The 72,089-nt window shown below is 39.4% G+C and overlaps 1 protein-coding gene, 1 non-coding gene and 1 pseudogene across 2 annotated transcripts; all 3 read right to left on the bottom strand.

The window, feature by feature from the left end:
• Positions 1–24,249: 24,249 nt before the first annotated feature.
• Positions 24,250–29,734, bottom strand: LOC119719747 (annotated as a pseudogene).
• A 2,285-nt stretch (positions 29,735–32,019) lies between these two features.
• On the bottom strand, positions 32,020–37,394 carry LOC119719448 (NACHT, LRR and PYD domains-containing protein 3-like). Its single transcript, XM_038188902.1, has 2 exons — positions 37,273–37,394; positions 32,020–36,296 (listed from the first exon to the last, which is right to left on the bottom strand). The coding sequence occupies exons 1-2, from the start codon at positions 37,364–37,366 to the stop codon at positions 33,922–33,924; spliced, it is 2,469 nt and encodes an 822-aa protein (XP_038044830.1). The 5' UTR covers positions 37,367–37,394; the 3' UTR covers positions 32,020–33,921.
• An 8,474-nt stretch (positions 37,395–45,868) lies between these two features.
• Positions 45,869–45,941, bottom strand: Trnai-aau. The gene has a single exon. It is a non-coding gene; the product is annotated as a tRNA-Ile (tRNA).
• Positions 45,942–72,089: the final 26,148 nt, after the last annotated feature.

The following is a 72,089-nucleotide window of genomic DNA, read 5'->3' as shown; positions in this document are numbered from 1 at the left end:
TTCCTGGTAAACTCATGCAGATATGTAACATTATTTTTAAAGCAAATTTTTCTCTGATTAATAGCACCACTGTGCTTTGTGAGACAATGCCTAAATTAATGCCTTTTTTGAAACATATTATGCTGATGAGGTTGACTGTGTAGAGGTTCAGAGATAAAGGGTGGTAATTAATGCAAACAATTTATGCTCTTTGCATCATGATGTGTATTATTGTTTATGGCTCATTCCGATTTTGTTTGATAAACAATAAACAACATTTTTATTCATTAAGTCCAATTAATTAATTAAATTAATTAATTAAATTATTTAATTAAATCATTAGTAAATTTATTTACTTTTTAAAATAATGATCATTTTATATGCATAGCGTTTTTAGGTTAAAACATGTAAACATTAAATATGAGTTATTGAGCTTGCATGAATAAAATAATTGTTAAAGAAACAAATTAAATTAATTAATTAAATTAGTAATGAGTTCATTAATTTTTAAGTCCGACTCGAGTCACAACTTTTGGTGACTCGATTCGACTCGAGTCCCTAAGGGCAAATGACTCGACTCAAGTCACTGCGAGCAAATGACTCGACTCGACTCGAGTCCCTCATCAGAATGACTCGACTCGACTCAGTGAAAAATATTTGCAATGACTTACGCCGGTGCCAGTTTTGGTTCACGTCACGTTAGAATGTTCGCAAATAATGTATACAATATACCGTACATACGTGGTTTGATCAGTGTCCCCATTAGTTGAATGACGATCAGCTGACACCCCCTTTTTATTTTCATTAAGAGCCAAATGTGGTGACTCGAATTGACTGAGCTAAATACTTGCTCGACTCGACTCGACTTGACTACACACTGTGACTCGACTCGACTGAGTCGACTCGACGCGACCCTCTTGACCTAATGACTCGACTCGACTCGAGTCACTTCTTTAAAATGACTCGACTCGACTCGAGTCACAAAACTCAGTGACTCGTTACAACTCTGGTACATGTAATGTAATTCAAAGCATTTAAAAAATAATGTCAATGATTACTATAACGTCAAAACATGAACAATAAATTGAAGGGATCATAATCATTCTTTTGACGTTAACAACGGGATACCCCAGAAAATTGTGATTTATTTACATTTAAGAATATAAGGCAAAAAACTTGAAGCTGGTCTCCATTACTGAACAACTTCAGTACACTTTCGAAGCAATCGCCGCTAGTGTGTGCTTATTGATTGCTTGCCCGGTCCCCTCCCTGCCCCCGCCCCCTAAAAAACTTCTCTGATAAGCACTGCTAAATCTGAATGTTTCTTTTTATTGACGCTAATTGAATTCCCCTTTTTATTTATGTCTTTGTTCATTGATTTATTTCATTATTTATAATAATTTATTTCTCCATGTAACAACTAACATGCTTTTCTTCATCAATGAAAATCCCGCCCGCAAGGTTCTCAAATTGCGATCGCCTTTGCACATTAAGTTGTAACGTGCGCACGCAAATTAAAATGGCGCAGTGTAATTTGCGTGCTTCGGGAGTCCCTCTCGCAAGTTTAAACTTGCGCGGGGGACTGAAATTGCGCTCGACTAGTCCGAGTAACTTAGACTCCAACTTATCGCCTTTGTAACATTCGGACATGTTAAAAAGGCGATGAGTTAATTGGGTCCAAGTTACTCGGACTAGCGCTCGACATGCTTCTAAAGCAAAAAAAACCTACAACTTAACTTAGCCTTAGCTTGAGTAACTCCAGCTGACATGCTCCATTTGAATATGGAGCATGTCAGCTGGAGTTACTCAACTTAGCCTAATTCGCCTAAATGTGAAAATCAAAATTTGACAAAGTTCGACAGGATTTTGTACATAGTGGAAGTGTGGCCTTTATTTACGGAGGTAGTCCAGTAAATTGGCCACATTTATGGGGCTAATTCAATGGTTATTCTTCAAGAAATACTTACGGGGGAAAGATTTCCATATACGAAGTTCACTCAACACCCTGTCAGTCCGGTACATTGCCTAATCAGGGAACATTTAATTTGTCTCCAGATCAGGCAACACATTTCCAAAACAGGATACAAATCACAAATATCATATTTTGCTCATAATTTTTTAAGCACATTGAAAAATAATATTTTTGAAGATAAAATATTTTCGATATCACTAATTGAACAAAATGAAAAAACAATTTTTTTTAATTATTAATTTTACATATATTTTTTTCAAAAAAGAATATTTCAAATTCTCATATTTTTAGTCTGCAACACCTCACCGCTTAGGCACTTTGTGAAATTATTTAGTCATTCATTAGACAAAAATGCCATATTGTTGATTTATCGTTATATATCGTTATATAAAGATATAGATCATTAAAAATTGCAGGTCAAAACAGTCGGATGAAATTAACTTAATGTTTCCTGAACAGGAAGCACTCTTTTTTTACATCACGGATGTTCCCTGTTTGGGAAACATTGTAAAGTGTCTCCAATTTTGGAGACATCAAATTGTTCCCTGTTCAGGCAACAGTTAAGGCATCTCCAGTTCTGGAAACACTTTAAATGTTTCCTGATTTGGGAACATTATTGATGTTTCCATAACTGGAGTCATCTGATTGTGTCTATTTTTGGAAACATGCCTGCCATGTTTCCTGTTTAGGAAACATGTATCTTCTTATGGAAACACTTTTAAATAATATAACATGATGTGTGATTAGGGTGTTGTAATTAAACTTCAACAAAAAAGTTTTGGCTTCATTACAGTGTTGGAGTACTCGTACCCGAGTACAACTCGAGTACACTCAGTTACTCGGCTCATATTCGACTATCAGTACCGGTACTCAAAAATTAGTTGGACTCGTACTTGATTCTTTGTACTCGAATTTTGGCACGACTCGTTGGTTTGGACTCGGTACTCGACCCCAGTACTCGGGAGTACAAATCGAGTACATTTCTTTTTTTTATCGATTCCATTGCAACCTAGAACTCAAGTCGTTACCAGTGAGACCATATAAGGATTTTTCCTAAGGTAGAATTTTGCTTGGGAATAATCCCGAAATGGTATTTCTGGTAATCATACAGCTGAGATATATATACATTGTGTGTGGATATGAATAAAAACTTGATTTAGGGTACCTATACATGGTATACAAAAAAAATACAACAGTTCTCCATCAAGGGCATGTTGATTTCATAAAAATGCTTCTCATTTCAAAACCGGCGGCACTGATCCTTGTAAAACTTATAGTGTTTGATTAATGGCCCAAGGTGGAGAACAGAAATCAGGCCGTGCACTTTTAAAAGGTTTTATATAAATCTCAATCTAAATTTGTAGGGAGAAACGTTAGGCATGTTAGGACTGAGACTATCGATTGGGACTTTTAATACACTCCTTGATGGTTCATGTAGGCCTACACCAGTGCAGTTGATTCACAGTATTACTGTAAGCAGATCAAGGAATGATTAAAGCAAACGTGAGTGTGCTCTTTAAAATTAAAAGCTTTGAAGAAAAACTTTTAAACTCAAGATCTTGACTTAATCAAAACAATGATTTTGTGTAATTATGCAAAACCTAAATTGAGTCGATGTTGATGAAGTAGGGGCGTTTGAATGTGTTAACATCATCTTACACTTTGTAATTAAGTGGAATCATTTGATTTAAATCAACGTGATTTAAATCAGCCAACCCTGCTTTGTTATTTCCCCCCCTTTTTCCACTTTTTTCCCCATAGGATAACACATGCTTTCATTCTACACAGGACTTTGAGACTTTTTTCGCATCCGATCGACTTCAAACCTGGCACACACTTAGACTACATGTACCATCTGAAGATTCAGCCTGAGGCCAAATCATGACGTCATCACGTGTCACATGACGTCATCCTAAAATTGCATCCTTAACACCCTATATCTACAGAACCGGAAGTCCGATCAGGTTCAAACTTGGTATGCAGGTACTCCGGGAAGACTTATGAACAAAAATTGTTGTGACGTCACTATGGTGTCATCATGTGATTTTTATATTATTATTCAATTTTTGGACCTTTTACTCATATCTCATGAACGGAACAAGGTAAATTCGAAATTCTTTTTGTAGAAGGTTTGTTAGGTGAAAGATAGATCATGCACAAAGTTTTGTAAAACGTGTGACGCCATCTTGACATCATCAAAAACGTGATTTTTTGATTCACATATAAGGGTATGTCGGATTGTTATGAAACTTGGTGGGTAGGTAGGTATTGATAAAAGCAAAATCTGCAGTGATGTCATCATGACCACATTATCTGTTTTTTTCAATTTTTTTTACAAAATTTTAAAATTTTTATCAGTTACCAAAAATTAGATAATATACCACCCGATCTAATTCAAACCTGGCATACACTTAGACCACCATCTGAAGATTCAGGCTGAACCATGACGTCATCATGATGTCATCAAGTGTCACGTGACGTAATCCTAAAATTATGATTTTATCGTCATCATGTTATCTAAGAATTGTTAAATTTTTGGACCTTTAAGCCTCTCATCAATGGAATGTGCTAAATTCAAAATTCTATTTGTAATAGGTTTGTTACATGTAGGTCATAGATACAGACAATTTAGAAAAATATTTTTGTGTGTGTACTTTTTGGTATTGTACTCGGACTCGGACTTCGGTACTTGGACTCGGCCCAGTACTCCGCCTTGAATGTACTCGTACTCGGTGCTTTGAACTCGGACTCGTCACAGTGTACTAACTCGGCCCTGAACTCGGCCCCTAAAGTACTCGGAGAACTCGGTACTCGGCTTTGAGGACTCGACTCCAACACTGCTTCATTATAAAGATGATGGCACACTGAGTACTGTGAGACTGCGTTCACATGTGGTACATGTAGTTAAAGGGGCATAGCTGTGTCCTAAAAAATCCATGAAATTTTCATGCTGTTGATTGTTCACTTAGTTCAAACACTGATCTGGTTGAAAGGAAACCAACCTAATGTCATACCGTTCCCGAGAATAGATGGAAAATGTTTACATCGGACATGAGTCCAATGTACAAATACATTTTACCTGTCGCGTCAGTCAATGTTCGATACACGTTGTATACATGTACATGTATGTCACTTAAGCACCAATGCACAAATGTGGTTTCTTACATTTCCGCAACAGGTGAACACATCACAACTGGCATGAACAGCCCGACTTTTTTGGGTCGCAAAAGTGGACCCTGAAAGTACATGTAGTTCTTACAAGCATTTACACAAAAATAAAACAGAAATGCCCCATTTTAAAAGGATAGTTGTGTGGATGTTTACATGTATATTCTACTTATTCTTTTCGATAATTAACAGCATATTCGTTAAAGCACATTTTGTACATGTAGTTCAATTAGGCACAATCAGGAAACGTTTTGTTTCCAGATCTGGCAACATTTTTCCATAATGGGAAACAAATAAAACTAATGTTAAATAAAACTGAAACATTTATGAAAACAATAATGCATAAAAGTGGGAGTGATCTCCAATGTAAAAAAAAACCTTTTATTAGGTTTCACCTTTTTACATACATGTACCTACATACTTTTTTTTAAGCAAAGAAAATTTCAAATGGCTGTATCTTGTGACTGCCGGACTTCACCACCACGTTGTTTTGAGGAAATATTAACTCATTTATTATGAATATTTTGTGGCATAATATCATTACCACATTACCTAAAGTTATGGATTACAAAATGTTGCATGTAAAAGCTGGAAACAATGTTTCCTGAACACGAGACAAATTTTCCAGTCATTTATGATGTTTTGTATTTAAAAGGAAACATCATGCAGCATCTCCAATTTAGTTTGGAGACATACCGGGTATTGCAAATGTTTCCTGATAGGGAAACAGTCCTGAGTTTTTCAGCTGTTTCCTATTTTGGAGACAGCTCAACATGATTCCTGTTCAGGGAACATGCTTCTTATTTTGGAGACAACATAATGTATGTTTGTACTTGTAATGTTGTTTGAAAAGTGTTGCTTATTTTATAAAGTACCCCAGTACCGGTACGTTGCATAAAGTTGTGAACCATTTATTTTTTTACAAACCTAATAGGTTTGTAAAAAAATGTGCATACACGTATATCCATGAAGGATGTCTGCATTAAAATGTTGGTTATAGGACCAGCATTTTAATATGAGAAGTTTAAGGTTTTTTATATGACTTTTGTGTGGTCATGGGTGGTCAACAATTTGTACACACACAGCAACTTGCAGTCCATTTTTCACGATTTCCGCATGACTGCTGAGCAAAACAATTTGGTTTTAAATTTAGGGAGAGCCAATCAATAAACCATGTGATAATCAAACCTACATGTACATGTATGTACAGTATGTAAAGGTGCATGTTGTGTGCAAAATTGTACAAATTAGAATTGGAGGATTCAGGACTGATAGGGTTAATTGCTGTATGTACATGTACCTGCACATGTTATCCCTGGAGATTATATATTTTAAGGTCTGGCATTCATGTTGGAGTAATACATTTTCCCATTCATTCATATGTTCATGTAGGCCTACATGTACATCCTACCCCTTTCTTAATTGGTTGAAAGTTGCTCTGTGAGCATTGATGATTGAAATAATGACGGCCCTTGATGATGTTCCAACATTCACTTTGCACTAGCAAAAAAAATACTATCAAGGCCTAATTAGTCACACACTGAATTAATTTCAATTACAAAGAAAGACCACTTTTTGGCCAAATTAATTTGATCCTTCAACGATGATGTGTTGGAGATTTCTGGAGACAATGTAAAATGTCTGCAAATAACTTTGCTTATTTGTTCTGAAATAATTTCTATAACTGGCCTATAGTTTGCAAGGGTTTGGACTACTAGCTGGTACAATATTTTAGGAAGACCTCAATGTGTCCTACCTCCATGGTAGAACTGCTATGATTGTGTTGCTTGCCTTGCTCTATTTCAGCCCAAAGTAGACAGGCACAATTTGTGGCTAGACCCCCCCCCCCCCAACTTGTGGTTGCATGGTTACAACTGGCAATCTGTCAGTCTGTACAAGCCTATCACAGTATCATCCATGCACAAAATACTGCATACCATTCATGCCATTAGCAATTTCTGTTCTGAGCCCAAGGGAAAGCCACAAGTGTGTGTGTGCCTACCATATAATGCACACAAGGAAGGCAAGAAAAACATCAAGGCCTAATTTTTCTTGTTTGGTGGAATGGTTTTAGGATGCATCCTATCGTGCAAACAGCATTCCTTAAGAGAAAAGCTTAATTTGGAAATGGAATTCTAACAAAATATCCAGAGTGAGAACAGGATATGCTACATGTACATATTGAAACTGATGTAAAATTCACGTGAGACAATTGCAAAATTAAAATTGCACAAATTTAGTCTTCGTAAAAAAAACTTTAGTGTGAGTCAAACAAAAGTATTTCCCCGTGAAACACCTTTGCTGTCACTCAGATTTGCTTTAGAAGAACCCATTACAGATGGTGGAAAGTCAAACAAGATTTTTATCGAGTCAATTAAGACTGATGTGAAGAATGAATCACTTGTGTTTTTTGGGGGGTGTAAATTTGAGAATGGTTGATTTTGTCTGTTTTCGTTTCCAATATTTCACTCATTGCATTTAAAGGGAATGTACAACATTTGCTTTTGCTGCAATTTTCAGAATGGATTTGGAGGATTAGTATGTTATATAAAATATTGTTAACTGACTTGTTTCATGTTTTTGGTTTGTAGATGCTGGAAAAACCAAGAAAACCTATCATGTTCTTGTAGTCTGGTTCCCTGACCCCACTTAAGATGAAACAAAGCAATTAATACACTTTGGGGAATCGTAAGGTCAGAAAATCAGTCTAGCAGGCTTACCCCTTCACGTGTGTGTGATCATTGCAAATAAAAGTCAAGAATAACTAAATCTGAAAAATTAAGAACAGTTTTTAAAAAAAAAACACCAGTTTTCTCCAACGCTGGTCGGCCGACCAGCGTTGGAAAAATATTCTTTTTCTTGAAAATGTCAGCCCACCAGGAGCCACAATTTTACAGGATGCTTTAGACTGTCAGTCCCTAACAATTCAGTAAGGTATTTCGTGATAATTTGATTATTTCATTTTTTGATGTTTGCACATGTGGTATTTTCCCTTTAAAGTGTTTCATCATTGTGTGTCAGTAAGTTATCAGCGGTACCCGTGGAGTTAAGTTGGCACAGTGGACAGCTAAAAATTGTGGTATTCTTATTACACCTTTGAACTTTCGTAACTTTTAAGTTTTATGTATGTAAAATACATGAATTTGCATACTCGATTACATAATTTATTTTTATGTTATTTTTATGATGAAGCTAATAATCCACACATTTACCCAGTATATATTTTTAATATATTAGTAGCACGGTAGATTCTGCAAAACCCAGATCCCCCAAATAAATATGGCATTCCTTGAACACTCGATAAATCTACTTTTGAATCCGTCAGGTCAACATCATGCATGTCAAATTGGGATTGTAAACTATGCTCTCTTCATTTTTATGGTACATGTGTGCATGCAGTATACATGTTCTGTGTATTGTCTAATCATTTATGATTCCTTGTTGTAATTGTGAGTTAAATTCCTTTTTATAGAAATCTCCGTTTCCATACATTGACTTAAAATATATTTTAAATGTTTGTTCAAAGTGAACTTCATGTACATGTACATGTATGCTACATTATAACTATGGAGCTCCATGTTATAAGTTAGAGGAGGTACTACCCACACATGTAATTTACATTGTATAATCAATTATGAAAAGTCTCTTAACACATGATGGGCTAGCATTGTGCTGCTCTTGTAAGGCTCAGAAGTCAGGCCAGAAAACTGGTCATTATGCAGGATTTCATCTTACCATGGAATATGATACCCATACTACTTGTGCACAAGGGCAATCTAGTGATAATGATGTTACATAATCAATCCCTGTGGTAAAGGCCAGAAACTTTGGTTACTATAGTTACCGTGCAACCGCAGCTTCATAGACTTCTAATGTAGGCTCATAGAGGTAGGCTGTACACTTTTGCTGAAGTTTATTATACAGAGAATATAACTTTACTCTGATTATTGAATAAGTGGATTCATTGATCTTCAGGAAGCCTAGATTCACTTTTGTATAGATTTAAGAAAGTAAGATCACCCTTTTGAGGACTTTCTTCATTCAGATTTATTTGATTTCCAGGAATTTGAAGGATTTGTATTTCCCTTATTTTGATTTATATCCATTGGATTTCTTGTTTACAATTACTTTAACTTCTTTGAGTATATTGTACACAAAGTTCAAGAATAGATTCCTTATTTTACTGTACAGGCCTACCGGTATGTACATCCTATTTTCCACTTTTTATGTATACATGTACCGGCATATGGGCCTACACATTCTTGAATTCAAACTTTGGTGTGTAATTCAAACATCCTTTTTGTCCAGAGTACAAGGTGTCCATAGTGCAGTAGTACTGGTATAGCCAAACTTTAGACCCTTCATTCTTTAAGTTACTGCATATATAATGAGGTGCACACAGTTTCTTGGAAGTCACCATACCTTAGTACAGGGGAGGCAGGAAGTTGACCCATGTTTTATTGGCCCCTAGAGACTTCTTTTGACCACATGTCAGATGCCAGCAGCTGTCTTATTAGACTGGCACACTAGTCCTTAGGTTTAGTTTATACCAGTACCTGGGTAGTGATGCAGCATACATACTCATATTACTCTTTGTTTTTACATAGAAGAGGTTAGGGGACTGGGTGTACATTTTGTACAGTTCATTTTTTTTATGTGACTGTGGTTTGTCCAAACTCTGATATCTGAGACTTTCAGAGTACTGTAACTTTACTGCTGGCAGGTTGAAGACTACTTGAATTCACACAACAATATTTCTTTGATTATCAATATTCTTAAACAGTATGTATTCTCGATTAACTTTGCAAATATTTTTCAATGTCGTTTTTTAACGTTAATCTTATTTTAGTGTATGTTTTAAATTTGTTTATAAACACCATCATATTCTGTGCTCATGTAGACTTTTCAATTCGTTTTTTCTTTCTTTTAAATTTTAAATTTTGCAAAATGCAAATCGAACTTTCAAACGACTAAATGATTAAGAATATTCTAAAAGCTACGGTAGATGATTCACTTCTTAACCTAGTGTTAAGTCCAATTTCCACTCTTTGTTGGCAGGAAAAAAAACCTTTAGGAGCACTTCCTTGGAACATTTTCAGACGGGAAAAATCCTGAGTAGAACGTTTACTAATCAGGAACTAACTGTTTCTTTACTTAGAAACACTTAACAAATTTAAAATTGTTTCCTGATTTGGAAGAGTAGGGTTTCCTGCTTTGGAAACAATTTACCTTTTTCAAAATGTTTCCTGATCAGGAAACATTTTTAGTGTTTCCTATTCTGGAAACACTGTACAGTTTGACAAATGTTTCCTGATCAGGAAACATTTTTAGTGTTTCCTATTCTGGAAACACTTTACAGGTTGACAAATGTTTCCTGATCAGGAAACAATTGATGCGTTTCCAAATCTGGAGACATTTGTACTGGACGGTGACTGTTTCCTGATCAGGATACGTGTTGCCAGAACGGGAAATTTGTTCCCTAATTAGGCATTGTACCGGACTGCTATATATCCACTGGGTTTTCAAATTAGTGATGTTTCCATGCACACACGTAAAGAGTTGAGGTCTACAGTCATTGTGTTTGCCACTTCAACAAGTTTCCAGATGTGGAATCTACACTTATTCACAAACGTGAAGATTGTAGTAAACCGCAGGGATCTTATTTCAGGCATGCAACTGGAAATTTCGAAAATTCAGGAAATTCCAAACCACACAAGACTTTGTACAGTATTTTTCAATGGCATTCCTGAGCAGTAAAAACCCAGGAAATCACAGATCCGAGGAAAAGTTGCATGTCTGTTATCTGCATAAACTACTGTTGTTTGTTAAGAAATAGTTTAAGTCGGAGAATAGACTTGGAACTGTAGATTTGTGCCAGATTTGCCCCGTCCATTCTTAGCATGACTCTACAGTTCCTTGTCCATTCTCATTGACCCAATCAGCAAATCATAGACACTCTCAAAAGTCACGGGTCAGATTCGACCCAAATCCGGGTCAGATTTGACCTGACACTTTTCCGGGTCAAAATAACGATTCTCTTGAGTCACCTTTCTGGCCATTTGACCAAGAAATATGTCATTTTGACCAAGAAGAGTATCAGGTCCAATCTGACCCAGATGCAGGGTTATACCTAACCAGACTTTAAGAGTGTCAGTTTGACTTTGATGACAAACTACAGTGTCATATGTAGAGGGTGAACAGCTGATTGTCTTACACACAGTGTGACCCTACTGACCATCTGAATCCAGAATGTGTTATGATGTTTATCTTTAAAGATAATATGCAACATTTGCTTTTGCTGAAATTTTTAGAAATGGATAGATTTGGGGGGTTAGTATTTTATGGCAAATATTGTTACAGTGACTTATTTGAAGTTTTTTGTTCTTAGATGCTGGGGGAAAAACAAGAAAACCAATCATGTTCTTGTAGTCTAGCTCCCTGACCCCTGAAATGGAGCAATTTGCAGACGACAGGGAATTGTAAAGTCAGGAAACCAGTCTAGCTGATTTGAACCTGTTCAATCGATTGCAATTATTCACACTAACTGAATATAGCAAATTGGGGGAAGTATTAGAAAAAAAGGCGATTTTTTTTTCCAACGCTGATTGGTCCGTTGGAAATTGATACAAAATACCACTTTTCTTGAAAATGTCAGCACATCAGGTGCCATGATTTTACAGGATACTTAAGACTGTCATTCACTAACAGTCCAGTAAGTATTCATAACAATTTGGAAGTTTTGTTTTTGAAGTTTTCAAATGTAATTTATTCCCTTTACATTTCAAACAAGCATACTGGAATGACACATATTTAATCATCTGGGTTTTTTTTTTTAATTTTGTTTGTTTGTTTGTTAGGGTTGTTGGGGTGTTTGTTTGTTTTGCTGTTGTTTTCATCTGCACAATTCCTGAATTTCACAGTATTCATTATTGTTTTATGTAGATGTTTAACAGCTAATTGTCTTACATGCAGTGTGACCCTACTGACAATCTAATATGAGAATGTCTTACAATGTTTTGCCTTTGAGAATGGTCCTGCTTAGGATTGAAACATTAGGCCCTTTGATTTTGTTGATTTTCTTGTAAATTTCAGTTCCTTTTAAAAATTTATAGAGAATGTTGTCATTTTGATATTGTTATGCCTAGTACATGTAATTCAAGAGCGAGCTTGACAAGGGAAAATTAAAATTCAACACTAAGTGACGGGAAGAGGGACTGTAACTGATCCCGTCCACGCAATGCCTTCTTGTCACGTAGGATCAACTCAGTCAGTCTGGGCATGTTACTTACAGCCGAGGCAATGCGTGGAATGTCTGACTGTGTCAAATCGCAATCGCTCAGGTTCAGCTTATTTAAGTGCTGCATTTTGGGTAATTCCTTGTCCCACAAGTCAGCGGATCCACCCAATGGACGGTTGCCAGTAAGATCCAACTCAGTCAGTCTAGTCATGTTACCTACAGCCAAGGAAATGTGTGGAAGGCCTGACTTTGTCAGATGGCAAAAGCTCAGGTTCAGCTTATTTAAGTGCTTCATTTTGGGCAATTCCTTGGCCCACAAGTCATTGGATTCGCCCAATGTCTTGTTGCCAGTAAGCATCAAGTCAGTCAGTTTGGGCATGTCATGTACAGCCGAGGCAATGTGTTCAATGTCTGTGCTCTGAAGTTTGCAAATCCTTATTTCAAGTTTCTCAAGGCTTGTCAAGTGTTTGATATGAGGGGCCCATTCTACAGCTCCACCTCCCAATGTATTGCTATTATATATGTCAAGACTGGTCAAGAGATTGTTGCATTTCAGTGATGACAGGATTTTCTCAAGCTCACCCTTCACTAAAGGACAACTCTGGAAACTCAGACGCCCGAGGTTTTCCATGTAACCCAGGCAAAGGCTAAAACACTGACTGAAGACACCTTAGAGACCGTCATGGTTTCAATGCATGCCAGTTGTGACACCTGGAATTCTGACCTACAGATGATTTCAAGAAGGTATATGAGAATGCGGAAATCAGTATTGTTATTCACACTGATATCTGATGGGATGAGTGAGTAGCTGGTGAGACACCGTGGGACCTTTTCGGATTGGCTTTCAAAAAAACATTGTCTACTGATAGCTTGTGTAACAGCTTTTTGGTACATGCACCCGGGCTTATTTTGCTCCTTGAATTTACGTTCAAGCAAGGTTACAATGTCTGTCATACACTTTTCATTGTCACCACAACAAAAACGTAAAAGAAACTCATTTGAAACAATGCCCTCAACTGTCTGACAAAGTTGCCTTAATCGTTTTTGAAATTTTCCCAGCGGTACAACTTTGTACACTGTACTCTGTACAAATCCCTGGCTTGACAAACGTACACTTTGCAAGTATTTCCCAGCACAGTATTCCTGAATGGTCTTGTGCATGAATTGTATGTTGTTGTGGCATTTGAGGTTTTTGATAACTCTCTGCTGGGTTAGGATGCCTGCTTTCAGTGCCAGGTCCAGTGCATTTGGTTCAAACTCATCTTTTTGAAATGAGAAATTCTGGTCGGCACTTATGAATCCACTCAGTGCAGTTTTTCCTACAGCAATCACTGTCTTTGATGCATCTTCGGAGCTATATCCTTTTCTTGTGAACATGTTATCAACTGCCTCAGTGAAGAGACGTGAAGTTGTTTCGGGGAGTTGTTTTTTTCTCCCTCCACAACAAACATATGAGAAGAAGTAACATTGGATTAGTTGCCAAATCGTGCACCGTGCTCGACTCTGCAATGTGTTGAATTAGTGCATTGACAACATCAGGATCTTTGTAATAGAATTTCCGAATGTATTCATTGACATCCTCATCAGTAAACCCCAGAACCTCTATGTGTGTGCAAGGATTTTGGACAAGTGATTTTGACAGTGTCTCAACATGAGAGGGGCGAGTTGCAACACAGATGAAGCAATCCCTATATGCTGTTCTATTGAGTGCTTTGAGGATAGAGCCGAATGAGGCTGCATCAAGCGTTTTGGTCTTCATTTCATCAAAACCATCCAAAAGAATCAAGACCTTATTTGAGTTGGCCTGAATGAATTTATGAAGTTCAACTTTGGTTACTCCAGATGTTTCGCCTAGAAGTTGATCAAAAATGGAAGCAACTAGATCAGATTCTTGCGACAGGGCACACATCTTTAAAAGAAAGACAAGCTTGAATCTCTTCAGGAATTCACATGTCTCATCAACCCAGTCATATGCAATCTTGTCAAAAATGGTTGACTTCCCGACACCACCAATGCCAAATAAAATAGCACGATTGAACTCAGTCTTGGGCCAATCTTGAAATATCTTGTCATACTCTGTAGAATATACATTTTCGTCAGAGTATTCTTCTTCTACAGAACCTTTCTTTGTTCTAACCCGCAATTTAGTGTAAATGCCAACAATGGGTCTTTGATCGCCAGGAACCCCGGGGTTAAACTGAACATAACTGCGCGTTGTCTTGTAACATTTCCTCAAAATGTCCCTGGTCTTGTTACCAACTTCTTGGTTGAGATCCCCCACTCTTGGTTCTTGGTCTGGTCTCCGACTCTGTGGAAGTACTCCTGTTGAGGTCAAACAAGCAACATGCACTAGTAAGCAGGAGGTCACAGGTTTGTGATTTTTCTCATGATCACTCGGGACAACACTGAGTATACAGTGTTTATAAAATACCACGTCAGTGGAGGGCAAAACCCAATATTGAATGTATTATTTCACTGAAACACTGTTTCTAAAATAATTGAATAGTCTTCCTCTACAGAGGCAAATATGTAAAAGAAGTGGTGACTTGGAATTTACAGCTTGTCAGTAAGGCAGTGTACAAAATAAAATTACCCAAAAAATAAAAACAAAGAATTTTGTGGCTTTTGTACAGTACTTTTGTTGGACACAAGCTTGTCTCAAGTTGGTTTAAATAACATTCAAATTTTTTTCACCCATAAAAAATAAATTAAGACAAAAACTAGTAACTGCAGTGTGTAGGCTTTAAAACAGTTGATTCATTATTCCATTCATTTATTTATAAGTGCAAAATTAATACATGTATGTGACTTCTGTAAAACTATCTTCATTTTTTCATTTTCTTTCAAATGCGACACAAAATAGGGGGCGCCATTTGGCGTGGGTACATAAAGAACAAATTACAAGACTTTACCCACTATAAATAACGCCCTCCTAATGTGCTCACCATAGCCCGATATCCTATCACAAACTGCTTTATAGTTGTAGCAAGAAATTGGTGACTCTCTCTCGCATTACCAGCAATCTGCCCTTTGTGTCCATGATTGTGTAGCATATCACCTCCACCCCCCCCCCCCCCCCCCCCCCCCCCCCCCCCCCCCGGATACATTAATACCTGATCTATAATATCAATTAGTGTAACAAACAAGATTATATTTACCTGCTCCATCCGACGGCGAGCTGTAGAAGTTGACTACATTTGAACCAACAATGGTAGGATTGTTGCTACCGCTGACTGTGCCCATGTTTCCGATGGCTCCAGCTCGTTGTGGGGAATCTAAAATCAAAAATATTACAATATCTCTTGAAAGGATACTGACAAAATGATTCATGTACTTGATTTCATCTCTAGATGTAATCTGTGCTTTGAAAACTGTGACTTTTAATGAAGATATATAAGGCCAAACAAAAACAATGGTGTGTTTACGGTAACCCTGGGATTTTTGCAGCCAAACTGCCGACCTCAAACTTTTTATTGCCATTTTGCTAGCTGACAATTTTAAATTAGGACTGTGCATCAGAACCTAATTTAAATTAGGGCTGTGCATCGGAACCGGGTACCCGAGTAATGGACCGTTGATGTCAGGAACCGGTTCCAGATTATGGGATCGGGTACCAGTAACCAACTTTACAAATGACTTAGTAACTTCTCAAACAATGAAAAGGAAGAAAAGGTTTTTATGTCATTTGTGGACAAATTTCAAAATGAAAACCAGGCTACATAGAAAAATGAAAACAGATTCCCATTGATGACGCTTGCGAAAATGCAATTTAAGAACTCACTGTTCATGTACACACTTGTATTTTTCTGTATTGACGCACTGATGTGGATTGCAGTGACCTTATGAACAATGTGTACAGCAACTTTGGAGATTTGAATTTTGAGTTTGGATTTCTTTAACAGATACCCGGGTTCCTGTATTTTTTGCAATCGGGGATGCCCGCTTCCTGTTACTACCCATAAATGCACACTCATATTTTGAATGAGAACTATTTGCAATATTTGCCACAATAATTGTCCACACTTGAAACTGACCATGATTTCACACAAACATACCTGTGATAAAATGTGCAAATATCATGACGACGTCAAATCTTGTATAATACTAGGCCTACAAAAGTACACCCGTTTTTAATTTTGCGAACAATTAAGCTGATATGTTTCATTTTTTAGGTAGCTAGTACACGCAGAACTCATGTGAACCTACATGATGAATGAGAAGCGTGCGACACCAGCCAATGGAAAGGCTGGCGTACACTTTATTAGGCTTTACAAGCATCACTTTTCGACGGTATGTTTTTGTCCTTGATATATTCTTCTTGTTTTTAGAAGAACACAGCTTGTGTATGAGTTAGTGCTAGTGCTAGCCGGCCCTAGCTGGGGCTTGACATACGTCACAATGTCATATCAACAGCTTGAGCTACATGTAGCTAGCTAGCTAGCAGCGCAGGCAGGCGGTCCGTGATGGCCGGGTTCACTGCATTGATCTCTGTATGGATAAATAATTCACCGTTTGGGTCTGAGACGACAAAGCAGAACACTTGCAGCAGCGGTCAAATATTTTTTTTTTGAGCAGTGCTGTTGGAATTATTGATTCACAATCCCTCATAGATACATGTAGATACGATTCAAGTTTTTCTGTTGACTGATCTAACTGACTATATGGCACTTTGATACAATCCGCATCATTTTTCGCGCAAAACTTGATGGGCATGGGAAAGGATAATAATTAATATTTTTTAAATGTTGATAATTGGTTTTATTTAAGTAAAAGAAGTGAGCTGATTCGAACCTGCGATCTTTGAATTTGAAAGCCCCATCTTACGCTTTTAAAATCACATTATTCCAAACTTCCCCGCACTGACTGAAAATCCTGGTGAGACCCCTGTTTGTTTTACCTCCATGGTTTCACAGAACCTAAATTGGGTCTATGATCATATCCTTGCCTGAATGTCACATTTTTATATTGAATGTAAACCTACAAAACATAACACTGGATGGCATGTTTCATGTATTTTTTTTATGTGAGGAATTAATTTATCAGGTTGAAAATAAATCCTTGAAAAATTATTTCCTTATTTTGGGTATACTGGTAAATAAAATTAGATACAGTTTGTTATGAATAAAATCAACAATATCCTTATTTGTAAAAAAAACCCACTGTATTATTGGGTCCACCACCCATACGGAACCCTTGGCCAATTTGTTTTTCAATGCACATATTTAGTTTGCATTAATGTGAGGAATTCATTGACTTGCTTGCCAACCCACTGACTTGCTTGTCAGTTTTGACGTTGTCTCACTCTTCACTAATGTCCCACAGGCGAGGCCTGCAAACCACCCAAGGAAAGACTTATTATACGACTCTTGGTGAACGCACATACCTGTCCCCCGAACAAATTCATGATCTGTTACTAACATGTAGTTCTTCCAGTTGTTTTCAGTGACAAGGAAAGTTCTATGAGCAAAGGGCTGGGACCTCCATGGGATCTCCTTTATCCAATTCTAAATTTTATGGTGTTTTATTATTGAGCTGTTTTGCTGTGTATCTTAAAGAATGAATGCATAGATGAACTTCAACTCTGGGTCAGCCTGCAGTTTTCTTTGGAGTGCATGTATGATCACCCAGGCCAAGTAGGCACTAGCTGGACTTGGAATCAGGAAGTTCTTGTCTGACAATACATTTCAATTTTCCAGAGACTCACAACATTTACACCAGACTCTGACAGGCTGACATTATTCAAAACAGATTAACCCTGTGCAAACAGTTGTGTTAGGCGCGAAATCATATTCTTATTAATTTAATGGGATGGGGAGGGGGAAAATGTCCCTGCTTCCCTCAAAAAATGATCAAATGACAAAATCCTGGCGACGCCCATGATGTTAAGTGAGTTTCAAACATTGCAAAAGAGCATGCAAATGCAACAACTGAAATGAAAAAAAAAACCAAAACACAAAATAACATTATTTCCCTACCTACCAGTACCTATCTGGTGGTTTTTTTTTAGGCCGTTACCGTAAACACGCCATTTATTTTGTTTGGCCTAACATGTATAATTATGAAAAATCAGACTGTCCGCAAAACAAGTTGAAGCCTGCCGACTTACAAACAAATCCTGGATTGAAGTGGATGGGTGGGTGAGGTAGGTGAGGTAGGATGGGGGGGGGGGGGGGGGGGGTTGAGTTGGGAGGGACGAGGGGTACTTCATGCCCCTCCCTCCTTCATAGATCCCATGCAAATGGTCTAGATACTGAATGTACTCACCTGTTGCATCTGAGGGGGCGGGTACCTGTGCCTCCTGTTGCATCGTGGTAGGGACATCAGTCTGGCAGGCTGCTTCAGATTGTGCAGCCATATGGTACATGTACTTTGGATCACCCAGCCACAAATGGAAGTCCTGTTTGTCAATGATAAATGAAAAGCTGTAACACACTGGTCTTCATTCCAACTTCAATGTCATTCTTCAGCATTAAAATGTGTACTTAAGCAGTAGTCGTCTCAATGTACCATTTATTTGTTAATAAATATGCGTTTGTCACTCTAACGCTTGGAACTGTCCTCCACTTGTATGTCATTCAGCTTGCACATGAATAAAGCCATACATAAAATGCGACTGCAAAACTTCTTAACCCTAACAATCCCATACTAAACTAGTGAACTGATTACATGCTTTACTTTGGGTTAGGCATGCCTACATAATCAGAGTCCAACAGTTTGGGTGTAGGGTTTGCCATATAGTGTTGGAATTTGCAAGAGTGAGGAATGTTCCTAGTAAATCACTCAAGGGATTAGGGCTAATAGGCTACCCCTGACATTTAATACAATCCATGAAACAAAAACAAGAAACCAAAAACCAAAAAGAAATGAACCTTTGTTACGGCAAAACTTACCGGTACAGTTAAGTTTGTAGCAGGTTGATTCAGAGACGTCCAAGCATTACAGCCCTGTACATGAAGCTGCCGCACCCAACCATCCCATGACCACTTGACGGAACTATATTATGCAAATGAATCCCTCATTAAACTTCCATATATGGCATTGACTCAAACTTTACAAAAGTTACAAGGTCATGATTCACAACAAGTGCTTTGACATTCTGTCACATGCAAGCAGTTTGCATCCAATATGTAACAAAACATTGCACTATCCATATTTGTCCTAATAAGTCTGGAAAATATCTTAATAAAAAATAAAGGCTATTTTTTTATCCTGGAAACCCTGCGCATCGATACAAATACATAAACCACATTTGTCCCAGCAGGCCTCCACAAATTGTGTACATCTGGGTTTTCCCAAAATGTTTTATTGTCAACAGCTAGCCTGGAGTCAACAATGGAAAGTTTTGTGTGGTCTGCTGTCATGCACAGATCTACAAAGTTGACGGGTCAATGGGTGACCTTTCTTTTCAAATGACGTGATTTCATGATTTCATAAGTGCTATTTTTAGCTCAGCATCTATTCAATGCAACTTAATTCACTTTTGAGCCTTTAGTCAACACCTACGTGTATATTGACCTCAACAGTTTGGTATACAGCAAATGTCTAGTGACATATTTGTAATACCCGCATTATGAGGAACTACACTCAACCAAAAAAGAAAGACCTCCCTAATATTTTGTTGTCTAACTCAAAAACTACTGAGCACATCTTGCTCAAATTACAACTAATCAGTACAGAAATTCCTTAGCAATCCAGCCATAGTACTCTTTATTTGGTCCAAAACAGTGATAATGGGTACACAATTATGCAATTTATGACAAATGCTACCGAACAAAAGGTTGCACTTTTGTATAGGTGCAAGGCGAGTGTGAACCACAACTTGCACTTATACAAAAGTGCAACTGTTTTCGGTATCATTTGTCATAAATTGCATCATGTCGTACACATTATCACTGTTTTGAGCAAAAAAAAAGAGTATGGCTGGATTGCTAAGGAATTTCTTTACTGATTAGTTGTTATTTGAGTGAGAGGTCAGTAGTTTTTTAATTAGACCAAAAAGTATTGGAGGGGGGGGGGCTTTCTTTTTTGGTTGAGTGTATGATACAATGAAATTCGAAAGTGCTTGAATAAGTATTTGCAAGTAGGCCTACATCCTAAAGCTGGCACTAATGTATTGCCCGATTCTATAAAAGCATCAGGCCTTTTCAATAGCCAATCCGACAGTCCAATTAAATTGTTACAAAAATTGAAAACAAAAACTCACCTAAAGTTCATCTTCAACCTGTCACTTCCTGCACAAAACCCTGATGCTTTCACCAAGAAATCCAGCCGCAAATTAAAGACGGACAACAGTTTTAAAACGCAGATTTCAATTTCTCAAGTTGGAGAATCCAGCGGTTGAATAGCAGGAGGTCGTGGGTTGGAGTCCCATAAGCTTGCTTGCCAAGGGTTTTTTGATAGAATTCTTTATGTCACTAGCAGTTTTTTCTTTCTTTAATGGGTAATTTCTTTACGCTGTCTCGATTCTTCATAAGAATAACTACGCAAATCGTAAACAAACAAGAAATTAAGGGGAGCCGATGGTGTAGGATCATCATTTCTTAACCCTAAAAGGGCCTGGTTATTTTGACCATCTCTCAGCGAGGGGGGCGGATTCCGCCCCCCCCCCCCAAGATCTCGGCCATCGAGTGACAAAAATTTTGAAACTCGGTACATGCATGGAGCAACTCTTCATGGTTTTGGAATTATCGCTAATTAATTATTCATATGTATGAATGGTAATTCTGGTCTGTGTACACGGCGTATATGGGAAAATTCAGTTTTCACGGCACATAGCGCCGGAAATTTTTTCGCTGCGCGACAACCCCTGGTCCGATTTTTATATTTTTGGTGTCAAAAGATGCGTAAGGCTCGAGGCTAAAAAGTCATAACAGCTTGGGTTGCGAGAACATTTTTTTTTAAAGGCTATCGCGCAAAAAAGCGAGGGGGGGGTTGGATTCCATCTCCCCCCCACCCCCCCCCCCCCCCCCCGGCCCTTTTAGGGTTAAAGCGATTTAGCATTCTGGAGTCTGGACTAATTGAGAAAGATGGAGGACAACGGGCCTTTCATGAATTGTGTCTTTTGGTTTCCTGCTTAGTGCCAGGTTTCACGAAATTAGGAAGGCTCCTTACGAATAATATACAAATATTGACTGCCTGAAAACTAGCCTCCCGAGGTGATCCATGAAGCATTCTATTTTTCCCGAGGCTCCATGGATCACCGAGGGAGGACAGTTTTACTTCACCACGAGATAAAGCAGTCATTTTTTGTTTTATAACACCTCTCCCACAGATTATGCTTGATTTTAGGTGATAACTGATTAATTTAATCTGAATATAATAAAAATTAACTTCTATTTGAATACAAAATTAGTTGAAAATTAACGTCAGTAACTGATTTTGTGTGTCTTGTTTATCATACATAACACACTTTTCTGGATGTCATCTTTGGTGCTTAGGTAGGTCTAGGTCTACTCTATCTACCATGGGGATAACAGTTATTAAACCTTTTCAGTAAGGTAATTACAGCCCAAGGAAACTCAAAAGTACATCAAAAATGTAACGTGAGTAACCCTGAAATTGCTCCTATGCATTTTTGCACACAGTGCGTATAGTACCGGTACTTAGGTACTTTGGTTGCTATGGGTACAGTACTTTTGGCCGGCACTGAAAGATAGCAAAAATATAAAGTAACATGTGACTCGCTCTCGGCCAATCAAGACACAGAATCTGTGAGAGAGGTGTTATAAACTAAGATATTAGGGTTCAATGACTGCAAACAGGTCTACCGGTAGTTGTTCACTATAGCAAGCCTAAAATGTCATCTGGGTGATTTTTGTCTAGACCAGGAAAGATTAAAGATTGTAGTTTAATACTGTAGTAATACTAGTTACATGTACACTGTAACTTGCAAGTGAAGATTTCATAGCGAATTTGGAATGTACTTTGCAGCCAATAGGGTCCATTGATTTACTGAATTACTCGATGTCAAAGTGATCAATATCGTTGATATCATTTATTTAAAATCATTTCGAGTTAATCGACAGTGATCGAAAAAATATGTGTCTCTGCCACGTATGTTCGTCCCTTCCACTTAGTTTGTGCGCATGCGCCAAAATCTCGGCTAATTCCAGTGACTGTCGTGCGCAAGTGCATTGGCATGAACATACGAGCTGCATGAGCGAGCGTGGATGGACCGCTGAAAAAAAGCTTTGTGTTGACAAAGACAACGCAGGATCTGTTTTCCATCCCAAATAAAAATATAAATGAGGTCCCTTGGAATGACAAGAAGGTTTAAACTAACTAATATCAGTGCTTCACAATGTCAAACTACAGACCGGTACATGTTAATTGAAACATACATAATGCAACTTTATCCACATCTGGAGTAAATACCATTTTGGTTGTGTGAACAGTTCAGGGGGTTTTTTTTGGGGGGGGTGGGGGTGGGGGGGGGGTGGGGGAGGGAGGGCGGCTAATTGACTAATTGGCATGGCTCAAGAGCACAAAAGCAAACATGTAAATTCCATTCAACTATTTAAAAATCGTTTTTAGGAAAAAAAAGATATAAAGATAAACTGAACTGACTAAGGGAATTATAACAATTTTTGAAAAGTTAAACAAAGAAACTGACTGGAGCGTGGTTTGAACCCACGACCCCCGATTAATTAATTATTCCGGTATCTACCAACTGAGCTATCCAGCCCTATGTTGGCAATTGCTCAATTTGTCAACATCTTTGTTCAAGGGGCGCTAGTCAGAAGCCATAAACTTGTATATGCCATGCAGCCAGGGATCACGCCCAAAGTCATGAAACAGACCCGGGAAATGGTTATCTGGATATCGCAGGTTTAAACCCTGCTCAAGTCAATTTCTCTGTTCAACTTTTCAAAAGTATAGTATAAAAGAAAAAAAAGTTTTTTTCCTAATAACTGTAATTTCCATCTTACGAAAAGTAAGCAAATGTCCAAACAATGACTGATACCCCTAGTGCAAGAATGTGGTCCAAAGCGACATTTACTGAGTTCAGCTGAGTTGAGTTGAGCATAAGTAGCTTGTGAACATGGTGAAGAGATCACATGCAGTGCATCGCAAAATGTGTGCATGTGTGACATTACATCTCTCGCTGAGCCACGTGTGTTAAGTAATTTGGTGTACGTAAAATATACGTGTCATCACTTTTCGTAATATTGATGACTAGGGAGTAGGCCAACAGAAAAAAAATCCTCTTTTCAGATCACTTGCTGTTTCAAATGAGTGCAGGCAGGCCAGGATTTGTAACTTACATGTATATAGACAAAGTCAGAAAAGACAAACCCAGAAAAGTGAGATCAAGCTTTGTGAATGAACACACACAAACCTGTTTTCTAAAGATGTTTTCGTGACCTTTTTATGATGTAGAGATTTGACTTTATGTTCAGTGCTGTAAACTGCTCCTACTTCTTCCAGCATTGGCTATTATCTTTACAGTGGCAGGAACCATACATCCTGCATGTACTGGTACGGTGCATGCTTTCACCTAGGCAAAGGAAAGCTTGCAAGTCTCGTCAGAAAACTGAGTTTCAAGTAAACAAACCCTTCTTTTGAATTAACCAACCCAATCGTTTTTTTGTGGTGGAAGAGCTGCTGAGAAGCATGTTCGTTGAAACAATTTGTCCACTTAAAAAATACTTCAAAAAGGAATTTTTTCAGAAGCACCTGATCCGCGATTGCATAGTAAGAAATTGCAACGTATTTTGCAAATATTCGATATATTGAACATGAATCGATATTGAAGATATACTGGTATGTATCAATAAATCAAAAATTCCGATACCATACAACCCTGGGAGTCAACTTATTCAGAACAATTCAATCCATTTCACTCACACATTGTACTTCAAATTCATTACTTCAAATAATGCCGTGAATTTCTTCAATATTGATGGTACTCACCAAGTAACGATGTATTGCAAGTGTTCGTTTCGAAGGGTGACCTTTGTTTGACCTCCAACAGGACCTCCAGGTATGTCACAAGCTGGAATGATAAAAACAACAAATCCACAGGACAATTAGATGCAAGATTCTGGTAGAAATGAACAAAAGATATGGGAATGTTTCCATTGTGTATTATCGTACAGCTTATCAAACAAGAAAGATAAAGTTGGTCCTCACTTTTCACACTTTAGTTCATTTGCAAACCAACTATGCCCCAACTTGGTCGTCAGACCCAGCTTATGTTGGGACTGTCCCAACTTGAGCCAAACTAGATCATTCAAGTTGCAATGGGCAGGCCTAACTTGGGTTGGGCACTGCTACTCATACATGGATGCTATAGAGGGCGCGCATTTACCAACGAGCGTACGTGATGAGCACATCCACTGCCATGTGCTGCAAAGTGTCATCAGACAAACTAAGCCATTTTCTACAAGGCTACCCTGGAAGTTGCTACAAAAAGACAACATGTTTGATCTGCCTCTGAGCTCCCAGTCCCGGCCTGCGATATTTTTTATTACACAAATATCTGGGGTACCACTGCGCTTTCCTATGGGGCATTTTAATAAAACACGGCTGCAGTGGAGGCTACTATTTTTCAACTTGGTACGGATTTCGGACTTTATTTCCCTTTAAAAAAAATCCTCCGGAGCCTCGGATCAGAAAAGAAAAACCAAGCATCCTACATGTAGCCCTGTCCAGCCAATCCTCATCCGAAGGGCCTACTTTGCTTTTATCATCGTTTTGCTCGACCAATCATGGCAATGGTTGCTGCCCAAGTTGGGCCTGCCCAACTGGATCACCCAAGTTCGGACAGTCCCAACATATATTGGGACCGACGAGAAGTTGGGGCATAACACACATGTCAGTATAGGCTAAGCAAACTGATGCGGCTATTGTAATCCATTAAACATCAAAAAGTCATTTACTTCGTAACCTTCATATTTTCCTAACAAAGCAACTCTATATACACAATTCATTTTGATTGTGTAAAATTTTTCAAAATTCCTCCAGCTATTCAAAAGTCATGCATGGATAATGCAATTCAAGAATACAATGTTGTGGATATAGTGTATTCAGCTCCCGTGACCTTTGACGTTTCTTAAAGGACCTTTGACGTTTCTTAAAGGTCAAGGTTCCACAAAATATGTTGCTCAATAAATTTCACTTCTTGGACCCTGCCAAAGTTCAGGATTTGCAGGTCAGCATTTAGCATGATGTGGACAATTCCTTACCGACACCTCGAAGTAATCCTCAGTTGTGTGTGGGTGCCCAGCACGCGCGCATAGTTTACAGAACCACATAATTTTTGTTTTCACGAAGTAGCTAGCCGGCATAGTGTGGCACTGGATGCGTGCAATCCATACATTTTCGTTTTCATGAACCAACACTGATATGCTCTTTAATACCCAAAACTGTCCCAAGAGGGTTTTCACATTTTCAAAACAAAACTTAGTGACGCATGACCAGAGGAATGCATCCAAGATATCAATGGAAAGCTTACTGCTCCTAGTTCATGATAATTCATAAATACCTGAGACAGTTTACTCATTTCTATTGGTCGAGAGCCCGTAATGTGGGTGGTTTTAAGCCACTGATAAAACACTGACTGGTTTGAAACTCAATTCCTGTGTTCTGCACCACATTTTGCAGTCCGTGCCAAGCGCGCCAATTTCCATAGGAGATTCTTAGCACTGCGGGCATGAGACACGTTTAAGACATGGCCAGAGGGGTGTTTCACCAAACTTGAATTTGAGTTGCTGAACAAAGTCGTTGGAAATTTGTGAAATTTTGACTTGTTTTGGTTTTTTGAGTGGGAATTTCTATGTGCTTGGCTGAATGTTTCAAATCGGCTAGGGGCATGGCATGCCTGGAAGCAGATAATGGCCCTCGCCTTCGGCCGGGTAATTATTGGCAACCAGACCACAGCTGGTTTTAAACGTACTAATGTTTCAAACCGGCCAAGCGCATATTCATTACATTAAAATGGACACTAGTTCAAAGCTTGTTCATATCATCCCTTTGTTTGTGGGTGAGGGTTTTTTTTGGGGGGGGGGGCACCTGTATAACTAAATATTTGAGAGTAACCTACAATAAAGGCATTTTCATTGAACTGATTCATTCCAACGTGTACAAATCAAAACATTTAGTGGAAGGGCAGAAACAAAACAGGTTTGTTGAAGGCAACGGCTAAACTAAGGCTGCTTCTTGATTGGCTGGTACCATCTTCCAACATAGAGGGCGCTCTTCCAAACCAAGTATTATATGCTAAATATGCATTATGTGCCCATTTTCAGGCCTCATTGTATGGGTTTTGGGACTTGGTTTTTATATTCCTCATTTATATCAAAAATATCTATACCATTATTGGGATATGGTTACTTCTAAAAAATAGTAAGATACTTTAAGGGCATTTTTGTTGTATCTTGAGGGGGCACATTTATGGCCGCAAAAGGGGCACTTGGTAAAATCTGGGGGGGGGGGGGCAATGCCCCCTAGCCCCCGGGTTTTGCCGCCCCTGTTCGAACATACGTGTGCGTGTATCTGTTTCTACTCCTCACCATGGGATGCGTGTGCGTTCTCCGCGAAACTTTGGCTGCGCGAATATATGCAGACAAGGCTAATTGCGTGTTAGGAATGATATCAAAACAACCTGCGAGCATTTTTAAGAATAAAAACGCTCATTACCTAAAATACTGTGATATGATTGGCTTCTACCGAAATCGGTAGAAGCCAATCACAGGGAAAATTAATTTCCATAGACTGTGTACAAACGTGGAACAAACCAGCGCGTACGCTTGGCAGATTGACCAAGTCTGGGTTGCTGCATCACTTGAAAATAACATGAACATGTACGTTTTTAACATGATGGTCCGGATTTGATGCATGAGGGCGCGCGTTATGTACTGTAAGGACGTAGGCGATATGCGCTGTGAGTGGATTGACTATAGGCACCGACCGAGCGCAACCCAGACTTGGCCAAGTCTACATTAAGCCCTGCATACTGCACACGTGGGCACCGTGCATAAATACCAAATTTCATTGTAACAAAACCCAATGAAAATTAGCATTCTATCTCCTTTGTTCAATTCCTCAAGCCATTTAAAAATATTAGGTTTTTAAATTTATTTGACCATTTTATACTTTTTTGTAATATATGCGTATCTTTTTCGGAAAATCAGTTTATAAAACAGTTTTGTAAAGTCATAGGTTGTGTCAATTATCTGGTGGTTTCAGTATACTCACATAGGCAATTGAAGATTCTCCATACTTTTTTTTTTTAGTTAATAAGTTATTAAGGTTTTTATGTTTGTGGATACATCTGTAATTCAGTGTCATGCTGCAAAATGTGGAATTTTAATTAATAAACCACATTTGAACTGAGTAAAATGACTCTTTGTGGTGAATCACGCCTATTCCTTGGTTAGCACAGCAAAGCACTTTACAAAAAGGGTCAACCTTTGGGCCTAAAAACTTACTCCTGGTTGCTTGAGCAGTGTTCCCAAGAGTCAAATCCTTTGTGTTGAGGAACTTATCTTGGCTTCTTCATGTGCAGCATGATTGATGTCCTCAACTAGAGATATTTCATGCACGTCTAGTACACATAGGCCCTGAATGCAAAATTTAAAAAGTGAGAATTTTCAAAACCTGATAAACAGTACTGTCAAATCTTCAAATACACGCAATGTATATAAAAATTAAGAACTTGTTTCCCCTTTACCTTGGTTGCAGTTTTTGGTTTTGGTTTACCTTGATTGCATTTTCATGTTTCGTGTTCAAAAGGTTGTGCATGGTTTTAGACATTTTTCTCAAAAAACTGTAATATGCACTTAGCTGGAACTTCAACAGGTTAGGTTTTGATCAAGTTCTTTGGATTTTGATTGGTGTTATTATTGGAAACGGACAAAATGCATGAAAAGCAAATGATCCTGTATCACTTTAACACATACAAGCTGGTGCATACCTTTTCCTGTCTGAGCCTATTAACAGCATCTCCACCTTTCTTGGTCTCCTCACTGACCACAATGCACCTCGTGATCCGTGATGGGCACGATGGAGTCTGACTGTAAGATGCGTGGTTTGATATCGTGGATGAAGTCACGGACAGACGTGATGCGCGCATCCATTGGCTGGATCAACTCTGGTAGTGTTTTCCCTGCAATCAGATGAGAGGGATATATTCAAGTGTTGTATTAATATGAAATACTGAACACCATACATTAATGACCTACTCTCAGTCAATGAAGAGAAAGAATGTAATAAAGATTGTTTTATACTTGCTTTGATGTGTTCTTACCACTGACCTCTATATAAAGACTGGATAGCTAATAAAGAGCCGCACAATGAATGAATTTGACGCCATATTGGTGAGACCGGCTGGTGATCTACAAAGGACAAGTTGCCGTTTTTATAGACAACATGATTTCTTTTGTAACGTCGCAGTTCACTTGACTTGTATTTTGAACACCACCACTGACCAAGTTTAACTACAATTTTTCTAACGTTGTGGTTACTAAAATGCCGCAAATATCACTTTTTCGGCGTTTTGAAATAATAATCACTACGGAAATGTGTCCCTTTTAGAACATCATAATATGTGTACGTGACCAAAATGCGCGTCAACTGTTGATACAACACGCGCGTATTTACGCGTAGAACGTTCGTATTATACACGGCCATCTTCGTGAGACCGGGGGCGAATTGGTCAATATGCAAAGTCTACTGTGTGAATGTTGTATGCATATTCGCTATCCAGTCTTTACTAGATCAGTGGTTCTTACGTTGCAGCATGGATATGTCTGTCACACCAACTGTAATCTTCTCTTCTGCTCTCATCGCCGACTCACTCAGCAGGATATATGTCCAGCGTGGATGCGATCAAACGTTCCCAGTAGAACCACGCTTCCGTAGCTCTTAACTGGCGAGATTCTACTTCAATCCCATCAGTGATCAGCATCGACTGGTGGAGAACTGTCCACATTTGTCCAGACAGACTCTGGTATTATTTCCACAACATGATTTGTTGGCACTACAAACCACGACTTGAGTAACGCTTGGAGATTGTTTGGAGTGGAGCAGTCAGTTTTACCAGACCGACTTCTCCTTTGAGAATTCTAGTGGTAGGCAAGGTGCCAGACCGGTTACTAATATTGGTTACGAGTACTCTGACATCTTGCCCTTGTAGCTGTGCTGACTAATTGCATAGATTGCAGTGATGGTTGCGCAGACATCTTGCGTAACAGGAATCAGTCTTTGTTTGTACGGTTCCAGTTCGAGGTCAAGGCCGGGATGCAGCTGTACGTAGAGTGTTTCCAATATGCAGCTGGCGGCATGGCACAGTAATCAGGTCTAATTCGTTTGATGAGTTGGTTTATCGGCGAGGTTAAGATGAGAAGCCCTGTTTTGCAGCTGGGGAGCATTTTGGTTCACTGGAAAGCACAGCTCAAGCCTGTACTGAATAAAAATGGAAAGAAAAAAATCTATAAAAAATAATAATAAAATATTGTTAACCATGGAGGAATATAGCTCTTTTCGAATCAATTGCTCAAAAGTTGTACAGAATTTCCCTTCTGGCGTACCATTTTACAAAGGTTGAATTGTAGGTACCATCGTTCACCGACGGGGCATAAAAATACAGACCTATCAGGGGTGGATTCAGGAATTTTTGCAGGGGGGGGGGGGTCAGGCCCGTCAGCTTTTTTTTTAATCAGCAAATCAGTGCTGAAATGTTGTCAGGTGTTTTTTTTTTTTTCAGGACACTCCTGGGGCCTGGTACCATTCTTGCAATGGGGGCGCTGTTCAAATCCGACATTATGGTCAAATCTGATGGGGGTCTGCTCATAAGTCCGACGCCTCATAGGTCCGACGCCTCATAAGTCCGACAAAATCACATCCCCTAACCAAATAAAGGCCCATAATTTTGACGCCTCAAAGGTCCGACGCCTCATAAGTCCGACAACGGAAAAACGAGGCTTTTAATTTGTCGGACTTATGAGGCGTCGGACCTATGAGGCGAATAAATAAATTTTATGCCTCATAAGTCCGACGCCTCATAAGTTTGAAATTTCAGACTTATGAGGCGTCGGACCTATGGGGCGTCGGACTTATGATACGGCCCCATCCGACGATCAGGCACACTATATTGCACGGTGTACAATTACCCCCTTACCCCCGCTGGCTTGCCCAGTGTGTAGAGTGTTGCGGACAGGCAGGCGTATGGGTAAATATTAGTAGTATAATTGTCAATTTTTGTTAATTTTTTGTGAGCCCCCAAATGGATCTGTGCCAGCCTGTAACGGTACCTTATAAAGTTGTAATAAAAATGAAGTACTATTGTATCACAGTTCCAAATCTGTACATCAACACCACACTGAACAATCCCACACAGTATTGTTCATTGGGGACCACACACCTGTTGAGCGATAGTTATTATGGGGACAGCAGGAAGTCCCCACAAACTTGGTCCTCATGTCCCTAACAATAGGAAGGACATTCCTCATAACTTAATGCTGCTGAGTAAAAGTGTACTTCAGGGCCCCAGTTCAACGTAAGCTGTACTAGGTGAGTCAAAAAGATGGGTATCTTGTAAAAAGGAACTTTTTTTCGTCAACTTAAAGACAAGAACATGTATAAAGCAATTTAAAGAATCAATCATTTACCTCATCAATTTGCTTTCGTGCTTCGGGGGATACAGAGTAATTAAAAAAAAAAATCAATTTTGTCCACGGGTCATTGAATCAGGCTAAAACACACCCGTGCGTGTCATATACCTTACACATGAGGGCACAGTTATTTATTGAGTCAATCCTTGCGGTATGTTTCTGATTATTGCAGAGCTGATAGTATTACAAACATTTTGACATGAATATAGTTTTCTGAAACTATTTCCATCTCATTTTGTTATTCCTTTCACATTCAGAAATGAGAATGATTAAGGATTCCATTTAGTATGGATTCTGTTCAGCGGCGCAACTGCAGGGTCTCATCCTGGGGGGAGGGGGGGGGCGTGGGGGGGGGGTTGGGGTTGAGGTTACAATGGAGGGGCGCCCACAAATTTCATCCGTGCTGAAAGGTACACAGGCTTTTTTCACCAGACACCCGCCTTTCGTAAAATCAAATAGTGGGGGGTGGGGACGGGGGGTGGGGTGGACACCATCTTCCCATGGGGGCGCTGTTCAAAACGAATACCATGGCTACATTACATGCGGGACGTTACAATAAACAGCTCCCTGAGGGAGTTTTGGTGAAAAACAAGCATGAAATCGCGGGGAAAAAGTGACTTTATGTAATATCCAGCTAATCATGGTAACTCAAATGACTGTGATTTGCTACAGATGCAACATTTTTATGGGGGAGGGCAGGTGGGCCCTCTTCCTGTGTTTGATTGAATATCAGTCAAAGAAGACATGGATTATGGTCGGTTTCAACCATTCAATTCTGAGGAAATGGAAAGTAAACACACCATACACTCTTCCTCACATACTCATCTCTTAAGGCAAGATGCAAAGAACAAACTGTGACTGAGCCAAAAATAATTATAACACCAGAAACAATTGTGAGATACTAACATCATGTATTTTAATATGAAACCTGAATGCAATCCATATATCTACTCCATCAAGATTTCACACACGTTATAATTATGTCCCAGAAAATTTAACCGTCTAAAAAGCAATTAGATCAGCGTGTTTTTGTATTGTATTGTTGGGCATCTGAAAGGAGAATACCGTACCCACACGAATTTGTGTTAGTCTTTGAGGTAAAGATGGTACGTTACATATGGAACTTTTCTTTGACTTGCCAAAAAAATGAGAATTTTTGTATGATGTTTAAAAGAATAATGGGTCAATTAATGTTTGATTACAGATATAAATGATCAAAAATATATATATAAAAACTTTGTGAAATCGACAGAGAATTGACATATCACACCCTATTACATGTAACATCCAAATATGTCATTATAATCTTTGGCTTGAAATATTTATGAAAACAATTCTAATGCCCCTTGTGAGTTGTCTTTTGTGGTTTACTTGGAAAAAAAAATCCTTTGTCTTGGTATTTCATTTAGTAGTTTTAAATTTTCAAGGAATACAATCCCAAAAACAATTGCTTAGGTACCCCCCCCCTTTCAATGCTGGGTCAAATCAGTTATTCCATCTTTTGCAGTTTTTAAAACTGATCTTCCCACCAACCTCTGCACCAAAGTTTATACAAAATATAAATCAAATATAACATAAACATTCTTTTCAAAACAAATATTTACCAAAAAAGTCATTAATTGGTGGATGGAATAATCCCAAAACTACTCCTGGTAATACTTAATTGTTTAAACCGTATTACTTAAGTCACGCATGCAACTGGGAATTTAAAAGAAGAAAAAAAACGAGAACATTCCAAACCACACAAGACTTTGCGCAGTGTTTTTCAATTTGTAATGGCATTTATGAGAAGTAAAAAAACGAGGAAATCAGGGGATCTGAGGAAAAGTCGCATGCCTGTTAAGTAAAATAAAGCCACTTGGCGAACGAGTCTCCAAAAATATAATTTTATTTACAAAATGTACATGTATTTACCATCTAAGGTTGAATCAATCACAAAACTTCTCATTGTTTTAAGGTGATACTTATACAACTGTTGTCAGGCCAACAAGTCTCAACTTGGAAATGGACCAAACCACCCATACAGCCTCAGAAATCAACAAATACCATATATCCACTGGGTTTTCAAATTAGTGATGTTTTCGTGCACACACGTAAAGATCTGAAGTCTACAGTAATTCTGTTTGCCACTTTATAAAGAATTTCCAGATTTGGAATCTACACTTATTCACAAACGTGAGATTGTGGTCAACCAGGGATCTTATTTGCATAAACTAATGTTTTAAGAAATTAAAGTTGGAGAACAGACTTGGAACTGTAGATTTGTGCCAGATTCACCCCGTCCATTGTTAGCATGAATCTACAGTTCCTTGTCCATTCTCATGGACCCAATCAGCAAATCATACACACTCTAAAAAGTCTCGGGTCAGATTCGACCCAAATCTGGGTCAGATTTGACCCGATGACACGTCAAAATAACGCTTCTCTTGAGTCACCTTTCTTGCCATTTGACCAAGAAAATTGTCTTTTTAACCCAGAAAAGTGTCAGGTCCAGTCTATCCTGGATGCAGGGTTATATCTAACCAGACTTTAAGAGTGTCAGTTTGACTTTGATGACAAACTACGGTGTCATGTGTAGAGGGTGAACAGCTATTTATCTTACACGCAGTGCAACACTATTGACCATCTGAATCGAGAATGGGTTATGATGTTTATGTTTAAATTGCAAGCAGACATCCTGGAATAACTCATTTTTAATTATCTGTTTTTGGAATTTGCACAGGTCCCTGATTTTATTGCATTAATTTTTCAATGGTGAACAGCTAATTGTCTAAACTGAGCATGTATTACCGTGTTTTGCCTGTGAGAATGGTCCTGCTTAGGATTAAAACAAAAGACACTCTAAGTTTGTTGATTTTCTTGTAAATTTCATTTCCTTTTATAGGGAAGTTATCATTTTGATATGTTATGTCAAGTACATGTAATTCTAGAGTGGGCTTGGTGAGAGAGAATTAATATATAACCCTGAGTGATGGGAAGAAGGACCGTAACTTATGCCGTCTACCCAATGCCTTGTTGCCATATAGGCTCAACTTAGTCAAGCTTGGCATGTTACCTACAGCCGAGGCAATGTGTGGAATGTCTGACCGTGTCAAATCACAATTGCCCAGGTCCAGCCTATGTAAGTGCATCATTTTTGGCAATTCCTTGGCCCACAATGCAGCACATCCACCCAATGGGTCGTTGAAATCAAGTTCCAACTCAGTCAGTCTGGGCATGTTACCTACAGCTGAGGCAATGTGTGGAATGTCTGACTGTGTCAAATCGCAATGGACCAGGTTCAGCTTATTTAAGTGCTTCATTTTGGGTAATTCCTTGGCCCACAGGTCAGCGGATCCGCCCAATGTCCAGATGCCAACAAGGATCAAGTCAGTCAGTTTAGCCACGTCATGTACAGCTGAGGCAATGTGTTCAATGTCTGTTCTCTTAAGTTGGCACCACCTTACTTCAAGTTTCTCAAGGCTTGTCAGGTGTTTGATATGGGCCCATTCTACAGCTCTACCTCCCAATGTATTGCAACCATTTATGTCAAGACTGGTCAAGAGATAGTTGCATTTCAGTGATGACAGGATTTTCTCAAGATCACCCTTCACTAAAGGACACCAGTAGAGCGTCAGATGCCTGAGGTTTTCCATGTAACCCAGGGCGAAGGCTAAACCACTGACAGAAGACACAGACTCAATCCGAATGGTTTCAATGCGTGACAGTTGTAGCACCTGGACTTCTGACCTACAGATTATTTTAAGAAGGTATATGAGAATGCGGACATCAGTATTGTTATTCACCACGATATCTGATGGGATGAGTGAGTCGCTGGTTAGACATTGTGGGATCTTTTTGGATTGGCTTTCAAAAAAACAGTGTTGACTAATTAATTGTATAACGTCTGATTGGTACATGGGCTTATGTCGATCCTTGTTGAATTTACGGTCAAGCAATCTAACAATGTCAGTCATGCACTTTTCATTGTCGCCACAACAAAAACGCAAAAGAAAATCATTTGAAACGACACCCTCAATTGTCTGACATAGTTGCCTTAAATTGTTTTGAAATTCTCCAAATGGAACAACTTTGTACACCGTACGCTTTACAAATCCCGGGTTTGACATATGTACACTTTGCAAGTATTTACCAGCACAGCATTCCTGAATAGTCTTGTGCATGAATTGTATGTTGTTGTGGCATTCGAGGTTTATGATAACTCTCTGCTGGGTTAGGATGCCCGCTTTCAGTGCCAGGTCCAGCGCATTTTGTTCAAACTCATCTTTTTGAAATGAGAGATTCTGGTTGGCACTTACGAATCCACTCAGTGCAGTTTTTCCTATAGTAATCACTGTTTTTGATGCATCTTCGGAGCTATATCCTTTTCTTGTGAACATGTAAACAACTGCCTCAGTGAAGAGGCGTGAAGTTGTTACGGGGAGTTGTTTTTTCTCCCTCCACAACAAACACATGAGAAGGAGAAGCATTGGATTCGTGGAGAAATCGAGCAGTGTGTTGGATTTTTCAATGTTTTGGATCAGTGCACTGCCACTATCAGGATCTTTGTAATAGAATTTCAGAATGTATTCATTAACATCTTCCTTGGTAAACCCCAGAACCTCTACGTGTGTGCAAGGATTTCGGACAAGTGATTTTGACATCAGTGTCTCAAGATGAGAGGGGCGGGTTGAGACAAAAATGCAACACTTCCTGTAATCTGTTCTATTGAGCGCTTTTAGGATAGAGCCGAATGAGGCTGCATCAAGTGTTTTGGTCCTCATTTCATCAAAACCATCCAAAAGTATCAAGACCTTATTTGAATTGTCCTGAATATATTGATCAAGTTCATCTTTGGCTACTCCTGACTTTACGCCTAAAAGTTGATCAAAAATGGAATCAACAAGATCAGATTCTTGGAACAGGGCATACATCTTTAAAAGAAAAAGAAGCTTGAATCTTTTCAGGATTTCACATGCCTCATTGGCCCAGTCATATGCAATCTTGTCAAAAATGGTTGACTTGCCGACACCCCCAATGCCAAATAAAATAGCACGATTGAACTCTGTCTCAGGCCAATCTTTCAATATGTTCTCATACTCTGTGGAATATACAGTCTCGTCAGAGTATTCTTCCTCTAAAGTACCTTTCTTTGTTCTAACCTGCAATTTAGTGTAAATGCCAACAATGGGTCTTTGATCGTCAGGAGCCCCAGGGTTCAACTGAACATAGCTACCCGTTGTCTTGTAACATGTCCTCAAAATACCCCTGGTCTTGTTACCGACTTTTTGGTTGAGATCCCCCACTCTTGGTTCCTGGTCTGGTTTCTGACTCTGCGGATGTACTCCTGTTGAGTTCAAACAATTAACAAGTACATGTTATAGTAAGCAGGAGGTCATGGGTTCGAGTCCCACCAAAGTTATTTTTTTCTCATAATCCCTGGAGACAACACTAAGTATATATTGGAATCCAGTGATCAGAATTAGAAGCTTTTACTGCGGTGGTGTCACGCTCACGCGCATGCTGCTCGCGTTCTTAAAGACGAGGCGCGCGCGCATTTTGGTATTCCAATTGGTCAAAGGAGCCCGAAGTGTGGGTATACATACCTGAGCGCCACTCGCGCGAGCCTTTTACGACACTGCAGTAAATGGCTGCCCCCAGATTTGTCTATACAGTGTTTATACAATACATGTATGTCGGTGGAGGGCAAAACCCAATATTGAATGTACATGTATTATTTCAGTTTAACATTGTTTCTGAAACGGATTGAATAGTCTTCCTCTACTGAGGCAAACATGTACAAGAAATGGTGACTTGGATTTACAGTTCGTTAGTAAGGCAGTGTAAAAAATAAATATGCCCCCCTCCCCAAACAATAATCAAATGAATATTTTGGATTTTGTACCATCTGTTGGACACAAACTTCTCAGATGTTGTTTAATAGTATTTACACATTGTTTTTTTACACTTACAACAATAAATTCAGACAAAAAAACTAGTAACTGTATTTGGAGGCCTCCAAAACTTGATTCCATTTTTCCCCACTTTCTTTTTTCCACATGTGATTCACACAATACGGGGTGCCATTTGGGGTATATACATTACGAGACTCCTAATGTGGTCACCATATCTTATTACAAACTGGTTTATATCGTACATGTAGCAACAAAAAAATGTAGACTCTTTCGTGGAATTGGCAATCCGTCTTTTGTGTCCATGTTTGTGTAATATATCATCTCCATCCCCCTCCCCCTCCCCTACAAAATATACAATAATATCTGACCCGAGATATCAAGTAGTGTAACAAACAAGATCATATTTACCTGCTCCATCTGACGACAAGTTGTAAATGACACTAACTTCACCTGAACCAGTGGCAGTAATGATAGGATTGTTTCTACCGCTGACTGTGCCCATGTTTCCGATGGCTCCAGTATGTTTTGGGGAATCTAAAATCAGAAGAATTCAAACATCCTTTAAAGGATACCGACAAAATGATTCATGTACTTTAGTACATCTCCAGTTGTCCGTTTTTGGAAGGTAGAGTAGATCATTTGTCATATTTGCATTTGTTTCTTTTGAAGCAAAAAAAGTCCTCTAAATCTAAAGACTGGTGCTTAACAACTAACCTGCTGAACTTTCAGCTCAGTGAATGCTGTATATTCCGAGAAAATCATTTTTCAGGATCTCGATTTAAAAACAAAGTTGCAGATTCTTGTTTTGAATTGATTGCAGCCGATTGCAACGACGCTATGTCACGCACTGACCAAACAAATAATAGCAACCACGCACGCATGTGCATCGTGTCAATGCTCACGCGCACCCATTCACAGATTCATCCAATTACAAACCAACTACTAATGGAAATTTCCAAAAATTGTTCAATTCCCAATCTTTGGTAATGACTTCTTTTAATGTCTTCTTTGTCCAATTACTATCTTTAAACCAAAGTAAGCTTTCAAAAATAATTTGGTCAGTTACTTTTTGGATAGCTGCGAATGATCTACTCTACCTTTAAAGAAGATACATGTATATAGAGAAATCTGATTGTCCAAAGTTGAAACCTGCAACTTCAAAAAAAATCTTGGGGTGTGTGTGAATGTGTGAGTTGAGTGGAGAGGGGGAGTTAATGTCCCTCCCTCCCTCATTGACCCCATGCAAATGGTCTAGCTACTATATGTACTCACCTGTTGCAGCTGAGGGGGTGGGTACCTGTGCCTCCTGTTGCATCGTGGCAGAGACATCAGTCTGGCAGGCTGCTTCAGATTGAGCAGCCATGGTACTTTGGATCACCCAGCCACAAATGGAAGTCCTGTTTGCCAATGATAAATGAAAAGCTGTAACACACTGGTCTTCATTCCAGCTTCAATCTCATTCTTTAGCATGAAAACTTGTAACTACAATGCCATTTATGTTTGGAATAAAGACTAGAGGGAAATTCCACGCGGAAGTGATCTTTAGAGCTACATGAATCACAAGCTCAAATGTGGTATGAAATTAAAGGAAACAACAAGACCTTTTATTTTAATGGTGTGCCAGTGAGTTGGAATTGGACAGTTGGAAACTGCACCAGAATAATTCACAGTTGACTATCAGTCAGTGAGATCAGTAAACTGCAACTGAAAAACTTCTTAACCCTAACAATCCCCGTCCAGTCAAATTCCTACAGCAGGATTTGTTGGAGTCTGTTGGAGTGAGTACTGCACTAGTAAATGCTTTACATGGGGTGTATAGTCATACCACCATAATCAGAGTCCGACAGTTTGGGTCCAGAGTTTGCCATATAGTGTTAGAATTTGCAAGAGTGAGGAAGGTTCCTAGTAAATCACTCAAGGGGTTTAGGGTTACACCTGACATTTAATACAATCCATGAAACCAAAATAAGAACCCCAAAGCAAAAAGAAATGAACCATTGTTCTGGCAAAACTTACAGTTGAGTTCGTAGCAGGTTGATTCAGAGACGTCCAAGCATTACAGCCCTGTACATGAAGCTGCCGCACCCAACAATCCCATGACCACCTGACGGAACTATATTATGCAAATTAATCCCTCAATAAACCTCCATATATGGCATTGACTCAAACTTTACAAAAGTTACAAGGTCATGATTCACAAGTGCTTTGAAATTCTGTCACATGCAAGCAGTTTGCATCCAATATGAAACAAGACATTGCACTATCCATATTTGTCCTAATATTAGTCTGGAGAATATCTTAATAAAAAATAAAGGCTATTTTTTTATCCTGGAAACCCTGCGCATCGATACAAATACATAACCCACATTTGTCCCAGCAGGCCTCCAAAAATTGTGTAGCCTACATTGGGTTTTCCCAATATTGTCAACAGCTAGCCTGGAGACAACAATGGAAAGTTTTGTGTGGTCTGCTGTCATGCAAAGATCTACAAAGTTGACGAGTCAATGGGTGACCTTTCTTTTCAAATGACGTGATTTCATGAGTTCACAAGTGCTATTTTTAGCTCAGCATCTATTCAATGCAACTAATTCACTTTTGAGGCTTTAGTCAACACGTAGGTGTATATTGACCTCAACAGCTTGGTATACAGCAAAAGCATATCTAGTGACATATTTGTAATACCCGCATTATGAGGAACTACACTCAACCAAAAAAGAAAGACCTCCCTAATATTTTGTTGTCTAACTCAAAAACTACTGCGCACATCTTGCTCAAATTACAACTAATCAGTACAGAAATTCCTTAGCAATCCAGCCATACTCTTCGTTTGGCCCAAAACAGTGATAATGTGTACAAAATTATGCAATTTATGACAAATGCTACCGAACAAACATTGCACTTTTGTATAGGTGCAAGGTGAGTGTGAACCACAACTTGCACGTATACAAAAGTACAACTGTTTTCGGTATCATTTGTCATAAATTGCATCATGTCGTACACATTATCACTGTTTTGAGCCTAAAAAAGAGTATGGCTGGATTGCTAAAGAATTTCTTTACTGATTGGTTGTTATTTGAGTGAGAGGTCAGTAGTTTTTGAGTTAGACCAAAAAGTATTGGAAGGGGGGGGGGACTTTCTTTTTTGGTTGAGTGTATGATACAATGCAATTTGAAAGTGCTTGAATAAGTATTTGCAAGTAGGCCTACATCCTAAAGCTGGCACTAATGTATTGCCCGATTCTATAGAAGCATCAGGCCTTTTCAATAGCCAATCCGACAGTCCAATTAAATTGTTACAAATATATTGAAAAAAAAACTTAGCTAAAGTTCATCTTCAACCTGTCACTTCCTGCACAAAACCCTGATGCTTTCACCAAGAAATCCAGCCGCAAATTAAAGACGGACAACAGTTTTAAAACTTAGATTTCAATTTCTCAAGTTGGAGAATCTGTAGCGGGACATTCCATGTCACTACATTGTCGTGTTGGGTTCACCATACATTGTATACTGAGAAATGCATTGTGGGTAAACTATTTATAGATTTGTCTCTTGTGCATGTGCCTTCGGCCATGTTGGCCATGCTTCGGTCTCGTCATGTAGATACTTGTAAATAAACCAATGAAGATGTAATCCAGAGTCTGCGATGAACAATTAATCCCTTTCCCCCTTCCATCCGAACCTGGTAATGATCTTCGGACCGTTACACTGGCGTAGTCGGCAGGATGGAGGGGGATATTTTGGATTGAAAATGTTCTGCTGATGTTCACAAATCATCGATCTGAGCTGTGCTGTGTGTAGCCTGTACAACGTGTACATTTTGTACTGTGATTGACTTTCGTCAGTTTCGTGTTCGTTCGACCCCGTTCGTTCGACATTCTGCGTGTTATTGCATGTTGGAACATGTCAGCATGTCTTCCATCATGTACATCGTCGTCGTTGCGTAACTGTAAATACTACCTGTGTATTTCTGCTGATCCCGATGTTTTTGAGTCAACCCCGATTGACTTTCGTATCGTCCGTCGTTAGGCCGTTAACCGCAGAGCTGATGGGAGGATTTCCTGATGATCTCCTTGGCCGTGCTTACCCAAGAGTACTGGCGTTAACCTGATGTTTGCGGGGGAGTACCCAGTCTCCCGAAGCCTTCCCGACTTCTGTCTGATCCACACCCCGTGGAGCAACCTGTCCCTCCGGACTGTCTGTCATCAGTTTGGCGATAACCCTTCGCCCAGGGGAGGAGCTGCCTCCTTGAGCATAGCTGCAGCAACCTTGGCCTCACCAAGTTTGGTCCGGGGAAGAGTGCTGATCTCTTCGTGCACAATTGCGTTAACCCTTCGCCCAGGGGAAGAGTGCTGATCTCTTCGAGCCAGCTGTTTGATCGTCATGATCGTCTGTCGTCAATCGTCGGACTGTTTTGCAAGTTCAAGTCTTCAAATTGATCGTCATGATCGTCTGCCGTCACTCGTCTGACTCAGTGACTGTTTTTGTTTTCACTAGTCTTCGGTTCAAGTGTGACTGTATACAAGTGTCAACTGTGAACTTTGAGTGACTGTCAATGTAAACTGTGACTGTATTGCCTATTGTTCTTGTTAACCATGTTAACTCAGAGCTGTAATGATTCACATGTCATTTGCTGATTGTACTAAAATTGTTTTGTGCCATTTTGAAGCATGTAAGGTGATTAAGTCTGCTACTCTACTTAACTATTTTAAGTTCAGGTAATTTATCTCGCTAGGTGAATTATTTTGTTTGATCATCTCGTGAAATTTGACACAAATTAGAGTTTTTTTAGAACTGGATTATCATTATCGTGAATATCGTTTCTCAACGTCAGTGAAGCACCCTGTTTTGATTGAGTCTATCTCGTCGGTTGGCAGTAAACCCGAGTGGAGGGGAGGAGTACCCAAAGTCTCCTTGTGCCTTACCAGGAGTATGGCGATAACCCAAAGCCGCGGGGGGAGTACCCAAAGTCTCCTGTAGCCTACTTTGCAGTGTCTGACCCAAGCTATGGAGTAACCTTCAGACTGACTGAAACTGTTAATTGATCTATCCTTGTCTTTGATCAGTCATCATGATTTGATCTGTATTTGCATAATTTCAAAATTTGCAAGTGTTTGCTGATTGCATAACTTTATCATTCTGATGATAATTTTACTGTGTATGCAAGTTGCTATTGTTAGCCAAGTAACGATTTACTATTGTTGAGGTTAAACCTGTTGTTTACAGCTGATTCCAAGTTTACTTGATTGAGCTAGTACGTATCCTAGACTGAGGAAACTGAATTTTGGAACACCTGTGACTGTGTGATTTAAGACTGCTAATTCTTTATTCATCCACCTTCTTTACTGTTAAGCCATAGCTAAGGAGGGGGGAGTGTAGCGGGACATTCCATGTCACTACATTGTCGTGTTGGGTTCACCATACATTGTATACTGAGAAATGCATTGTGGGTAAACTATTTATAGATTTGTCTCTTGTGCATGTGCCTTCGGCCATGTTGGCCATGCTTCGGTCTCGTCATGTAGATACTTGTAAATAAACCAATGAAGATGTAATCCAGAGTCTGCGATGAACAATTAATCCCTTTCCCCCTTCCATCCGAACCTGGTAATGATCTTCGGACCGTTACAAATCCAGCGGTTGAATAGCAGGAGGTCGTGGGTTCGAGTCCCATAAGCTTGCTTGCCAAGGGTTTTTGGATAGAATTCTTTATGTCACCAGCAGTTTTTTTCTTTCTTTAATAGGTAATTTCTTTACGTCGTCTCGATTCTTCATAAGAATAACTACGCAAATCGTAAACAAACAAGAAATTAAGGGGAGCCGATGGTGTAGGATCATCATTTCTTAACCCTAAAAGGGCCTGGTTATTTTGACCATCTCTCAGCCAGGGGGGCGGATTCCGCCCCCCCCCCCCCCCTAAGATCTCGGCCATCGAGTGAAATTTTTTTTTGAAACTCGGTACATGTATGGAGCAACTCTTCATGGTTTTGGAATTATCGCTAATTAATTATTCACATGTATGAATAGTAATTCTGGTCTGTGTACACGGCGTATATGGGAAAATTCAGTTTCACGGCACATAGCGCCGGGAAATTTTTTGCTGCGCGACAACCCCTGGTCCGATTTTTATATTTTTGGTGTCAAAAGATGCGTAATGCTCGACGCTAAAAAGTCATAACAGCTTGGGTCGCGAAAAAAATTTTTTTAAAGGCTATCACGGAAAAAGTCGAGGGGGGGGCCTTTTAGGGTTAAAGCGATTTGGCATTCTGGAGTCTGGACAACGGGCCTCCAAGATGAAGGACAACGGGCCTTTCATGAATTGTGTCTTTTGGTTTTCTGCTCAGTGCCAGGTTTCACGAAATTAGGAAGGCTCCTTACGAATAATATACAAATATTGACTGCCTGGAGTTGTGTAGTAAAACTAGCCTCCCGAGGTGATCCATGAAGCATTCTATTTTTCCCGAGGCTCCATGGATCACCAAGGGAGGACAGTTTTACTTCACCACGAGATAAAGCAGTCATTTTTTGTTTTATAACACCTCTCCCACAGATTATGCTTGATTTTACATGTAGGTGATAACTGATTCATTTAATCTGAATATAATAAAACTTAACTTTTATTTGAATACAAAATCAGTTGAAAATTAACTTGCACTTTTTGTAACTACCTTCGCAAAATGTTTGAACCCCATCTGTAGTGCATGCTTGGAAACAATATGCGCAACGGGCAATGCGCCACGGGCAATGCGCAACGGGCAATTTGCAACGGGCAATTTGCAACGGACAATGCGCAACGGGCAATGCGCAACGGGCAATGCGCAACGGGCAATGCGCAACGGGCAATGCGCAACGGGCAATGCGCAACGGGCAATGCGCAACGGGCAATGTGCAACGGGCAATGCGCAACGGGCAATGCGCAACGGGCAATGCGCAACGGGCAATGCGCAACGGGCAATGCGCAACGGGCAATGCGCAACGGGCAATGCGCAACGGGCAATGCGCAACGGGCAATGCGCAACGGGCAATGCGCAACGGGCAATGCGCAACGGGCAATGCGCAACGGGCAATGCGCAACGGGCAATGCGCAACGGGCAATGCGCAACGGGCAATGCGCAACGGGCAATGCGCAACGGGCAATGCGCAACGGGCAACACAAACACCCCTATGGGCAATTCCACGGTTACTCACGTAACATTTTCGTAACGTGAGTAACTGATTTTGTGTGTCTTGTTTATCATACATAACACACTTTTCTGGATGTCATCTTTGGTGCTTGGGTAGGTCTAGGTCTACTCTATCTACCATGGTAATAACTAATAACAGTTATTAAACCTTTTCAGTAAGATAATTACAGTCCAAGGAAACTCAAAAGTACATCAAAAATGTAACGTGAGTAACCCTGAAATTGCTCCTAAGATATTAGGGTTCAATGACTGCAAACAGGTAGTTGTTCACCATAGCAAGCCTAAAATGTCATCTGGGTGATTTTTGTCTAGACCAGGAAAGATTAAAGATTGAAGTTTAATATTGACTGCAAACAGGTAGTTGTTCACTATAGCAAGCCTAAAATGTCATCTGGGTGATTTTTGTCTACCAGCAAAGATTAAAGATTGAAGTTTAATATTGACTGCAAACAGGTAGTTGTTCACTATAGCAAGCCTAAAATGTCATCTGGGTGATTTTTGTCTACCAGGAAAGATTAAAGATTGTAGTTTAATATTGTAGTAATACTAGTTACATGTACACTGTTACTTGCAAGTGAAGATTTCATAGCGAATTCAGAATGTACTTTGCAGCCAATAGCGTCCATTGATTTACTGAATTACTCGATGTCAAAGTGATCAATATCGTTGATATCATTTATTTAAAATCATTTCATCAGTTAATCGACAATGATCAAAAATATGTGTCTCTGCCATGTATGTTCGTCCCTTCCACTTAGTTTGTGCGCATGCGCCAAAATCTCGGCTAATTCCAGTGACTGTCGTGCGCAAGTGCATTGGCATGAACATACGAGCTGCATGAGCGAGCGTGGATGGACCGCTGAAAAAAAGCTTTGTGTTGACAAAGACAAAGCAGGATCTGTTTTCCATCCTATATAAAAATACAAATGAGGTCGCTTGGAATCAGTGGTTTACAATGTTAAAGAAAATATACAACATTTGCAAACATCGAAAAACAAAACTACCATTTTTTTTACGAAATACCTTACTAGGATGTTGGTAAATGACAGTTTAAAGCATCCTGTAAATTTATGGCACCTTGTTTGAAGTCATTTTCAAGAAAATTTGTATTTTTGTATTAATTTCCAACGGTGGTCAGCCGACCACCGTTGGACAAACCTAACTATTTTTCAACTACTGCTCCAAATTTACCACTTTTTTCAGTTCAAATTTTGTTTGCTATTGGTTACATGGTCATGAACGGGTGCAGGCCAGCTAGACTGGTTCCCTTACCTTACAATTTCCATTACCTTACAATTTTCCGGCATCTATAAATTGATCCATTTTATCTTTAGTGGAGTCAGGGAACCAGACTACTTTAATGTTTCTGTTTTTGTTCTTTTTCCCCCAGCATTTTCGAACAAAAAACTTCAAATATGTCAGTGTAACAATATTTGATCCATTATACTAACTCCTCAATTAGTTCATTTCTGAAAATTACAGCAAAAGCCAATGATGTACATTCCCTTTAAACTACGTACCGGTACATGTTAATTGAAACATACCGGTATATACATGTTTATTGGAACTTTATCCACATCTGACATGTCTGAAGTCATTACCATTTTGGTTGTGTGGACAGTTCAAGGTTTTTTTCGGGGGGGGGTGGGGGTGGGGGGTGGGGGAGGGTGGCTAATTGACTAATTGGCGTGGCTCAAGAGCATAGTTTAAGCAAATATGTAAATTCCATTCAACTATTTAAAAATCGTTTTTTCAAAAACAAAGATACAAAGATAAACTGACTAGGGGTATTATAACAATTTTTGAAAAGTTGGACAAAGAAACTGACTGGAGTGTGGCTTGAACCCACGACCTCCGAATAATTATTCCGGTGCTCTACTAACTGAGCTATCCAGCCCTATGTTGGCGGTGCCCCAATTTGTCAACATCTTTGTTCAAGGGACGCTAGTCAGAAGCCATAAACCGGTCGCAGCCAGGGATCACATCCAAAGTCATGAAACAGACCCAGGAATGGTTATCTGGATATCGCAGGTTTAAACCCTGCTCAAGTCAATTTCTCTGTTCAACTTTTCAAAAGTATAGTATAAAAGAAAAAAAAGTGTTTTTCCTAATAATTGTAATTTCCATCGTACGAAAAGTAAGCAAATGTCCAAACAATGACTGACACCTCTAGTGCAAGAATGTGGTCCAAAGCGACATTTACTGAGTTCAGCTGAGTTGAGTTGAGCATATGTAGCTTGTGAAGAGATCACATGCTGTGCATCGCAAAATGTGTGCATGTGTGACATTACGTCTCTCGCTGAGCTATGTGTATTTATTAATTTGGTGTACGTAAACGATATGTGTCATCACTTTTCGTGATATTGTTGACTAGAGAGTAGGCCAATAGAAAAAAAATCATCTTTTTCAGATCACTTGCTGTTTCAAATTAGTGCAGGCAGGCCAGGATTTGTAACTTATATACAAAGACAAAACCAGAAAAGACAAACCCAGCAAAGTGAGATCAAGCTTTGTGAATTGATCACACAGAAACCTGTTTTCTAAAGATGTTTTCGTGACCTTTTCATGATGAAAAGATTTGACTTATGTTCAGTGCTGTAAGCTGCTCCTACTTCTTCCAGCATTGGCTATTATCTTTACAGTGGCAGGAACCATACATCCTGCATGTACTGGTACGGAACATGCTTTCACCTAGGCAAAGGAAAGCTTGCAAGTCTTGTCAGAAAACTGAGTTTCAAGTAAACAAACCGGAAAGTCAACATATGGGCGGCAGAAGAGTTATCTTTTTGTGGTGAGGAATACTGAGAAGCATGCTTGTTGAGACGAAATGGACATAAAGGATTTTTATGTAGGTTTTAACTTTTTTTTGCAATGTGCATCAGCCCGATACGCAATTGTACGGCAAGAACTTGCAACATACGGTAGTTTGCAAATATATATATTGAATATAATCCATATATTAGCTTTCAAAATGATATACATCGAAAATCAAAATCGAAAGACCCTAGCAGTCAATTTATTTAGAGCAATTCAATCAATTTCACTCATAAACTGTACTTCAAATTCATTACTTCAAATAATGCCGTGTCTTTCTCGAGCATTGATGGTACTCACCATGTAATGATGTATTGCAAGTGTTCGTTTCGAAGGGTGACCTTTGTTTGACCTCCAACAGGACCTCCAGGTATGTCACATGCTGGAATGATAAACACAACAAATCCACAGGAAAATAAGATGCAAGATTCTAGAAGAAATGAACAAAAGATATGGGAATGTTTCCACTGTAAATTATCGTACAGCTTATCAAACAAGAAAGATAATGTTGGTCCTCACTTTTCACACTTTTGTTCATTTGCAAACCAACTATGCCCCAACTTGGTCGTCGCACCCAGCTTATGTTGGGACTGTCCCAACTTGAGCCAAACTAGATCACTCAAGTTGCAATGGGCAGACCTAACTTGGGTTGGCCACTGCTACTCATATATGGATGCTATAGAGGGCGCGCATTTACCAACGAGCGTACGTGATGAGCACATCCACGGCCAAGTGCTGCAAAGTGTCATCAGACACACCGAGTCATTTTCTACAAGCCTACCCTGGATGTTGCTACAAAAAGACGACATGTTTGATCTGCCTCTGATGAGCTCTCAGGCCCAGCCTGAGCAAGTGCCCTTGGTCCTCCCGTCTGAATGGTATACAATGTAGGACCAAGCACCCTAGCCCTGTCCGCGTAATTTTTATTCCTAGGAGGGTTAGGGGCAATGTCATGAATAATTCATGTTTATCCATGAGAACGGACAATGACATCAACAGCATTGTTGTTAGTTACTCAACTAGTTACAATACATTAAAGCATTTTAAAGAACGGTTGTCGTCGAGCTATCACACAGTAGCCTAGTGGATAGCGAGATGAGCTATGGATACAAAGATCCCTGGTTCGAATCCACGTCGTCGCTGCTCATTTTCATCAGCTATTTTTCTTCTCCAAATTTATCACTGAGATAATTTTAAATTAAGGGGAAAATAGAACGAGAACCTAAGTCTTGCAATGATTCAAAGGAAAAACTGAATTATTCATGACATTGCCCCTAACCCTCCTAGGAAAAAAAATAACGCACCCTGTCCCACCAAACTTTACTTTTATCATGATCGTTTTGATGAAAATAATTAAGGTTCCTGCCCAAGTTGGGCCCTCCCAACTGATCACTCATGTTGAGACAGTCCCAGCATGTGTTTTGACCGATAAACAAGTTGGGATGTTTAACACGTATCAGTTGGCTAAGCAAACTGATGCGGCTATTGTAAATGCTATTGAATATCAAAACGCCCTTTACTTTCATAACCTTCATGTGTTCCTAACAATTTACACAATTTATTTTGATCATGTAATTTTTTTTCAAAGTTCTCCCAGTAATTCAAAAGTCATGCATGGATAATGCAATTTATGAATATAATGTTGCAGATAAAGTATTGTAACAGGTTCAGCTCCTGTGACCTTTGACATTTCTAAAAGGTCAGATTACCACAAAATATGTTCCTCAGTGAAACTCACTTCATGGACCCTCCCAACCTTCATGATTATTTACTTCGACATTTCTGTCGCGGGTTGTGGAAAAGGCTATATAACCCATAAAAAATCCACAATCGCGTTAAAAATTAAAACAGGATTAAAAATTAAAACCCTGTGTTGAAAGGCAGGTGGATACATGTACATGTATGCATGGTGTTGAATCCTGCATGATTACGATTATCAAGTGACAGTTATTGTGATTTGTTCATGTCTTCTCATAGTAAAACATTCTGGATGTGCTTCTATGCAAACATACATTGTGCCAAGCTGTCCTTTCAGTCAAAATCAATCAAGTGACTGTTTTCAACAGTTAAGAGATCCCAGCCTACATAAAGCAGGATTGACTGGCTGTGACTGTTTATGTAACTTGATACAGCTATGCTCTTGGCCTTGACTGTAGGTGATTGATAAGCCAGCTGTGCCTACTTCCTGCCTGTTTATGCTGTTGACTGGATTTGACAAGTCAGAGTGCTTGCTTGAAATATGATCTGAATATTATTGACTAGCAACGCATGTAAAACGCATGGCATACACGTACATGTAGGAAGATAAACAGTATGTCTGGATGTGCTCTTTACACCCGAAACTGTTCCAAGAGGGTTTTCACATACACCATTAATAGAACAATGGAACTCATCAGTGGTGCATGCATGATCACAGGAATGCATCCAAGATGACAATTTTGAAGCTAACTGCTCCTAGTTCATGATAAACCAACAGTCATAAGGCCAAAAAAAATAAATAAGTCGGTCTCTGGTCAGTGCGCGCGTCGATTTTCATCATGCGCGTCGATCTTTTTTTTCCCAAATGTTCCGCGGTAGCTCCAACAGCGCCCTCTATTTCCGCACCTCAATTTTTTTTTACCAAAAAGCACCAAGGAATGGGAAATTGCACCAAGGCAAATGATCGAAAGCACCAAGGCAAATTATGGAGGACACCAATGTACATGAGGACACCAAAAAAGCAAAATAATACCCCACCTTGTCTGTACAATTCAAGCTGGAACAAAAAAAAAAAAGCGAAAAAAAAAGGCCGTGTGGCCGCGTCAATTCCGGAACTTTGGTCTGACCGGAGACCGAATATTTGTTGGGGAGGCCTAAAATACCTGAGACAGTTCACCCTTTCCTAGGCTACAGACCTTCTTAACAAGGAAACTACTTTGATCGTTCCCTGAATGGGTTTTAATCAATTGAACATTGTGGAATGGGATGGTGAAAGACTTTCACTTTCATTGTTTTTAATGTGGCTTTTAACATTAGGACCTGTTTAATCACACATTTTAAATTATTCATCAGAGCAGACTAATAATTTGTGATTTACTTTAAGTCACTGCTTTCACTTCTGTTCGCAAGTTAAAAACATGAGGATTTGACATTACTTTCAATCTAATATGGCCAACTCATGAATAAAGCCTATTGGTCGAGAAATGTCATGTGGGTGGTTTTAAGCTACTGACAACACATCAGTTTACACAATTCCTGTGTTCTGCACCACATCACCTAGTATGCGCAGCGTGCGCGCCAATTTCCATAGGAGATTCTGAGCACTGCATGGACAAGGCAAGTACACAGACATGGCCAGGGGGTGTTTAACTAAACACGAAGTAATTTGCTGAACAAAATAGTTGGACATTTGTGAATTTTTGAATTCTTTAATGACTTTTTGACCAAAAGTTATTTATGAATGGGAATAAATAATGTGCTTGGCAGGTATGAAACAAGTATATTTACGGGCCTGGTGGAGAATAATGGCCTGAGCCGAATTGGCAACCAGGTCCCTAGCAGGTATTAAACACACCAGTACTCGTTTAAAACCGGCTAAGCACATATTTATTCCCTTAATAATGGTTACTAAGTTCATTCTTTGTTCATATTTTCCCTTTGTTTGTGGGTGACTTTTTTGGGGGGGGGGGGGCACCCTCAAAATAAATATTGGAGAGATACCTACAATGAAGGTACTTTTTTTTTCAACCATTTCGGTCCAACATGTAAAAGTCAAAAAGAAAGCGCAGAAACAAAACAAGATTGTTGAAGGCAATGAACTATGACCCATCTTCATTGAAGTTGGGCTGTGAATTTACAGACGTAGATCAGTGTAGGTCATGTAGATCAGTGATAATTTTTTTATAAACTCAAAATCTCAGTGGGGGGCGACTGGGGGGCGACAAAGTTTCATGGGGGGGGCTGTCGCCCCCCCCCCCCCCCCCCCCCCCCCCCCCTTGGCTATGCCACTGTATCAGACAAACAATTGGGCTGGATTGTGTTTTATTGAATATCTGTCAAAGAGGACAGGGATGATGGTGGGCTTGATCCATTCAATTCTGTCGCCCCCCCCCCCCCCCCCCCTTGGCTATGCCACTGTATCAGACAAACAATTGGGCTGGATTGTGTTTTATTGAATATCTGTCAAAGAGGACAGGGATGATGGTGGGCTTGATCCATTCAATTCTGAGCAAACCAGAAAGTCACACACTATACACTCTTCCTCACATACTCATCTTAAGGTAAAATGCAATACAACAGAATGTGACTGACACAAAATGATCACACCAGAAACAATTGTGAGATACTAACATCATGTATTTTAATATGGAACCAGAATGCAATCCATACGTCTACTCCATCAGGCTATTACTGGGCAAGTCAAAGAATTCACACACGTTACGTCCCAGCAAAGTTGAACCGTCTAATATAAAACAATTAGATCAGTGGTTTAAAAGTGGGTCTATTAATGTGTGATTACAGATATATACATGAAGAAAAAATTAAAAACTTTATTAATACACAGAAAATGTCAGCATTGTCAGCCATGGCAAAATACAGACAGTGAATTTGATATTACAATCTATGAATATCCAAATATGGCACAATATTCTTTGGTTTTAAATAATTATGAAAACAAGCTTACAATGCATATAGTCAGCTGCCCTTTGTCTTTTATTTGAAATAAAAATTCTTTTTGTATTTCAATTAGTACTTTTGATTTTCAATGAATATGATCCCAAAAACATTTGCTAAGGTAACACCCCCTCCCACCCCCCGGTGTCAATGCTGTGTCAAATCAGTTATTCCTTCATCTTTTTGCAGTTTTGAAAACTAATCTTCCCACCCACCACTGTACCAACGTTTAGAGAAAATATAAACAAAATTTAACACACACTTTCTTTAAAAACTATGTAATTTAACATTTTCATGCCTTTGCTCCAAGGTTAACAGAAAATATAAACAAAATATAACTTACACTTTCTTTTAAAAACTGTTTAATTTAGCATTTTACCGGTCTATCATTGAGAGCATCCTCTTTTCATCAAACATTGTTTGGTTTGGCCAAGTGATCTCTACAAGCTACACTCTGTTGTGCGATCAGCAGAAAAGATCATAGGTGCCAGCTTGCCATCACTGGAATCCATTTACAATGACAGAATGTGTAAACGTACCACAAACCTGTATACATGTATCGTAAATGGCGAGGTCCATCCAGCAACCCATTATTTTACATTTCTTCCATCCAACCGCCGTCTTAAGACTTTTTATGGCACTAAGTGTTTCACAAAAAATGTTATCCTTCTCAATTCATGTATATTAATGGGTCTTAGTACCGGTATGTTTGTTTTTATCTGTGTGCACTTTTTTATTCATTTTTTTACTGCGTATTTAGTAATCAGTAAAAATTATACCGATGTAAAATGTTTATAACTTTTTGCATTGACTGCATAAAAGACTTATCTTATCTTACAAAAAAGTCACTAATTTGTGGGAGAAAAATCCCAAAACTACGCCAGGTAACACTTAATTGTTTAACCATTTTCTTTAAGTACAATTAGCCACTTGGCTTAAGAGTCTCCAAAAATATAACTTTATTTACAAAATGTACATGTATTTACCATCATAGACTGGAACGATCACAGAACTTCTCATTATTTTAACGTGATACATATATTCAACTGTTGTCAGGCCAACAAGTCTCAACTTGGAAATGGACCAAACCACCCACACAGCCTCAGAAATCAACAAATACCATATATCCACTGGGTTTTCAAATAAGTGATGTTTTCATGCACACACGTAAAGATTTGAAGTCTACAGTGATTTTGTTTGCCACTTCAAAAAGTTTCTAGATGTGGAATCTACACTTATTCACAAACATGGAGATTGTGGTAAACCACTGGTATCTTATTTGCATAAACTACTGTTGTTTTAAGAAATAGTTTACTGACAATCTGAATCAAAGATGTATTATGACGTTAATGTAAAACTGCAAAAAGGCATCCTGGTCGAACAACACATTTGTAACTATCAATTTGTTGTTATTTTGGGTTTTTTTGTTGGGTTGTTTGTTTGTTTGTTGTTTTGTTTGAAATTCGTTTGAAATTTGCAGTGTCAATTTCCTGGTTTATCATAGTATTAATTATTGTTTTATGTAGAACAGCTAATCGTCTTACACCCAGTGTGACCCTACTGATGATCTAAACTGAGAATGTGTTACGGTACGATGTTTTGCCTTTGCGAATGGTCCTTCTTAGGATTGAAACATTAGGCCCTTAATTTGATTTTGTTGATTTTGTTGGAAAAATTTCATTTCCTTTTATTGAGAATGTTATCATTTTGATATTGCTATGCCTAGTACATGTAATTCTAGAGTGGGCTTGGCAAGGGAGAATTAAAAGAAAACCGTATTAAGTGATGGTGGGAAGAAGGACTGTAACTCATCCCATCCGCGCGATGCCTTGTTGCCTATGAGGCTCAACTCAGTCAGTTTGGGCATGTTACCTACAGCTGAGGCAATGTGTGGAATGTCTGACTGTGTCAAATCGCAATAGCTCAGGCTCAGCTTATTTAAGTGCATCATATTGGGTAATTCCTTGGCCCACAAGTCAGCACATTTACCCAATGAATCATTGACACCAAGATCCAAGTCAGTCAGTTTGGGCATGTTACCTACAGCCGAGGCAATGTGTGGAATGTCTGTCCTCTGAAGTTCGCACCACCCTACTTCAAGTTTCTTAAGGCATGTCAAGTGTTTGATATGAGGGGCCCATTCTACAGCTCTACCTCCCAATGTATTGCAACCCTGTATGACAAGACTGGTCAAGAGATAGTTGCATTTCAGTGATGACAGGATTTTCTCAAGATCACCCTTCACTAAAGGACACCAGCCGAGCATCAGATCCCTGAGGTTTTCCATGTAACCCATGACGAAGGCTAAACCACTGACAGAAGACACAGAAGAAATCCTAATGGTTTTAATGCATGAGAGTTGTGGTGCCTGGATGTCTGACCTACAGATGATTTCAAGAAGGTATATGAGAATGCGGAAATCATTATCGCTTTTCACCCTGATATCTGATGGGATGAGTAAGTTGCTGGTGAGACACACTGGGACCTTTTGGCATTGGCTTTCAAAAAAACATTGTCTACTAATCGCTAGTGTAACAGCTTTTCGGTACATGTACCCGGGCTTATGTTGCTCCTTGAACTTACCAACAAGCAATTTTACGATGTCAGTCATACACTTTTCATTGTCACCACAACAAAAACGTAAAAGGAAATTGTTTGAAACAACACCCTCAATAGTCTGACAAAGTTGCTTTAAAATGTTTTGAAATTCACTGAATGGTTCAACTTTGTACACTGTACTCTTCACAAATCCCGGGTTTGACATATGTACACTTTGCAAGTATTTCCCAGCACAGTATTCCTGAATAGTCTTGTGCATGAATTGTATGTTGTTGTGGCATTTGAGGTTTTTGATAACTCTCTGCTGGGTAAGGATGCCCGATTTTAATGCCAGGTCCAGCTCATTTTGTTCAAACTCATCTTTTTGAAATGAGAAATTCGTATCGGCACTTACGAATCCACTGAGTGCAGTTTTTCCTATAGCAATCACTGTTTTTGATGCATCTTTGGAGCTATATCCTTTTCTTGTGAACATGTAATCAACTGCCTCAGTGAAGAGGCGTGAAGTTGTTTCGGGGAGTTGTTTTTTCTCCCTCCACAACAAACACATGAGAAGGAGAAGCATCGGATTTGTTGCAAAATCACTCAATGTGTTGGACTTCGCAATCTTTTGGATCAGTGCATTGCCACTATCAGGATCTTTGTAACAGAATTTCAGAATGTATTCATTAACATCTTCCTTGGTAAACCCCAGAACCTCTACGTGTGTGCAAGGATTTTGGACAAGTGATTTTGACATCAGTGTCTCAAGATGAGAGGGGCGGGTTGAGACAAACATGCAACACTTCCTGTATTCTGTTCTATTGAGCGCTTTTAGGATAAAGCCGAATGAGGCTGCATCAAGTGTTTTGGTCCTCATTTCATCAAAACCATCCAAAAGTATCAAGACCTTATTTGAGTTGTCCTGAATATATTGATCAAGTTCATCTTTGGCAACTCCTGACTTTACGCCTAAAAGTTGATCGAAAATGGAATCAACAAGATCAGATTCTTGGAACAGGGCATACATCTTTAAAAGAAAGACAAGCTTGAATCTTTTCAGGATTTCACATACCTCATCAGCCCAGTCATATGCAATTTTGTCAAAAATGGTTGACTTCCCGACACCCCCAATGCCAAATAAAATAGCACGATTGAATTCAGTCTCAGGCCAATCTTTCAATATTTTCTCATACTCTGTGGAATATACAGTTTCCTCAGAGTATTCTTCTTCTACAGTACCTTTCTTTGTTCTAACCCGCAATTTCGTGTAAATGCCAACAATGGGTCTTTGATCGTCAGGAACCCCAGGGTTCAACTGAACATAACTCCCCGTTGTCTTGTAACATGTCCTCAAAATGTCCCTGGTCTTGTTACCGACTTCTTGGTTGAGATCCCCCACTCTTGGATCTTGGTCTGGTCTCAGACTCTGCGGAGGTACTCCTATTGAGGTAAAAACAAGCAACATGTACATGTTAAAGCAGGAGGTCGTGGGTTCGAATCCCACAGGAGTGATTTTTTCTCATTATCACTCAGGAAAACACTTAGTATACAGTGTTTATAATATGTCGGTGGAGGGCACAACCCAATATTGAATGTACATGTATAACTTCCGTTAAACGTTGTTTCTGAAATGGATTGCATATTCTTCCTCTATGGAGGCAAACATGTAAAAAAAAAATGATGGCTTGGGGTTTACAGTTTGTTAGTAAGGCAGTGTGTAAATACATTTGCCCCCCCCCAAAAAAAAAACCAATTTAAAAAAAGAATGACAAACACTTTTCAGATGTTGGTTTATAGTGCTTTTACACGGACAAAAATAAATTCAGACAAAAAAAATGGTAACTGCATGTGTAGGCCTAAAATATTTGATTCCCTTATTAAGATATCAATGCAAAAATTAATGTGTGACTTCAATAAAGCTATCCTCACTTTTTTTTCTCTCAAATGTGTCACACATAATGGGTGGTGCCATTTTGTACTCGCATAATTACCAGCCATCTGCCTTCTGTGTCCATGTTTGTGTAGTATATCACCTACAATCCCAACCCCACCCACCCCACATAAAAAATCCATTTAACATTTGATCTAAGATATCAGTTAGTGTGATGAACAAGATTATATTTACCTGCTGCATCCGACGGCGAGCTGTAAGTGATACTAACTCCACTTGAACCAACAATGATAGGGCAGTGGCTACCGCTGACTCTGCCCATGTATCCGATGGCTCCAGTTCGTTGTGGGGAATCTAAAATCAGAAGAATTCAAATATCCTTTCAGAATACTGACAAAAAGACTCATGTACTGCATTTCTTCATGTCGTCCGTGCTTTGAAAACTGTGACTTTTACATGTAATGAAGATATATAAGGCCAAACAAAAACAATATTGATGTGTTTACAGTAACCCTACCGACATGGACTTTTGCAGCCAAACTGCCGACCTCAAACTTTTTGCTAGTTGATAATTTGAAATGAGAACTATTTTCAATTATTAGCCACAACAATATTCCACACTTGAAACTGGCCATGATTTGACAGACACATACAAGTAATAAAATGTGCGAAAATCATGATGACGTCAAAACTTGAATAACACTAGGCCTACAAAAGTACATCTGTTTTTAATTTCGCGTACAAGGTGATATGTTTCATTTTTTAGGTAGCTGGTGCACGCAGTACTCATTTGAACCTACATGATGAATGAGTAGCATGTGACACCAGCCAATGGAAAGGCCGGCGTACACTTTATTATGCTTTACGAGCATCACATTTCGATGGTGTATTTTTGTCCATGATATATTCTTCTCTTTTTTTTAGACGAACACAGATTAATCCAGTGTATAGCGCTAGCTGGCCCTAGCTTGGGCTTGACGTACGTGATGATGTCATATTGACAGCTAGCTAGCTAGCTAGCTAGCAGGGCAGTGATGGTGATGGTCGGGTTCACTGCATCTGTACGGATAAACAATTTGCCATTTTCGTTTTTATCCTTGATAATAAATATTCTTCTTCATTTTTAGAACACAGCTCAATCCCATGTATGAGTTAGTGCTAGCGCTAGCTGGCCCTAGCTTGGGCTTGAAGTCTGTGATGGTGATGGCCGGGTTCACTGTATCTGTATGGATAAATAGTTCGCTGTTTGGGTCTGAGACGACAAAGCAGAACACTTGGAGCAGCTGTCGAATATTTGTTTCTGAGCAGTGCTGTTAGAATTATTGATTCACGATCCCTCATAGATACATGTAGATATGATTCAGGTTTTTCCATTGACTGATCTGACTGACTGTATACAACAGAGCTTTGATATGATCAGCATTTTTGCGCAAAAACTTGATAAGCACGGAAAAGGGTACTAATTTTATTTTAAAGTATTAATAATTGTTTTTTAATTAAAAGAAATTAGCTGATTGAAACCTGCAATGTTTGAATTTGAAAGCACCCTTTCTCAAACTTCCCCACATTGACTGAAACTCCTGGTGAGACCGCTGTTTGTTTTACCTCCACGGTTACACAGAACCTAAATTGGATCTATGATCATATCCTTGCGTGAATGTCAAGTTTTTATATATTGAATGTAAATCTACAAAATACAACACTGGATGGCATATTTCATGTATTTTTTTTAAAAGAGGAATTAATTGTATCAGATTGAAAATAAATCCTTGAATAATTATTTCTTTTCTTTTGGGTATAAATAATTCTTTGGGGTATTCATAAAAACTGTATTTTGGGTACACCACCCATACGGAACCCCTGGCCAATTTGTTTTTTTTAAATACACAATTTTAATTTGTATTATTGTGAGGAATTCATTGAATTTAATCAATGATTCTGATGTCGAAATAAAATTAAAATCAGTGCCAACTTCCAATTCTAAATTTCAAGGTGTTTTATTATTGAACTGTTATGCTGTGTATCTTGAAGACTGAATAGATGAACTTCAACTCTGGGTCAGTCTGAAGTTTTCTTTGGAGTATGATCACCCATTATGCACTAGCTCGACTTGGAATCAGGAAGCTCTTTGTCTCTCAATACATTTCTAATACCCAGAGACTCACAATACACTCCCGGTCACTCCGACAGGCTGGCATTATTCAAAACAGATTAACCTTGCGCAAACAGTTTTATGTATATTCTAGTTTTTGTTTTTGTTTTGTTTTTAAACATGAATTGTGAGTTTCGGCTCTGTTGTTAATGTTATGGAACACCTTGCATACTGAGTGAAAAAAACATTGACCCAGCAACCCGGAAGGTTCATCAGTCTGGGTAAAATGCAAGTAAATGTACAACAACTGAATGAAAGATGAACATACATGCAATAGGCCTATACCGTCTCAATTTGAAAATTGCTGAAATACATGCACTGATCTAAGGAGGTCAAATTGTGCCTGTTCTTGGGGGGGGGGGGGTGTCACCTCTGACAAGTGAAGTGTGGGAGATTTGACCCCCTGATCTGTATTGCCATGTTATGATTTTTTAAATTATTTTTGGAATCAGTACAACTCTGATTTCACCAGTTTTCAGCTTGAGACAATCTTTTATGAATTATGAACAGAACAGAAATCAGAACATGTACATGTTTAGCATGGGCATCGCGGGATGTACCCGATGTTCCCCACTACCGATGTTTCCCCGAAATCGTTAGGATTAGGGTTAGGGTTATTATATTGGTAGGGATTTCAGGGAACATAGGTATGCACCCGGCGTCGAGAGGGGGGGGGGAACCAAGGGGGGCACTCCCCCCCCCCCCCCCCCCCCCCCCCCCCCCCCCCCCACCTACCTATCTGGATTTTTTTTAGGCCGTTACCGTAAACAGGCCAGTTATTTTGTTTGGCCTAACATGTATAATTATGAAAAATCTGACTATCCCCAAAACAAGTTGAAACCTGTCGACTTACAAACAAATCCTGGAGTGAGGTGAGGTAGGATGGGGGGGGGGGGGGGGGGGGGTTGAGTTGGGAGGGACGAGGGGGACTTCATGCCCCTCCCTCCTTCATAGATCCCATGCAAATGGTCTAGCTACTAAATGTACTCACCTGTTGCATCTGAGGGGGCGGGTACCTGTGCCTCCTGTTGCATCATGGTAGGGACATCAGTCTGGCAAGCTGCTTCAGATTGTGCAGCCATGGTACTATGGATCACCCGGCCACAAATGGAAGTCCTGTTTGTCAATGATAAATGAAAAGCTGTAACACACTGGTCTTCATTCCAGCTTCAATCTCATTCTTCAGCATGAAAATGTGTACTTAAAAAGTTTCAGTGTTTAGAAAGCGAGTAGCAGTAGTTGTCTCAATGTACCATTTATTTGTTAATAAATGTGTTTGTCACTCTGAAACGCTTGGAATTGTCCTCCACTTGTATGTTATTCAGCTTGCACATGAATAAAACCATACATAATAGGGACATTTTGTTGTGGTTTCGATGAGTCTCAAGGGTAAAACCGTGGAGTTTGGCACCCAAGACCAAGACCGACACCAGCGCTTTCAAGACTGGACCAGCCCACCCGGGACCGAGACTTTAGGGCGAGACTGAAACAAGACCAAGACCAAAAAAGTGGTATCATGTCACTTATAGAAGCTGCACCAGACTAATTAGACTTGACTCAAGTCGGAATTGCTCAGAGTCGGTATCTTAAAAAAAATACATAAACAAAAAAATCACAAAAATCACTTAGTTTATCTACATCTTTCCAGAAGCGCGCATTCGATCCACTTTATGCCGTATAACAATACGTGCACACTGCATGTACATTGTACAACACGCGTATTTATTATACGTACCCAGCAGGCACCGACCGTCAGACTGACATTGTATAATGGTTGTTTTATGGTCGCAACGTCGGATCAACCATACATAACCGAAAATCAACGTTGTTTTAGTTGACCAAGACGACGTTGTCATTATAACGTCTGCCAGACGTTGCTTTAGTGTCAACAATTTAACGTCAGAATTTTACGTAACAACAACGTCGAAATATAGTTGGAATTTGGTCGGGATATTACCAAACGTAATTTCAACCATGGTATAACGTTGTTTTGTCAACGTTTATACAACGGACTAAAAAACAACGTTGTATTATTGTTATTTTTGCGTTTCCCTTCGCGACGTCGCAATAATGTCATGATTTCAACCAAGATATGACGTTTGCTTTCTAACGTCGTTTCAACAACTCAAAAACGACGTTGAATTGTGGTTGGCCGTCGGTTATAATATCCGACGTCGTACTAATGTCATGCTTTTGACTAAAATGCAACGTCTGTTTTTGACGTTTTTTCAACGACTCAAAAAGTGACGTTGAATTATGGTCGGCTGTTGGTTATAATATATGACGTCGTTATTTGGTCATGTTTTTAACATTATATTACGTCCGTTTTCTAACGTCGTGTCAACGTATCAAATAATGACGTTGACTTCCGGTCGTTTGATGGTTAAAATATTTAACGTCATTATTAAGTCACGGTTTTACCCAAACTATAACGTCAGTTCTCTGACGTCTTTTCAGCGACTCAAAAATGACATTGGATTATGGTCAGCCGCTGGTTATAATATTTGACGTCATTTTTAAGTCATGTTTTCAACCATGATATTACGTTCGTTTTCTAACGTCGTTCCAATGACTCAAAATCGACGTTGTATTGTGGTTGGCTGTTGGTTATAATATCTGACGTCGTATGCTTTCAACCAAAACACAACGTCCATTATCTGACGTCATTTCAACATCTTGCAAAGCGACGTTGAATTGTGGTCAGCTGGGGGTTATAATATTTGACGTCGTTATTAGGTCATGTTTTTAACCATGATATTACGTCCGTTTTCTAACGTTATTTCAACGAATCAATTATATAACTACCTTGATTCTTGGTCAGTGGATGGTTACAATAGTTAACGTCATTGTTATGTCATGGTTTACCCAAAATATAACGTCCGTTTTCTGACGCCTCATCAACTCAACGTTGAATTGTGGTCGGCAGTTGGTTATTTACATTACGTCGACAGTGTCATGGTTTCGACCAAAATATAACGTCCATTTTTCACTTTTATTCAGCAAATAAAAAAAGTCATTAAACTTTGCATGTGCAACGTCGTAATTCCCAAACGAAATTATCGGACGCCTTTTTAATTTGAATGACTAAAAAAAAGACGTTGAATTATGGTCACCTAGCTGATGGTTATAAATTTGATGTCCAATCGTTATCATCATTGTTTTAACCAAAATATATCGTCAATTTTGATGATTTTTCCACTTAGCCGCAGCGCGCGCCTATTATAATTACTTGGCCCAGAGCCAAGTGCCGCCGCGCGCGAAAAAACCATATAGCCAAAACGTATTAGGCCTGTATGCCCTATGCGTGACCTTGCATTCCAACGAACTCCACTGCTGTACGAGTCTGGCCAGTTTGAATCATCCGTTAAACCAACAGTCACAACTGAAGCAGCTTTGGGAAGAGACATATTGGCCCAAAATGAACAAGGTTTTTGGCACCTTTTGTGCACCGTATTGTCAAGATTCGGTTCTGCGATGGAGTACAGTTAACATTGGAGATGTTCCCACCCCTGATCTATAACTCCAAGTCAAGATACGACATCAAGATGTATAGGACAAGCACAAGTCAAGATTTTGATTGAACCGCAAGCAAGATGATCTGATTGTGCCATGTCTGAAAATGGTAAGTTTCAAACGCGAATGTTTCCGAGTTAGTGATTTGCAATTTCTTTGAAGGTCAATAGTTTGGAAATTGTATCTTTATTATTATTATGTACCCTACTAGTCATGTCAGTTGTAACTTAAAAAATCCATCAAAATACCTTAACTTCATTGTAGAAAGTTATTAATGTTAGACTAGACATGTTCATTGTTGGATGCTATTGTCATTCCTTATCTTAAAAAGAAAGTTACACTAACGATGCCCTTTGTTTAAACATTGAAGATGTAGAAAATCCAAACTAATCAGCAGTCATGCTAGTTCTGCCTGCTTTCTATCATCATGTCCAATCTTTATTTAGGCCTAGAAAAAACAAGGTCATTCTAAAGCATATCATATCAAGGTCATTCTAAAGCATATCTCATCATGAGACGATTTCCCCCACTGTGTTGACTGAAGATTTAGAATATTAAATTTATTGTGAATTTAACCGCCCCGCAACATATTCCGCATCCATCACTAACTCAAACGATCCAATCGTCTCTTTCATTTTGATGCTGATATTTTGAGACAAATACGTTTCAATCTAGTTTACGGTGTTCAGAGTTTGGGAATCACGTATAACGATACATTATGCCACTTTTCTTTGTCGTGTACTCTATTTCATGTTTTATTAATACCAGTATTTACTATAATAATTGGTTTGTTATAGTCTTTGCAAAGCGCTTAGAAACACAGCGTACAAAGCGCTATTAATGTGAATCGCATGAAATCGCCCATTAGACTTAAAATAGGCCTATGCTTCGACTTGTCTTCATACATGTAAAAATTGTTTTTAAATTTTTTCGGATTTCTAAAAATTAAACTGCTGCTGTAAGTTCAAAGAATCTGTTTTGTTTTAATTATTTACAAGTCACCATTATTTTAAAAATGTGTTGGTATTCAAGAAAATTAACAATGTTGTTCATTTTTCCCCTTTTCCAGCTCTCTGCTTTGGTCAGTTGAGGGAGACAAGTACACTACCCAAGCCCTACTTTACGTGGCCCCATGAACAACATTAACCGCCTGATGTCTTCTATACCTGCACAAATATTCACAAAAGAGATTAGAGATCATGTCTGTGTTGGTTGTGATTCCGCGTGGTAATGAAATCTGATGTCAAAATTGATCGGCCTATTAACATTGAACATTTGAAGCGTCTAATTGACATTATTTAAGCCTGTCAAACTGACGCCACTATTTTGAATATTGACTAACGTTAGAAAACTTACTTTTTTCACTGTTATTTCGGTTGTGTACTATAAGAACCTAGCCAACCAGTTTATAAAAAAAAATGAACAACTTGTGTAATATTACACAACCGTTTGATTTTTACACAACCGAAATAAAATGTCTACAAAAATTACATTTGCAACCATGTACTGACCTAACTTCAACCATGGAATTCAAACATTGAAAGGACGTTATTACGACGGTCAGATAGACGTCAATTTTGACCTTACACAGACGTTATAATTTGGTCATTTTTCGACGTCTAAATAACTTCAACCGCGACGTCCTGTCAACGTCCATTCAACCAGACAAATCATGGTCAGACTGACGTCATAATTTGACTATATATGGACGTTAGATTTCGGTCAGGTTTTCGACGTCTAAAAAACTTACTTTTTCAACCATATTCTGACCTAAATTCAACCAACAATCTGACGTCCTGTAGACGTCCATGTAACCAGTTAATCATGGTCAGACTGACGTCATAATTTGACTATAATCGGACGTTAGTTTTCGGTCATGATTAGCAGTTAATCATGGTCAGACCGACGTCACAATTTTGACCATATATCGACGTTAGAATATGGTCAGGTTTTCAACGTCTAAAAAACTTACACTTACAACCACTACGGCAACCAAAAAACAACGTCGGAGTTGGTCGGAACCAGACGTCAGATAGACGTTAAATCAACCAAAAATGCCTGCTGGGTACATGTATGTTTGCATGTATGTTTGCATGTACATAGCGTGTGCATTCATGTGGTGCAAAAGTTAGCAATTCCGACTTGATCAATGTGCCATCAGCACCCCCCCTCGCGTGAACGCGCTCGTATTCATCGATGCATATGCAACACCATCCCAATGCATATGCAACGTCGCTTGACCAATCAAAGGAACCAATTTTTGAAGACTCATTTATTATTTTTGGTAGGTATGGCAGTCTGGATAATACTCTGCAAAAGTTTTAAAAACGAACTCTTAATTTGTAGATTTAAAACACATGATTTTTGGATGATAATGATAAAAACATCCGCTCTTTGATGGAATTGATAAAGAACACGACATTCAAATGTTATTCAAAACAAAGGGGAATTTTTATTGTAGTTAACCTGTAAAGATGTTGAGATCCATTGTGCGTACACAGAGAGCAGTTTCAAAGCATTCGAATGTACGCGTGTGTGTCTCTTGCTACTCCTCACCATGGGATGCATGTGCGTTCTCTGCGAAACTTTGGATGCGCAAATAGATGCGATGTGTGTTAGGAATAATATCAAAACAATCTGCATGCGTTTTTAAGAATAAAAACACTCATTACCTGAAATACTGTGATATGATTGGCTTCTACCGAAATCAGTAGAAGCCAATCACATCGAAAATTAATTTCCATAGACTGTGTACAAACGTGGAACGGACCAGCGCGTACGCTTGGCAGATTGACCAAGTCTGGGTTGCTGCATCACATAAAAATAACATGTACATGTACGTTTTTAACATGTTGGTCTGAAGTGGACGCATGAGGGCGCGTTACAGCGAGTACAGTCCATATGCGCTATGCGCACATTAATATTTAGATACAGACCGAGCGCAACCCACACTTGGCCAAGTCTACAGACTAATGCACAGTTCACTGTCATTCAGTGACATCAGTAAAATGCGACTGCAAAACTTCTTAACCCTTACAATCCCATACTAAACTGGTGAACTGATTACATGCTTTAGTTTGGGTTAGGCATACCTACATAATCAGAGTCCAACAGTTTGGGTGCAGAGTTTGCCATGTAGTGTTGGAATTTGCAAGAGTGAGGTAGGTTCCTAGTAAATCACTCAAGGGGATTAGGGCTAATAGGCTACCCCTGACATTTAATACAATCCATGAAACAAAAACAAGACACCAAAAAACAAAAAGAAATGAACCTTTGTATGGCAAAACTTACCGGTACAGTTAAGTTTGTAGCAGGTTGATTCAGAGACGTCCAAGCATTACAGCACTGTACATGAAACTGCCGCACCCAACAATCCCATGACCACCTGACGGAACTATATTATGTAAATTAATCCCTCAATAAACTTCCATATATGGCACTGACTCAAACTTTACAAAAGTTACAAGGTCATGATTCACAAGTGCTTTGAAATTCTGTCACATGCAAGCAGGTTGCATCCAATGAAAAAACACATTGCACTTGCAATATTTGTATCTTGTCCTAACTGTGAACAAACTAATCACACATGTTGTAAAATATCTTAACCAAAAATAGAAGGCTATTTTTAATCCTGGACAATTGTATCGCGCATCGATACAAACTACATTTGTCCCAGTAGGCCTACAGAAATACATCTGGGTTTTCCCAAAATGTCTTATTGTCACCACTAGCCTGGAGTCACCACTGCAGTTATGCATGAAAGCAGACCAAACAAAACTTTCCAGTGCACAAAGATTGAGGAGTAAATGGGCAACTTTCCTTTGAAATCAAATGACGTGATTTCAAGAGTTATTCTTAGCTCAGCATCAATTGAATGCAAATCAATTCACCTTTTAGCCTTTGGTACGCATACAGACCTACATAGCTCAGTACATGAATAGAACGTGATACAGCAATATCCAGCAACATATTTTAGTACTGGCATTATGAGAAAATATTTTTTCATAAGATGAACTTTTACGTCTGGGTGATATAAATCAAATCATATCTTAAAAAACATTAAATTTAAAACTACTGGAATCATTATTTGGAAGTAGGCCTACATCCTAAAACTGGCACTAATGTCTGGACCAACTCTACAAAGGCATCAAGCCTTTCACTTATTAGGAACCATTTTAATTCAATAACAGTCCAATTAAATTGTTCAACACAAATATATTGGAAAAAAAGACCTTACCTAAATTTCAACTTCAACCTGTCACTTCCTGCACAAAGCCCTGATGCTTTCACCAAGAAATCCAGCCGCAAATTAAAGACGGACAAACAGTTTTAAAACGTAGATTTCAATTCCTCAAGTTGGATAATCCAGCGGTTGAATAGCAGGAGGTCGTGGGTTCGAGTCCACTCTAATAAGCTTGCTTGCAAAGGGGTTTCTGAATGTCACTGACACTGACAGTTTGTGAGGAACACTAAGGATTGAGAAAGGTAGAGGACAATGGGCCAGTCATGAATTGTGTCTTTTGGTTTCCTGCTCAGAGCCAGGTTTCAAGAAATCAGGAAGGCTCCTTACGAATAAACTAAGATATTAGGGTTCAATGACTGCAAACTGCAAGCCTGAAATGTCAATCAGGAAAGATTGGGGACTGGAGGGCATCATTGAAAATGGGCACTTGCTAATTATTATTTTTTTTTGGAACATCTGTGCTGAAAGGTCGACACGTATTTTTCACCGGACACCTGGCCTCCGTAAAATCAAATAGTGGGGTTGGGTGGGGGTGAGGGGGGGGGGGGAGGCTGGTACTATCTTCCAAAATAGGGGGCGCTCTGCAAAACCAGCTATTATGTAGCAAACTACGCATTATGTGCCCATTTACAGGGTGCATTGTGAGGCTTTTTGGCTTGGTTTTCATATTCCTCGTTCATATCAAAACTATCTATACCATTTTGGGAAATTGTTACTTCAAACAAATGTCTGAAACTGAAAGGGCATTTTTTTCCCATCTATAGAGGGGGCACATTTATGTCCACAAAAAATGCCACCTAGGTAAATCGGGGGGGGGGGGGGGGGGCAAGTGCCGCTGCCCCTGGGAATGAAGAATAATATTTAAAAGTTGAAGATTTAGTTACACTGTTACTTGCCAGCAAAGATTTCAGAATTAATCCGCAATCTACTTTGGGCCAATGGGCTCCGTGCGCCATCAAAGAGGGCGCCCTTTTACCTAGCAACGACGTCCCATGGGCGGGACATTTCGCTGGTTGACGAGCACGACATCAAGATAATGTCATCATGTGATCAATGCATTTTGTTCACGAACTTATCATTCACAAGACTTCAATCTTAAAATAAAAGCATAAACCCACAAAAGGATCATAATGTGGAGAAGCCCTATGTTCTGTTATTCAAACAGACATAGTTTAAAAACCTTCTTCTCATCTCCAGGGACCTCATTTGTATTTAAAAATACAAACGAGGTCCCTGGAGATAACAAGAAGATTTCATTTTGGTCATAATGTCATAATGCCAAGCGCGGATCCGGGGGGGGGGGGGGGGGGGGGGGGGGGGGGGGGGCTGTGCACAACATCCGGACAGAGCCAGCTGGGTTATGCACTATTCTGTAATATAGTGTTCATGACTGTCAGATTTGAACAGTGCCCCCATTAAAAGTATGGTATGAGCCCCACCCCCCACCCCCCCCCCCCCCCCCCCCCCCCCCCCCCCCCCCCCCTTATTGATTGTATGGAGGCCAAGAGCCCGGAGGAAAAAAAAACTTTTCAGCACTGATTTGCTAACTAAAAACACCTCACACCTCCCACCCCTCCTCCCCTCCCCCCCCCCCCCCCCCCCTGCAAAAATTCCTGGATCCGCCCCTGAATGTGTTTAGCGCCGCAACATCAACTATACACGTCTGAAAGCATGGCCATTTTGATTGTGTGGACAGTTTTATTTCTATTGTTTTGGGGGTGGGTTTTTGGGGGGAGGGGGCTGCAAACTTTTTGCAAGGCTCAAGAGCGTAGTTTAAGCAACTATTGCAATACGAAAATACAGGTACATTTTAAAATATTCAAAATCAATTTACGAAGATGTATGTTACATGTACATGTTATAAAAGAAAGATATACCGGTGTGCCCTTACAATTGCAATTTTAATCTTACGACAGTAAGCAAATGTTCCAACGACCGACACCCCTCATGCAAAAATGTGGTCGAAGCTGAGCTGAGCATGTGTAGCTTGTGAAGAGATCTCTGCAGTGCAATGCAAAATGTGTGCGTGTGTGACATTACGACTCTCAGCGAACCAAGTGTATTAATTAATTTGGTGTACGTAAAATAAGATACGTGTGATAATTTTTCATGATATTGTTGACTAGGCAAGAGAGAAAAAATTCCTCCGCTTCAGATTACTTCCTGTTTCAAACTCGCGTAGGCAGGCCAGGATTTGTAAAGACAAAACCAGAAAAGACAAACCCAGCAAAGTGAGATCAAGCTTTGTGAATGAACACACAGAAACCTGTTTTCTAAAGATGTTTTCGTGACCTTTTTATGATGTAGAGATTTGACTTTATGTTCAGTGCTGTAAACTGCTCCTACTTCTTCCAGCATTGGCTATTATCTTTACAGTGGCAGGAACCATACATTCTGCATGTACTGGTACGGTGCATGCTTTCACCTAGGCAAAGGAAAGCTTGCAAGTCTCGTCAGAAAACTGACTTTCAAGTAAGATAGTGGATATTTTGCCGGAGGTAATGACGGCAAACTAACGTTTACTCAAGTTTGCCGGCGGCAATCCATATCAACAGAGGGCACTGTACTCTTTAAGATACAGCTAAATTATAAGATGTATTAAACAGTGATGTAGTGCCTTGATGCTGGGCCTTGGCCTTAAGGCTGCCTTAAGGCTGGACTTTAGGGCCTTGGCCTTGGCCTCGAGGCTTGAGGGCAAAAGCCTTGGCCTTGGCCTTGGCCTTGAGGGTTCAGGGCCTTGCAATTTAGAGTCAAGGCTCTTCAAGGCCCATAGATTTTGCATTTTCCAAAGGCCAGATAAATCTGTTCGAAATTTTGCTGTTACCATTTTAATCGTATTACTATGGAGGAGGGAAGCACCCTATAGATTTGTGTGTTGGGCACACGTCCACTTTTGTATCGTCACATTTTGTTACCATTGTAGTAGATTTGCTGCAAAAATATTCCGTACACTTGTGGGGCTAATGAGATGATCACTTGATGATTAATTGCATATAACTATGGAATAGATCTTATTGGTTGTATATGTCTCCCTGATAAGTGCTAAAGATTTGCATGTATCTGTTTTAGATAATGCTGATATTTCTGACCATGTTGGGCCAGCAAATAAAAATTTCCCAAATCAGTTTCTTGGATCCCCCTTTTGTTACACTTGGGAGAATGTGTGTCAAATATAGAAGTAAATCATTAATTTGTTTAGTTAAACCATATTGAAGACCTGAACTTATACTTTAATAGATACAGTGCAGTCATCAAAACGGTGTAGGCCTATGCGAGCATGTTGATTGCAATTAAAGAAATGTTGTTCTTCGTAACGAGCAATTCGTGATGATAAGGGCGGATCCAGGGGGGCCATGAGGGGCCATGCCCCCCCCCCCAAAAAAAAACGAAACCATTTTTTATGTGACGTCGTAATAAAGGCAGGCAATGAGTACACCACCATCTTTTCTCAAAAAACATCGGTTAAAATGGTCAGAAATTGGCTCAAATCGCACCACAGAGAATCTCGAATCCAAAATTTTTGAGGGCCCTTAAGCGGGCCCCGAAGCCCAAGCCGTAATTTTTTGACCCACTTTTTTTGGGGGACCAACAATTCTTTGCCCCCGAAAAAAAAAGGTGTTCTGGATCCGCCCTTGCGTGATGATGTGTCACTCATGTGACTATAATTAGTTCTATATCAGTGGTCATTTCATAAAACAGGGCCTTGGCCTTGGCCTTGAGGGTTAAGCCTTGTCCTTGGCCTCGAGGCTTGAGGAACAAAGCCTTGGCCTTGGCCTTGGCCTTGAGGGTCAAAGCCTTGGCCTTGGCCTTGGTCTTGAGGGTCAAAGCCTTTGCTCCAACACTGGTATTAAATTCCCACCAAAAGTTGTGTAGCACGTTTGGTGTAGTGGTTAAGCAAAAGCTCAAGTGACCGGGATGACTCGGGTTCGATACCGATCCCCGTCAAATTTTAAAGGTTTTTTTTCCCATCCCCAAATATTCTTCTTTTATTATTTTACATGTCTCAAACATTTTATTGCAGAGAATTACATTTTCTTTTTCAGATTTGTGGCTCTGGAGGATTTTTTTTAAAAGGGAAATAAAGTCCGAAATTATAAAATGGTTTGAATCCCATCTTGTGAATACGAGGATACAACGATAATATTGGCATGGGGCCAGACTAAAATTTGTCACCGGAAAATGTGTTAAGTACAAAAAAACAGTAACTGCGCATGTTCAGTGCATATCCGGCAAACAAACGTTTACTAAAGGTTGCCGTCTCTGGCAAAATATCCACTGCCTTCAAGTAAACAAACCGGGAAGTCAACATTACGTTCCGTGTCCATTTGTATATCATGTAATTGGACAATATTTCACAAGCTGCGTTGACGCAATTCTACCGCGATAGGTCAATTTCACTCACAGTCTACCGGTACTTCAATTTCATTACTTCAAATAATGCCGTGAAGTTCTCAAGTATTGATGGTACTCACCATGTAACGATGTATTGCAAGTTTTCGTTTCGCAGGATGACCTTTGTTTGACCTCCAACAGGACCTCCAGGTACGTCACAAGCTGGAATGATAAAAACAACAAATCCACAGGAAAATTAGATGCAAGATTCTGGTAGAAATGAACAAAAGATATGGGAATGTTTCCATTGTGTATTATCGTACAGCTTATCAAACAAGAAAGATAATATTTCCTCACTTTTCACACTTTTGTCGATTTGGAAACAAGAGATTAGACCACAAAATGATTCAAGAATCCTAACACATGTGTTATGCCCCGACTTGGTCGTCAGACCCAGCTTATGTTGGGACTGTCCCAACTTGAGCCAAACTAGATCACTCAAGTTGCAATGGGCAGGCCTAACTTGGGTTGGGCACTGCTACTCATACATGGATGTTAGAGGGCACCATTTACCAACGAGCGTACACGATGAGCACATCCGGCCACGGCCATGTGCTGCAAAGTGTCATCAGACAAACCAAGTCATTTTCTACAAGGCTTCCCTGGAAGTTGCCACAAAAAGACAACATGTTTGATCTGCCTCTGAGCTCCCAGTCGCGGCCTGCGATATTTTTATTACACAACTATCTAGGGTACCTGTGCGCTTTCCTATGGGGCATTTTATTAAAACAAGGCTGCAGTGGAGGCTACTAGTTTTTAACTTGGTACGGATTTCGGACTTTATTTCCCTTTAAAAAAAATCCTCCGGAGCCTCGGATCAGAAAAGAAAAAGAAAATTGCTGCTATACAAGTAGTATCCGACTGAAAAATAACGTTTCTAAGATAAAACTTTGACTTGTTGAAAAAAAAGTGCAAAAGCTGATGGGACAGAGCAAGGATTCGAACTCGGGACCACTGATCAATAGCCAGTCTGCATAACCGTTAGGCAACGGCAGTGCTCGACAAAATCTTGAAATTCATAAAATACTTTCACACATGTGGAGAGAGTATATAAGCTGTGCGCGCGCGCTCTACAATCCTATAACCTTGATTCAAGTCGCCTGAAAAATGGGTACCCTGTACTATTGTGTAAATAAAATATTCGCATCCCGACAAATCTCATCCCAACGGCCTACTTTACTTTTATCATCGTTTTGCTGGACAAAATCATGGGAAAAATGTTGCTGCCCAAGTTGGACCGACAAGGAGTTTCACGACTACAGCCAGCATAGTGTGGCACTGGATGCGTGCAATCCATACATTTTTGTTTTCATGAACTAACGCTGATGTGCTCTTTAATACCCAAAACTGTCCCAAGAGGGGTTACGGGCACATTTTCAAAAACAAAACTTAGTGACGCATGACCAGAGGAATGCATACAAGATATCAATGGAAAGCTTACTGCTCCTAGTTCATGATAATTCATAAATACCTGAGACAGTTCACCCATTCCTATTGGTCAAGAGCCCGTAAAGTGGGTGGTTTTAAGCCACTGATAAAACACTGACCGTTTTAAACTCAATTCCCGTGTTCTGCACCACATAGTGCAGAACGTGCTGAGCACGGCAATTTCCATAGGAGATTCTTAGCACTGCGGGCATGAGACACGTTTAAGACATGGCCAGAGGGGTGTTTCACCAAACCTGAAGTAAATTGCTGAACAAAGTCGTTGGAAATTTGTGAAATTTTGACTTATTTTGACTTTTCGACCAAAAGGTATTTATGAGTGGGAATTTCTTTGTGATTGGCTGTATGTTTAAAACCGGCTAGGGGCATGGCATGCCTGGAAGCAGATAATGGCCCTCGC

This window comes from Patiria miniata, unplaced genomic scaffold (assembly GCF_015706575.1).
Source record: "Patiria miniata isolate m_02_andy unplaced genomic scaffold, ASM1570657v1 HiC_scaffold_8, whole genome shotgun sequence".
NCBI classification, from domain to species: Eukaryota; Metazoa; Echinodermata; class Asteroidea; order Valvatida; family Asterinidae; genus Patiria; species Patiria miniata.
The sequence above is the reverse complement of the archived record's forward strand: the minus strand, read 5'-3'. Positions and strand labels throughout refer to the sequence as shown.

What these genes read in the sequence shown, in the direction of transcription:
- LOC119719448 (XM_038188902.1), bottom strand. Translation starts at nt 37,366, where the DNA reads ATGGGCACAGTCAGCGGTAGAAACAATCCTATCATTACTGCCACTGGT. An exon ending in CTTGTCGTCAGATGGAGCAG is followed by an intron (nt 36,297 to 37,272) that starts GTAAATATGATC and finishes TGAACTCAACAG; the next exon opens with GAGTACATCCGCAGAGTCAG.